Here is a 72,089-nt window from a genome sequence, read left to right as displayed (position 1 = left end):
TACACCTCTCCAATAGACTGCCTCTCCAACTGACCACCTCTCCAATAGACTGCCTCTCCAACTGACCACCTCTCCAATAGACTGCCTCTCCAACTGACCACCTCTCCAATAGACCGCCTCTTCAACTGACCACCTCTCCAATAGACTGCTTTTCCAACTGACCACCTCTCCAATAGACTGCCTCTCCAACTGACCACCTCTCCAACTGACCACCTCTCCAATAGACTGCCTCTCCAACTGACCACCTCTCCAATAGGCTGCCTCTCCAACTGACCACCTCTCCAATAGACTGCCTCTCCAACTGACCACCTCTCCAATAGACTGCCTCTCCAACTGACCACCTCTCCAATAGACTGCCTCTCCAACTGACCACCTCTCCAATAGACTGCCTTGCCAATGTACCATTGCGGAGAGTCGGAGCGTGCGCCCTGGGAGGCGTGGACAGAGCAGGAGGAGACAGGAGCATGGCGTCAGCCTGTTTAGAGGAGCCCGGGGAGCAGGTGCAGGGGCGGCCCAGAGCAAGGGACACCACCACAGCCATGACAGCACCTCTGTACAGTGAACTGGGATTTACTTTGAAATAAATGCGCTTGAAAAGAAATATTAATAATACAACACAGCAACTATAGATATAGAAAAATGCTTTATTGAGATACAATCAGTTAATAAAAGCAGAAAAGATAACATATGGGATAGAACACAGAGGTCAAAACTGGAGGGGGAGAAAGACATCAGTGTGGTATTACATATATAAATAGAAAGAGTAGTGTAATACTACCCTCTAGTGGTCATAAGCGGATATGGCACAGAAATCCGACTTCTAAAGTATAGAAAGCCAGGTATCACAAAAATGTATTCAGAGAGGCTATATTATGAGGGAAACAAATGCAGATAATGAGGGAAAATCGTATATGATCCCAAAAGTAGTCCCCAAATACAAATGGGTGGATATAATAGTAAAACACCCTGTTATACAAAAATTATACACTTATGCCATTCATAGTATCAATACCACATAACCACCACTGAGGTCTTACCCCCCTATCCAGCACTACAGCCCGATGTACGTTTCGCTCACTTCATCAGGACCAATTTTACTTTTCAATTACAACCCCCTATTTTACTATAAGATATACAGCAAAAAAAAAATCATTTTGCAATCTCAGTATTGTGTGGGTGAGAACGATTACAGCCAAACCCACTTCATATAGTTTTTCTTTTATTGTACTACTAAAAAAAATTAAAATTTTTCTTAAAAATTGCCCTATTTTGACCCCTATAACTCCCCCCTCCCCCCATCTATGGGGATTTATAATAACGGCTCATTGTTTGCACTGTGATCTGTGAGTTATGTTAAATGACCGACATCAGCGTGATTGCTCATAGCGGTCATTAGCAGCAGGTTAAGGGGATAGAAGGGTATTCCCATGTTATAACATTATTCCCTTTGGACAGGAGGACCCCAGTCTCCCTATAGAACAGAGCGGCCGGCCCAGCTTGCCTGCTACCACGCTGTTTATTTTCTATGGTTCCCGATAAGTCCGGTGTTCACCCATAGAAAATGACTGGAGCAAAGGGGTGTGGCTTCAGGTGCCAATTCTGCCGTATGTTTAAGCCAACTAGCTGGTCCAAGCTTAGGCTAGACAGTCTTTATGATACACTATAATAAAACCTGACCAATTTGAAGTCTCTCCATCTGATGGTGCATTTACACCTGATTTACGTCAGATTTATCTGACAGATTTTTGAAGCCAAAGCCAGGAACAGACTATAGACAGAGAACAGGTCATAAAGCAAAGACGGAGATTTCTCCTCTTTTCAAGGAGCCGGTCCTGGTGTCACGGATGAACGCAGCTTTGCACATGACATCACAAGGTGACATAGAGGAGATCCACGGGGGATCAGATGACAGTGTTAGGTTACGGCTCCATGGTGACTTTGCTTGTGTGACATGAAGACAATGTTGTGCTGTGAAAACCTTAGGGAAAACTTGTGAACGTTGACAAGACATCGGCAAAACATCTCGACCTGCTGGATTTTTGCTCACTGATCTCAGGTCTTGACATATGGGCCGATGGCGGCGCGATATCAAGTGCTCCTCATAGTGACCGGTGCTTGGTGATTGGTGACTTCTGTCATGTGATTCTGTGATTGGTGACTTCTGTCATGGGGTCAGGTCCCACTCCTGAGACCCTCTGCAATCCCGAGATATAGTCAGGGGAGAATGGATATGTAAAGCGGCTCTCACACCGCACTGGATGACAGATTTCCCTGGAAGTTGGAGTTTCACTTATAACAACTGGCAATGTATGCCGGGCCAGAGATCTCTCCAGGAAAGCTGCTGTGCATATCCTTTCTTCCCAGAATTCCCAGCGGAGTAGGAATACCTCCCCATATATCATTATGACCACTGGTGGAACTACCGCCGTAGCAGCCATAGCGGGGCCCGTGACGCGGATCCCGTGCTCCTCCTGACCCGGCGACTCCTTTCCCCAACCATAGGGAAAAGGTGTCACTGGGCCAGGAGGAGCACGGGACCGACCGACAGCGCTCCTGTCAGTCCCCCGTCTGATGCGCGGCTGCCGGGGGTGTCGCGTCCTATCCCCGGCAGCGCGCGTATCATAGAGCTCTCTGTGTGCCGGAAGTCGCGGCCGCAGCACAAGCCCACAGAGAGCTCTATGATACGCGCGCTGTCGGGGATAGGACGCGACACCCCCGGGAGCCGCGCATCAGACTGGGGACTGACAGGAGCGCTGTCGGGAGAGGGGGACATCTATAAGGAAGGGAGAAGGGGGCATCTATAAGGAAGGGGGGGAGAGGAGGGCATCTATAAGGAAGGGGGGGAGAGGGAGACATCTATAAGGGAGGGGGGGAGAGGGGGACATCTATAAGGGAGGGGGGGAGAGGGGGACATCTATAAGGGAGGGAGAAGGGGGCATCTATAAGGGAGGGGGGAGAGGAGGGCATCTATAAGGGAGGGGGGAGAGGGGGGCATCTATAAGGGAGGGAGGGAAGAGGGGGACCATCTATAAGGGAGGGGGGAAAGAGGGGGACCATGTATAAGGGGGGGAGGGGGACCATCTATAAGGGAGGGAGAAGGGGGCATCTATAAGGGAGGGGGGAGAAGAGGACATCTATAAGGGAGGGAGAAGGGGGCATCTATAAGGGAGGGAGAAGGGGGCATCTATAAGGAAGGGGGGGGGGAGGGGGACATCTATAAGGGAGGGGGGAGAGGAGGGCATCTATAAGGGAGGGGGGGGGAGGGGGACATCTATAAGGGAGGGAGAAGGGGGCATCTATAAGGGAGGGGGGAGAGGAGGGCATCTATAAGGGAGGGGGGAGAGGGGGACATCTATAAGGGAGGGAGAAGGGGGCATCTATAAGGGAGGGAGAAGGGGGCATCTATAAGGGAGGGGGGAGAGGAGGACATCTATAAGGAAGGGGGGGAGAGGGGGACGTCTATAAGGAAGGGGGGAGAGGGCCATCTATAAGGGGGGGCAACATAGGGGGAGAGGGGGCCATCTATAAGGGGACAACATAGGGGAGAGGAGCACAACATAGGGGAGAGGGATATTATAAAGGGACAACATTGGGGAGAGGGGAACATCTATAAAGGGACAATATATGGGGAGAGGGGGCCATCTATAAGAGGACAACATAGGAGGGGCCATCTATAGGGGGGGCAACATAGGGGACCATCTATTAGGGGACAACATGGGGGGCATCTATAAGGGGGACAGCATGGGGGGCTTCTATAAGGGGGGCAACATAAGGGGGCTATTTATAAGGAGGGGCGACAGAGAGGAGGGCCATATAATAAAATGGGATCACATAGAGTCAGCCTTCCCACTAAATGAGGGTTTAAAGGGGCCAATGCAGATGTGCAGTATAGAGAGATGAGGATGGTGCCAGTGTGAGGAGACTAATATGTTTTTCTGGCAGATTCTGTGGATTTGTGGCTCGGAGAAGGAGATGGAAAAGAAAATGAAAAGGGAAGAACTCCGATCAGAGAAGACGTCCCCTGTAAGTCACCTGATATAACTGCACTGTAATTTATATGGTGTACAGGACCTGTGTAGAGCTGAGTGTGTTGATGGCGTAGTGGTCGATCGAGAGGGGGCGGGCGGGGGGGGGGGCCCCAATCAAAAGTTTGCTATGGGGCCCAGCCATTTCTAGTTACGCCCCTGATTATGACGCTTGCTTTAAGGAGAAACTTAACCTCTTTGGTTCCATGACAATACTTGAAAGGGTTAATGCCCCTCAGAGTGGTGGCGATCGATTCAAACAACTGTTGATTCGCGACACTTGTTGTAATGAGAACTACTGTGACAGGCCCATTAGGGCTTAAAGGGGTTGTCCGGCGATAAAAAATTATTCACAGAATAACACACATTACAAAGTTATACAACTTTGTAATGTATGTTATGTCTGTGAATGGCCCCCTTCCCCGTGTTCCACCACCCCCACCCGTGTACCCGGAAGTGTGGTGCGCGATACATTACCTGTCACGTGCCGACCACGGTCTCCGATCCTGAGCAGTGACGTCTTCTTCGGGAGGCCGGCGGATCTTCCCGAGTGCCGGCCGCCCTCTGCAGCGTCATCCGAAGCTCAGCCGCGATTGGCTGAGCATAACTGTGCTCAGCCAATCGCGGCTGAGCTTCGGATGACGCTGCAGAGGGCGGCCGGCACTCGGGAAGATCCGCCGGCCTCCCGAAGAAGACGTCACTGCTGAGGATCGGAGACCGTGGACGACACGAGATGCGGTGAGTATAATGCACCACACTTCCGGGTCTAGCGTGGGTGGATGGGGAAACACGGGGAAGGGGGCCATTCACAGACATAACATACATTACAAAGTTGTATAACTTTGTAATGTGTGTTATTCTGTGAATATTTTTTTATCGCCGGACAACCCCTTTAATGAAAGTAACAACCTTAATGTAGTGTTACCTTAATGTTATTGTTTTTTCATTGTTTTTGGTGTAAGTCATTTGCATGTGCTCACATGTTAAATTGCACCTCCCCTTCCTATGACGTGCTTCTGGCCGGACGAAACACTTGTCGCGTGAAACTGTCGCTTTAGGAACGCACCTGCTTTCTTTCATGATGCTCATGCATTTTTAGCTAGTACTACGTAGTATTAGGAGCATAAGGACCCGTGGGTTTAGGTTCCTGAGCGTGGCCGCCCTTTCTAGGGCGATAACTCTACTTAGGTCCAGGGTGAAGCAGGGACAGGTATAATCCTATAGGCCCCTCTGCTTGTTTCCTCTATTCCTGAGGGTTATGCCGTTTTGGATAAGGGCGATGTGCAGCTAATAGCAATGAGTTTAATGGCTGTACGAGCGACATGGTCAGCAGATGAACCAGCGTATGCCTATTTGTTGGCTGACCACTGGCCCTTTCAGGTTGGCGGTTTCAGAACTGGGGCAGAGAGGTAAGTTATGTTTTATGCCTCCGCTGCATTTGCATTTTTTTTATATAAGGTTGGAGTACCCCTTTAAGCCTGGTTTCCAACCAATGAAGTGACCTACGCCCAATAGATGCATCACGTGGACGGACATGGCTTTGTCTAGAGGGAGGAGAAGTTTGGGATCTGCCCGCGGTGAGAGGGTATAAAGGGCTTTTACTGTTTTGGTGGAAAGAGAAGTCCAAATGTCGGAGAGGGGATTGGGTTGTTTTTATAGGAAAGCAGAGGACAGAGGAGTCAAAGGGGGGATAAAGGCTACTGCTCCCTGGAAACATTTCCTAAGAACCATCAGGGTATCGCTAAGTATTGACCAGGGAGCGGGGGAAGGGGGAGGTCGGGGGTCTTGTAAGCTATCCGGCTGACCTGAGAAAAGTGTGAGGCTGCGATAGGGACGGGAGCGGACGGTGGTACAGAGGATCGGTGCGGGTGTGGCTGCCTCTATCCAGGAGACAAGGGCAGGTGTGGAGCCGATAAGCTTGCTTTGTTTCCATTGAGTTTTTAGCTTTTTGGGTTTCATGCGTCTTTATTTGTTTTGTTTCGATATCGATTTGTATGAACTTTTTTCACACTGGAATTTTTATCATTCCTTTTTTGCACTGTACATCTACGCCGTTCACTGTACAGTATGAATAGCTCCAGGGATTTACTCTCAGGGTCAGTACGATCACAGACATACTATATTTATATGGGTTTTTTCTAGACATAATAATAGTGTTGTCACATACCAAGACTCGTAACTCTTTTATTTTACGACTGGAATTTTTATAGGTTGAATTTTGATATTGGATTTTTTTTTATTACATTTTCTTGTTTGTTTTCTTTAACTTTTCATGGCTTTGGCAGTGATCAGTAATATACTGCATAACATTGACTGGCAATGTACCTGGCAGTTCTGCAGCCACGGCACCCATGACAGGCCTAATGGCTTTTGCAAGGTCCCCGGCTGCCATCCATCAGCATTGTGATTATATCGAGAGTCATTAAAGGTCGTATCACTGGTGATTAAGAGGTTAAAAATACAACAGAAATGCCTGACCATGGGAGCACAGCCTGACCATGTGAACACACCCCTTGTTGGTCGTGATGACACGCCCCAAACACCCTGCAGCCAATCATTGACCTCAGGAGTTTTGTGCCAATTACCTCTGCAGGGAATTCGGGCACGTCATTGGTGCATGGCAGTAAATATGGTGGTGAGGAGCGGAGCGCAGTGCTGGACCCAACAAACTGACTCAACACTGCTACATCACTACACGTACAAAGATATGCACTCAACTTTACTGCATCTGATGAACTCTTCTCCTCTTCATAGGACGTATTCACTTCTTGGCAAATCATAAACTAATCTTACCCGATTGCTATATCTGACACTGAATTCCTCTGCATCTGACGTGTTCAGTTCCATAATATATGAGTAGGGATCAGCGATTTTACAGTAATAGTATAACTTTGCTAGTATGCACAGTCGGCTTGTCAGCCAGCTGCCTTTGAACTCCTTTGCGGCTCTTTGGGTGCTGAGAAAAGCTGCATCCAATCCTGGGAAACTGGAGTAAGTTTCCCAGGATTGGATCCAGCTTTTCTTGGCACCCAGAGCGGCACAGAGTTCGACAAGCCGATTGCTGAGACTAACAAAGCGCTTTGCTTTGCCATTACTGTTAATATGCTCACCCTCTACCTCTCCTGGGCACCCCACATACTGACCTCTCCCTCCCTGCTCCTCCCACCTCTCCTGGGCACCCCACATACTGACCTCTCCCTCCCTGCTCCTCCCACCTCTCCTGGGCACCCCACATACTGACCTCTCCCTCCCTGCTCCTCCCACCTCTCCTGGGCACCCCACATACTGACCTTTCTCTCCCTGCTTCCTCTGTCATGCCTGGGCACCCCACATACTGACCTTTCTCTCCTTGCTCCTCCCACCTCTCCTGGGCACCCCACATACTGACCTCTCCCTCCCTGCTCCTCCCACCTCTCTTGGGCACCCCACATACTGACCTTTCTCTCCCTGCTCCTCCCACCTCTCCTGGGCACCCCACATACTGACCTTTCTCTCCCTGCTCCTCCCACCTCTCCTGGGCACCCCACATACTGACCTCTCCCTCCCTGCTCCTCCCACCTCTCCTGGGCACCCCACATACTGACCTCTCCCTCCCTGCTCCTCCCACCTCTCCTGGGCACCCCACATACTGACCTTTCTCTCCCTGCTCCTCCGACCTCTCCTGGGCACCCCACATACTGACCTCTCTCTCCCTGCTCCTCCCACCTCTCCTGGGCACCCCACATACTGACCTTTCTCTCCTTGCTCCTCCCACCTCTCCTGGGCACCCCACATACTGACCTTTCTCTCCCTGTCCCTCCCACCTCTCCTGGGCACCCCACATACTGACCTCTCCCTCCCTGCTTCCTCTGTCATACCTGGGCACCTCATATACTAACCTCTCCCTCCCTGCTCCTACTTCCTCTCCTGGGAACCCCTCATACTGACCTTTCACTGCCTGTTCCTCCTACTGTACCTGTCTTGGGCACCTCACATGCTCACCTCTCCCCACTTCTGCTGGACATCTGACATACTGGCCTCCCCTGCTCCTCCAACCTCTCCTGTGCAGCCCACATACTCACCTCTCCCCACTTCTGCTGGGCATCTGACATACTGGCCTCCCCTGCTCCTCCAGCCTCTCCTGTGCACCCCACATTCTCATCTCTCCCCACTTCTGCTCCTTCCTTCCACATCACATACTGACCTCTTTCTGCTTCTCTAGCCCCTCCTTGGCACCTCACATACTTACCACTCCTGAGCACCTCACATACTCACCTCTCCCTGCTCCTTTAGCCTCTCCTGGGCACCCCACATACTGACCTTTCTCTCCTTGCTCCTCCCACCTCTCCTGGGCACCCCACATTCTGACCTTTCTCTCCCTGTCCCTCCCACCTCTCCTGGGCACCCCACATACTGACCTCTCCCTCCCTGCTTCCTCTGTCACACCTGGGCACCTCATATACTAACCTCTCCCTCCCTGCTCCTACTTCCTCTCCTGGGAACCCCTCATACTGACCTTTCACTGCCTGTTCCTCCTACTGTACCTGTTTTGGGCACCTCACATGCTCACCTCTCCCCACTTCTGCTGGACAACTGACATACTGGCCTCCAATGCTCCTCCAACCTCTCCTGTGCAGCCCACATACTCACCTCTCCCCACTTCTGCTGGACATCTGACATACTGGCCTCCCCTGCTCCTCCAACCTCTCCTGTGCACCCCACATTCTCATCTCTCCCCACTTCTGCTCCTTCCTTTCACATCACATACTGACCTCTTTCTGCTTCTCTAGCCCCTCCTTGGCACCTCACATACTTACCACTCCTGAGCACCTCACATACTCACCTCTCCCTGCTCCTTTAGCCTCTTCTGGGCACCCCACATATTCACTGCTTCTGAGAACCTCAATACTAACCTCTCCCTGCTCCTGCACTGCCCTTTTCTCCCAATTGTCTCTCAAACTTCCTTCTCCTAGATCCAAGCTTTCCTTTTCCTATCATTCAGTTCGGCTGTTTTTTCACACTTTATCTGGGACCCCAAAATATTTTTACCGACCAAAGGTCACAGCCCCGCGGCACCCGCCTCAATCATGGACTGAAGGTCCAAGTTGAATATATCCAGACCTATTTCTGATAAGTGTACCAAGTCGGACCAATCGAGTCCTTGCAAGAAACCTTCCAGTTCCGTGTTTCTATAAGAGACGCCACCAATAGATTAATACATTTTTCCAAACTGGGATTAATGCGCCTACGTATACGTTCACAGAACATCGCACCTTAATCTTACATTCAAGCCTTGGTACAATATCAGAATAAATAATACATGCCTGTGGAAAGAGAAGACTTCGTAAACGCAGATCCCTCTCAATCCGGACCTCAGTCCTCCTGACCTCGCTCACATCATTGCCCCCAACATGAATTACCAAGGGAGGAGGCAATGAGGCAGCTAAACGTAGCACTTTAGTATATAGCTCCCTCCACCCCATCCCCCTGAAACCAAACCAAGAGATCAAATAACTACTAGAGTCCATAGCTAGATTCACTGAATACGACCATGTGGCTGCTCTCTGTATATAAAGGAGTGTCCCACTATCCAGACAGAAAGCTGCTTACCTAGAAGAGAGAGTGAAGATACTACAAGTCCAGGACGCACATACAACTTCCATCTACCCATACGCCCATACTTGTTCCTGCAGACCCAGCGCAGCAGCCTCCGTTGCTACGCCAATTCAAAAGGAATGACTACTAAATGTGCCAAACCTAGACTTTTTAAAAAGTGAATTAAAGTGAAACATGGACAAAAATGACCAATCCTCATGCAACAAAAATATCCAAATAGCCAAATAATCCTGTACTGCATTTACTGGGCAGACCGGGGAATCCACATAACGATTAACACGAACCAGCGTCCCCTTACCCAACACATCCGTCTTAGAAAAGCGAATTAGAATAGTTAAACCAGAGCTACACACCTTAAAGTGACTCTGTACCCACAATCTGCCCCCCCCCCCCCCCCTCAAACCACTTGTACCTTTAGATAGCTGCTTTTAATCCACGATCAGTCCTGGGGTCCGTTCGGCAGTTATTGTCCTCTGCAGTGAAAAAGTAGTTTTTTTAGGACAATAGCTGCATCACCTACCGAACGGACCCCAGGACAGATCATGGATTAAAAGCCGCTATCTGAAGGTACAAGCAGTTTGGGGGGGGGGGCAGATTGTGGGTACAGAGTCGCTTTAACATCCGAAAGCAAAAGACTAGACACAGTAGTTTTATTGTTTGCTACCAACTCACTGATTCTTAAGGCACCAAAAAAGGCCACAAAAAGCCACTTTAAACAAAACAGCTTCAAATGGGGTGAAGCGGGTGAATGTGGTGTAGACGCAGATGCTGTTGGAGGCGGGATCTCAACGGTGGACTGGCGCCTGGCATGCCCTTCAGTGTGCCCGGAGTGCCTGCTGGAATGACCACGGAGTGCCCCCTGGAATGTCTGCTGTGGTATCCCCTGCCAGCATCTCTTTCAGCAGGATTCGTGCTAGCCCCCTGCTGCCGACTGAGCCCACATCACTGCATCTCAAAGGAGGTAGAGAAGGCCCAAGGAGGAAGAGGGGGCCTGAGGAGGAAGAGGGGGCCTGAGGAGGAAGAGGGGGCCTGAAGAGGAAGAGGGGGCCTGAGGAGGAAGAGGGGGCCTGAGGGGGCCTGAAGAGGAAGAGGGGGCCTGAGAAGGAAGAGTGGGCCTGGTGCTGTGCCAGCAGGATACCTGATGCAAGTGAGGCCCCCTTCACACTTCAGGAAAATCTGTCCGTTTTTCTTAACAGGATTTCCTGACCCAAAGGGTTGCATTAAGCACTGACATCCTTCAGGATTTTTCCTGTGTCCGTTCAGTAAAATAGGTCAGGAAATTATAAAACCTGTTATATTTTCATCAGGATTTCCTGAATGGATGCTCCCATAGAAGTCTATGGGAGCTCAGGAAACCCTGAGTCTTTCCTGATACTTTCCTGATGTGCCTCAGGAAATCCTAAAGACACTACTGATGGTTTCCTGAACATAAAAACTGATTACTGTCAGGAAATCCTGATACTTTCCTGATGGTTTCCTGAAGCCTGGATTTCCTGACAGCAATAACTGACCCTGACGTGTGAATGAGGCCTGAAGCTGTATCAGCTGTAAGGCTGCTGCTAAAATAACTTAGCTAAAATAACAGGGCAGGATTGTGTCGCCCCTCAGGGACCTGAGAATCTGCCCTGCATGGGCAAATCCTCACTGGCTGCCTTACACCATTGCTGTCTAAGCAGACGGGTCCCTCTCCCTCTTGGGCCCCTGTGCAGCCAACTCGGCTGCACATGTGGTATGTACGCCATCTTGACAGGATGCCAGTGTAACCGTTTAGTGTGTCAACAAAACATGGTGTGAATTCAACCTTACAGAAAAGCCCCTCCCCTTACAGATAAGCCACTCCTCTTATAGATAAGTGCCTCCTCCTACAGATAAGCTCCTCCCCTCCCCAGGAGGTATTATGTGAAATCAATCTGTCCACACATTGTGGAGTTTTGTTACTTTTACATAAAAATAAGATTTTGTTAGGATTTTATGAAGGCTCCGGGCTTACGTTCTTGCATAGTAGGGTTATTCGTTTTCGCACAAGCTCATGTGTAAAATGGGGACGTGGCCTAGTTGCATGCCAGCTACTACAATATACATTAGAGAACTCGTAAATCGATTTCAGTGCATGTAGAGAATTTTTTGAGCAGTATTTTTTTTCTGTATTTCTGATAATATAAAAAAAATAAATAAATACTAAAATTAATAAACTGAAACCGGAGTCTTCCATTCTGGTCTTTAGTAAAACTCCTACGTCTGTAGGATCCGGCCAAATGATTAGGGAATGCACGCCTCTTAAGGGTGAGTTCACATGTAACTGATCCGCAGCGGATCCCTGCCCTGTATTATTATGGCAGACAAACTTGTCAGCAGCCCGTCAACCCCCCTGCCACCTTCTCCCCGCTCCGGCTTGCTTTGGGGCTCCCGACGTCTTCACGTCCCGCTCAGCCAATCAGTGCGCAGTCTCGCTGCGAGTTTGTCTGCCATAATAATAAAGGGCAGGGATTCGCAGCGGATCCGTTACGTGTAAACGCACCCTAAAGGGGTATTCGCATCTGGTTATGCCCCCAAAAATATAGAGATAAGTCCACAGCTCCGTAATATAAAAGAGTCAAGCTTTATTCGGGTACATCTTAAAGGGGGTTCACATACAGGATAAAAAGCACCCCAACATGCTTCGGGGTCTAGTCCATTAATCATGGCTTTAAACTGGCGACAGTTGTGTCCCTATAACAGAGGACTGATGTAGTGAGGTTATATGAGGAATCCATATCAGATGTCCGTCACCCGCTCTGTGTACAATGAGATAAACCAGTCTGACGGCTTCTCCCGCTGATACACTGTACATGACAGGCCGCCCTGTCATGTCTATGGGGGGGGGGGGGGGCATGGGGGTAGGTAACCCTGGGGGCCTGGAGGGGAGGAAGCTGCCAGTAACTGGTAATAAAATGAAATGTTATATCCCTCATTCCTTACAGGGTTAAATCACTGGTGAAAGTGAAAGCAACAGTAGCGGTCCCCCCCTCTCCCCCCCCTCTCCCTCCCTCTCCCCCCTCTCCCTTCCCCCCTCCTTCCTTCCTTCCTCCCTCCTCTCAGACATTTCTTTTCTTCAGAGATCTGTGTATTTATATTTTGGGAACCGGCAAGGTAAGAGCCTCCTCTCTCTCTCTCTTTGTATATATATATATATATATATATATATATATATATATATATATATATATGTGTGTGTGTGTGTGTTTATAGCGGAGGATATCACACTGATCAGTGATGGGGGGGGGGGGGGGGCTCTCAGGCAGATCCATTTTGTACTGTTACTTTCCATTCTTGAAGTCATAAAGACACAATAGACCGGACAGGCTGGGGTAACATACTGTAACACACTATACCACAATCCATAACCCCGAGCCACATAGTGCGCACCGCCTGGCACCATTCCCAGTGTGTCGCAGCATCAAACATTGCACATAGTCCTCTTTTAACCCTTAAACTCCATAGTGACTTGGCCCATAAGACATGGGGCTCCCTACGTATTACAATCCCCCCAGATGGGTCGTTAGTGACCTCAGGTCTCCCATCCTTATACTTCTATTACATCCTAAGGCTGGGTTCACACTACGTATATTTCAGTCAGTATTGTGGTCCTCATAGCAACCAAAACCAGGAGTGGATTAAAAACACAGAAAGGCTCTGTTCACACAATGTTGAAATTGAGTGGATGTCCGTCATATAACGGTAAATAACTGCCATTATTTCAATACAACGGACGCTCTTTTAGGATAACAGCAAATATTTGCCATTAAATGACGGCCGTCCTCTCAACTACATCATTGTGTGAACAGATCCTTTCTGTGCTTTCAATCCACTCCTGGTTTTGGTTGCTATGAGGACCTGACATGAGGACCAAATACTGCCTGAAATATATGTAGTGTGAACCAAGCCTAATACTGCAATGCATTACAGGAGAGAACGCTTGCCCTAGTTCCAATTTAAAAAAAAGCCCACAGTGCTAATAAAAAGAAGAAAAGTCACAGAAAAAAATTAATTAAAATTATTATTTTAAAAAAATTTTCATTTATTAAACATTAAAAAAATTGGTATCGCTGCATCTGTAACAATCCAAACTATTGGCCTTCTCCCAAACACTGGAATAAGGAGTGATCACAAATATGCCATGAAGTTTAGCTCACCCAACAAAGAAAAAGGAGAATGAAAAGGTCACAGGGTCACACAGGTCAAAGGGTCACACAGGTCACGGTCACACAGGGACTATTCTATCAGTATTGGACCCCACAATAAAGTACATACAAAGGGCATGTCTGGCCGATCACTGATCTAGACCGATCACTGACCGATCTGGGACACTGAGAAGCAGCATGAAGAGATGAAGGAGACGGGGATAAGAAGGGGCGGCGGGGTGGCTTAGTGATTGGCACCTGCAGCCCTGGGGTCCTGGGTTCAGATCCCACTGAGGACACCATCACACTACAAAACATACAGAGCTGGTGCTATATAAATAATTATTAGAGCCGCTGCTGCGGAGGGGTCAGGGGACTTAAGTATTTTTTTGCAAGGTCCCAGCTACATACTATTGTTTTTTGTTTTTTTTTTTTTTAACTTTTCTTAAAGGGGTACTCCCATGTCAATTACACTTGCAATATTCAATATTTCTGCAAATACAATCATTTGCCTCCTCCTCCTGATATGCTGCTCTTGTCCGCCCATTGGTGACAGCTCGTTGTCCAGGTTACCGTCCACCACTCTGCTCTAAAAGCAGTGGTCTGACTGATATACATCGATATATGTATTTATAAAATATATGTACACGAGTGGTGGTCAGTAACCCCAGAAAGAGGAAAGCGTGGGCTCATCTGGAGGAGTGTAGCTAGCCCTTTAAGAGCTTGGCTTTGAAGAGGTTTCTTTTAGACAATGATAAGATGCCGTTATCTCTGCGCTTTACAATAGCAGGAAGTCTCCATTTATTATCTCTTTTATGGGTGATTTAGCAACAGGTTTAGAAAGGATCCGGACATGCTTATAGTTCACGTTATTTAAAGAGGCAATGTCACAAAAAATTTTTTTGACATGTCAAAAGTTTTGATTGGCGGGGGTCGGTTCAGACCGTGACTGATGGGGAGAAGGAAGTGGAGAAGTCTGCGCTCAGCACATTCACTGCCGGCTCTGTGTCACATGAGGAGACGGCCACATAATGCTACAAGTCTATAGAGCCGTCTCCTCACCCAGAGGAACACACAGTAGTGAGGTAGGCTTCCCGCTCTTTCCTCTGGTCAGTCAAAACGTTTTTGTGGATTTTTTATCAATTGTATTTTTATTGAAATTTTCAAATAATGGAACATGTCCGGCCATCAGGTACAACTGAGTAATGGTAAACTCATTTCCCTAGATGGAGGGGAGAACTATCAAAGGTGTGGATGGGTAATTTGTCATCAGCGGAGAGTAGACCAAGGACAGCTTCATCAGAGAGAAGGGAACAACAAAAATCCCATGAGGCCAATTAGTGTAGACAATCCGCAAGGGAGAAATGGTGGAGCCGTCAGTGTCGCACGATTGTCTTCAATGAATGGAACCGTAAATAACAACATCAAATTGTCAGGACCGACTCCGAGACACAAGACAGAGTGAGCCTGCCAAGCTGTCCCTGCCTTTTGGAGTTATCGGCTCCTTTACAGGCCGGCCCTGCCCGAAGACTGGAAACCACTCTGGATAAGGTGCAACACAAAGACAGAGACACGGTCGGTCAATAACGGCCGTCGCTGTACAGGATCGGAACACAGGAGAATAGTCAGGGAGTCAAAGCCAGGAATCAGTATACCAGGAAAATCAACCAGAATCACGATAGAATAGTTAGCTAGGCACGCACTAGGAGGCGCTATAGGGAGGGCCATAAGTATGGATACACCCTGATAAAATGGAAGTGGTTGCTGATATCACCTTACCGTTTGTAGCATATTAGTACATGGGAGGGGGAAAACATTTGAGGCCCGGTGATGCCCATGGTGGCCATCTGCAAAGCCGCCATTTTGGAATTTAACTTTACTTTTTCAATGGGAAGGGTTTCATGTGACCCATCAAACACATAGAGAATTGCACAAGAAAAACAATGGTGTGCTCATTTTTAACATAGCTTTATTCATTATCGAGTTATTAACACGTTTGTGACATGGAGCAATGACAGTAGCCCACTAAAGGATGGGCTGAAAGTGCTGCCCATTGTGTTGAATTGACAACACGATTCTTTTCTCCAATTCTTGACACACCAAAAGCAATACTGCAGAAGAAAGGCTACCACAGGCCTCCTGTATCTGGTGTTTCAGGTGCCCCAGAAGTCAACCTCTGTGACATGTCAATGGCTTTAACAATAAGAAACGTGTCAATAACTCAATAATGAATAAAGTTACATTAAAAATGAGCACACCACTGTTTTCTTGGGCAATTCTCTATTCGTTTGATGTGTCACATGGCCCCCTTCCCATTGAAAGGGTAACCTTGAATCCAAGATGGCGGCTTTGCAGATGACATCACCCGGCCTCAAATGTATGCCCCCTCCCTTGTACTAATTTGCCACAAACGGTGAGGTAATATCAGCAACAACTTCCATTTTATAAGGGTGTATCCATACCTATGGCCCATTCTGTAAAGCAGGCAATGAGTGACAGGAAAAGGCAGACACTTAAAGGAGTTAAAGTCCTGGCCCCAGAACCTTATTGGGGCAGGAACTCCAGCCTCCTCATATAATCTAGAGCTGACTGGCAGCTGCACCTGCCAGTCAGTAATAACAGTAACACATATCAGCTGAACGCCCAGCCGGGGAGCAGTGTGACCCCGGCTGCGGCTTAAGTAACTAGGGGCGCTGTCAATGAGCCCGAGTAACTGACTGGGCCATCCAGCATTTTCACCCCTTGTCTTACCTTCCCACAGAGGACACCGGGGGAGTGTATTGAAGTAAGGATAAAACGCTTGTTATGTTATATAAGGGCAGCACTATATAAAAAGTTTTTAAGTGTCAGATATTCCCTTCAACAATCCTGTAAGTGGAAAGAACAAAAATAACCCAACAAACCCAGCAGTGTATATTTCTATGTTATTCCCTATATGGATTAGGCAATGGGATCATTTTATAGTTATGGTCCTTGCACACCCCGGATGAGTTATATGAGGGTTTGTTTTTTTTATTGCTTTGTTCTTGACCATAATAAAGCATTTAGAGGAATACAGCATACTTTTCTCCTACACTCTTAGGCTGGGTTCACACTACGTATATTTCAGTCAGTATTGTGGTCCTCATATTGCAACCAAAACCAGGAGTGGATTAAGAACACAGAAAGGATCTGTTCACACAATGTTGAAATTGAGTGGACGGCCGCCATATAACAGTAAATAACGGCCATTATTTCAATATAACAGCCGTTGTTTTAAAATAACAGCAAATATTTGCCATTATATGACGGCCATCCACTCAATTTCAACATTGTGTGAACAGATCCTTTCTGTGTTTTTAATCCACTCCTGGTTTTGGTTGCAAAATGAGGACCACAATACTGACTGAAATATACGTAGGGTGTACCCAGCCTTTAAAAGGTTCATGGCTGAAAATATTGGCCATAGCTGATTGTTATCCAAAATTTGACCCAAAATTTTACAGCCATAAAATTGTTTAGGAAAAAAATGTATTTTTTTTTTTTATTAAAAAAAAAACATTTTCCATTTAATAAAACAGCCAAAAAACCTGGGGTTTTTATTACTAGAGGTCGTGGAAGGTCACAGAAAGAAATTAGTTTTTTTCTGCAAGCCGTCCAAAAATGTAACTAAACAACTAAGGCATAAATATCCCGAAATGGCAGCTAAAAACGTTGAATCATCCCCCCTGACGTCACCGGCTCCATCAATAGAAAATAAAAATTTGTCAACATTGTTTGGCTTAATGTAATAAGTTTTATTTTTAAAAATTTTTGCAGATTTTCCGCTCTTCCCGGGAACCTCAGGAATGAGTATTACATCTCCCAGTGATGGTAAGCACCCATCCTCCTCCTCTTCTTCCAACAACCGTATTATTGATAATCCCATCTGTACAATTCACACTTTGGATAAGAGTAGACGTAATGGGAATGGGCTCTTATAGGTGAATACTATGGGGGGAGATTTATCGAAATGTGTAAAATATACACTGATGTAAACTGCCCATAACAACCAATCACAGCTCAGCTTTTATTTTACCAGAGGTGAGAGCTGAGCTGTGATTGGTTGCTGTGGGCAATGGACACCAGTGTATATTTATACCCTTTGATAAATCTCCCCCTATGACAGGACAGGATCCTCTGTTTTTGCTGCCTATCTCTGCATTAGGCTACTTGTTGCCCACTTGGCTTTGGCTGTACCAGCAGATGTCATGTTGGACGTTGGATGTTCCAATGTCAGAGTCCCTTTCAAGGTTAAACCATGTTGTGTCTTCTGCCTCTTCCTGTTTTCCAAGATGTTTTTCTTTTTTCTTAGTTTCTGGCAGTGCTCCTTCTCTTCTTGTGGTTACGTAGCTGAGTTTCTGTTATTTTTGGCCCTTGTTGGTATGCTGGAGGTATCGCTCGGTGATCGGGCATCTCACTGTAGATTAAATGCTCCTTGGTTCATATCCATGTGCACCCCCACTTCTTATGAGACCAGTACGTGTATGTGTGTCTCCATATACAATATGTGTTTAGAAAGTCTTCAGACCCTTTAATTTTTTGTAGCCTTGTGCTTTATTATCTTTTTGAATTTATTAGACCTGGAAATGGGGATGTTCGGCCATTCTTCCCAGCAGATCATCTCCAGAGATATCGCATTGGGTTCAGGGCTCTGTCTGGGCCACTCCAGGACATTTAGGCCTCATTCACATGTTCAGTAATTTTTCTGGACCACAAAACCTCCCGCTATTTTTACTCTATGGTCTGTATAATTTCATCCGTATTTGCATCCGTTTCCGTAAAAGGTGAATAGTACTATTTTTGCATATCTAGTTTGCATATACTTGATTCATGTTTGTGACGGATGTGACGTATAAAAAACACGGATCCCATAGACTTTTATTGGTAATCCGTACCGCAATCACAATCCACACTAGAGCATGTCCTATTTTTATGGAACAGATTACGGATTGTGTAAATAGCGCAATAGAAATCAATGTGCTCCAAGTTGAACCGTGATTACGGATCCAGAAAAACTGACAACTTTACTGAACGTGGGAATAAGGCCTTACAGAGTTATCCTTTAGCTGTTCCTGTGTTGTCCTGGCTGTGTGCTCGGGGTCATTGTCCTTTTGGAAGGTGAACTTTTGGCCCAGTCTGAGGTCCAGGGCGCTCTGCATCAGAATACCATGGACTTTGCTTTATTCAGCTTTCATTCCACCCTGACCAGTCCCCCTCCCCACCCCCACAGCACAACAAAGCCCCTACCAGGCCTCACTGTAGGGATGGTATGGGGGCAGGTGATGGGCAGTGCTCTCCTCCTCACTGTAGGAATAGTATGGGGCAGGTGATGGGCAGTGCCCGGTCTCCTCCTCACTGTAGGAATAGTATGGGGCAGGTGATGGGTAGTGTCCGATCTCCTCCTCACTGTAGGGATGGTATGGGGCGGGTGATGAGCAGTGCCCGGTCTTCTCACTGTAGGGATGGTATGGGGCAGGTGATGGGCAGTGCCCAGTCTCCTCCTCACTGTAGGGATGGTATGGGGCAGGTGATGGGCAGTGCCCGGTCTCCTCCTCCTCACTGTAGGGATGGTATGGGGCAGGTGATGGGCAGTGCCCAGTCTCCTCCTCACTGTAGTGATGGTATGGGGCAGGTGATGGGCAGTGCCCGGTCTCCTCCTCACTGAGGGGATGGTATCGGGCAGGTGATGGGCAGTGCCCAAACTCCTCCTCACTGTAGGGATGGTATGGGGCAGGTGATGGGCAGTGGCAGTCTCCTCCTCACTGAGGGGATGGTATGGGGGCAGGTGATGGGCAGTGCCCGGTCTCCTCCTCACTGAGGGGATGGTATGGGGGCAGGTGATGGGCAGTGCCCGAACTCCTCCTCACTGTAGGGATGGTATGGGGTAGGTGATGGGCAGTGGCAGTCTCCTCCTCACTGAGGGGATGGTATGGGGGCAGGTGATGGGCAGTGCCCGGTCTCCTCCTCACTGAGGGGATGGTATGGGGGCAGGTGATGGGCAGTGCCCGGTCTCCTCCTCACTGAGGGGATGGTATGGGGGCAGGTGATGGGCAGTGCCCGGTCTCCTCCTCACTGTAGGTATGGTATGGGGCAGGTGATGGGCAGTGCCCGGTCTCCTCCTCACTGTAGGTATGGTATGGGGCAGGTGATGGGCAGTGCCTGGTCTCCTCCTCACTGTAGGGATGATATGGGGCAGGTGATGGGCAGTGCCCGGTCTCCTCCTCACTGTAGGGATGGTATGGGGGCAGGTGATGGGCAGTGCCCGGTCTCCTCCTCACTGTAGGGATGGTATGGGGGCAGGTGATGGGCAGTGCCCGGTCTCCTCCTCACTGTAGGGATGGTATGGGGGCAGGTGATGGGCAGTGCCCGGTCTCCTCCTCACTGTAGGGATGATATGGGGGCAGGTGATGTGCAGTTCCCGGTCTCCTCACTGTAGGGATGGTATGGGGGCAGGTGATGGGCAGTGCCCGGTCTCCTCCTCACTGTAGGTATGGTATGGGGCAGGTGATGGGTAGTGGTCTCCTCCTCACTGTAGGGATGGTATGGGGCAGGTGATGGGCAGTGCCTGGTCTCCTCCTCACTGTAGGTATGGTATGGGGCAGGTGATGGGCAGTGCCCGGTCTCCTCCTCACTGTAGGGATCGTATGGGGCAAGTCATGGCGGTGCCCGGTCTCCTCCTCACTGTAGGGATGGTATGGGGGCAGGTGATGGGCAGTGGTCTCCTCCTCACTGTAGGGATGGTATGGTGGCAGGTGATGGGCAGTGGTCTCCTCCTCACTGTAGGGATGGTATGGGGGCAGGTGATGGGCAGTGGTCTCCTCCTCACTGTAGGGATGGTATAGGGGCAGGTGATGGGCAGTGGTCTCCTCCTCACTGTAGGGATGGTATGGGGCAGGTGATGGACAGTGCCCGGTCTCCTCCTCACTGTAGGGATGGTATGGGGCAGGTGATGGGCAGTGCCCGGTCTCCTCCTCTCTGTAGGGATGGTATGGGGGCAGGTGATGGGCAGTGGTCTCCTCCTCACTGTAGGGATGTTATGGGGCAGGTGATGGGCAGTGCCGGTCTCCTCCTCACCGTAGGTACTGTATGGGGGCAGGTGATGGGCAGTGCCCGGTCTCCTTCTCACTGTAGGGATGGTATGGGGCAGGTGATGGGCAGTGCCCGGTCTCCTCCTCACCGTAGGGATGGTATGGGGGCAGGTGATGGGCAGTGCCCGGTCTCCTCCTCACTGTAGGGATGGTATGGGGTAGGTAATGGGCAGTGCCCGGTCTCCTCCTCACTGTAGGGATGGTATGGGGAAGGTGATGGGCAGTGCCCGGTCTCCTCCTCACTGTAGGGATGGTATGGGGCAGGTGATGGGCAGTGCCCGGTCTCCTCCTCACTGTAGGGATGGTATGGGGGCAGGTGATGGGTATTGCCCAATCTTCTCCTCACTATAGGGATGGTATGGGGCAGGTAATGGGCAGTGGTCTCCTCCTCACTGTTGGGATGGTATGGGGCAGGTGATGGGCAGCGCCCGGTCTCCTGCTCACTGTAGGGATGGTATGGGGCAGGTGATGGGCAGTGCCTGGTCTCCTCCTCACTGTAGGGATGGTATGGGGCAGGTGATGGGCAGTGCCCGGTCTCCTCCTCCTCACTGTAGGGATGGTATGAGGCAGGTGATGGGCAGTGCCTGGTCTCCTCCTCACTGTAGGGATGGTATGGGGGCAGGTGATGGGTAGTGCCCGGTCTCCTCCTCACTGTAGGGACTGTATGGGGGCAGGTGATGGGCAGTGCCCAGTCTCCTTCTCACTGTAGGGATGGTATGGGGCAGTTGATGGGCAGTGCCCGATCTTCTCCTCACTGTAGGGATGGTATGGGGGCAGGTAATGGACAGTGCCTGGTCTCCTCCTCACTGTAGAAATGGTATGGGGCAGGTGATGGGCAGTGCCCGGTCTCCTCACTGTAGGGATGGTATGGGGGCAGGTGATGGGCAGTGCCCGGTCTCCTCCTCCTCACTGTAGGGATGGTATGGGGGCAGGTGATGGGCAGTGCCCGGTCTCCTCCTCCTCACTGTAGGGATGGTATGGGGGCAGGTGATGGGTAGTGGTCTCCTCCTCACTGTAGGGATGGTATGGGGGCAGGTGATGGGCAGTGCCCGGTCTCCTCCTCACTGTAGGGATGTTATGGGGCAGGTGGTGGGCAGTGGTCTCCTCCTCACTGTAGGGATGGTATGGGGCAGGTGATGGGTAGTGGTCTCCTCCTCACTGTAGGGATGGTATGGGGCAGGTGATGGACAGTTCCCGATCTCCTCCTCACTGTAGGGATGGTATAGGGGCAGGTGATGGGCAGTGCCTGGTCTCCTCCTCACTGTAGGGATGGTATAGGGGCAGGTGATGGGCAGTGCCTGGTCTCCTCCTCAGTGTAGGGATGGTATGGGGCAGGTGATGGGCAGTGCCCGGTCTCCTCCTCACTGTAGGGATGGTATGGGGCAGGTGATGGGCAGTGCCCAGTCTCCTCACTATAGGGATGGTATGGGGGCAGGTGATGGGCAGTGCCCGGTCTCCTCCTCACTGTAGGGATGGTATGGGGCAGGTGATGGGCAGTGGTCTCCTCCTCACTGTAGGGATGGTATGGGGGCAGGTGATGGGCAATGCCGGTCTCCTCCTCACTGTAGGGATGGTATGGGGCAGGTGATGGGTAGTGGTCTCCTCCTCACTGTAGGGATAGTATAAGGGCAGGTGATGGGCAGTGCCCGGTCTCCTCCTCACTGTATGGATGGTATGGGGCAGGTGATGGGCAGTGCCCGGTCTCCTCACTGTAGGGATGGTATGGGGGCAGGTGATGGGCAGTGCCCGGTCTCCTCCTCACTGTAGGGATGGTATGGGGGCAGGTGATGGGCAGTGGTCTCCTCCTCACTGTAGGGATGGTATGGGGCAGGTGATGGGCAGTGGTCTCCTCCTCACTGTAGGGATGGTATGGGGCAGGTGATGGGCAGTCCCCATTCTCCTCCTCACTGTTGGGATGGTATGGGGGCAGGTGATGGGCAGTGGTCTCCTCCTCACTGTTGGGATGGTATGGGGCAGGTGATGGGCAGTGCCCGGTCTCCTCCTCACTGTAGGGATGGTATGGGGCAGGTGATGGGCAGTGCCCGGTCACCTCCTCACTGTAGGGATGGTATGGGGCAGGTGATGGGCAGTGGTCTCCTCCTCACTGTAGGGATGGTATGGGGCAGGTGATGGGTAGTGGTCTCCTCCTCACTGTAGGGATGGTATAAGGGCAGGTGATGGGCAGTGCCCGGTCTCCTCCTCACTGTATGGATGGTATGGGGCAGGTGATGGGCAGTGCCCGGTCTCCTCACTGTAGGGATGGTATGGGGGCAGGTCATGGGCAGTGCCCGGTCTCCTCCTCACTGTAGGGATGGTATGGGGTAAGTGATGGGCAGTGGTCTCCTCCTCACTGTAGGGATGGTATGGGGCAGGTGATGGGCAGTGGTCTCCTCCTCACTGTAGGGATGGTATGGGGCAGGTGATGGGCAGTCCCCATTCTCCTCCTCACTGTTGGGATGGTATGGGGGCAGGTGATGGGCAGTGGTCTCCTCCTCACTGTTGGGATGGTATGGGGCAGGTGATGGGCAGTGCCCGGTCTCCTCCTCACTGCAGGGATGGTATGGGGCAGGTGATGGGCAGTGCCCGGTCACCTCCTCACTGTAGGGATGGTATGGGGCAGGTGATGGGCAGTGCCCAGTCTCCTCACTGTAGGGATGGTATGGGGCAGGTGGTGGGCAGTGGTCTCCTCCTCACTGTAGGGATGGTATGGGGCAGGTGATGGGTAGTGGTCTCCTCCTCACTGTAGGGATGGTATAAGGGCAGGTGATGGGCAGTGCCCGGTCTCCTCCTCACTGTATGGATGGTATGGGGCAGGTGATGGGCAGTGCCTGGTCTCCTCCTCACTGTAAGGATGGTATGGGGCAGGTGATGGGCAGTGCCCAGTCTCCTCCTCACTGTAGTGATGGTATGGGGCAGGTGATGGGCAGTGCCCGGTCTCCTCCTCACTGAGGGGATGGTATGGGGGCAGGTGATGGGCAGTGCCCGAACTCCTCCTCACTGTAGGGATGGTATGGGGTAGGTGATGGGCAGTGGCAGTCTCCTCCTCACTGAGGGGATGGTATGGGGGCAGGTGATGGGCAGTGCCCGGTCTCCTCCTCACTGTGGGGATGGTATGGGGGCAGGTGATGGGCAGTGCCCGGTCTCCTCCTCACTGAGGGGATGGTATGGGGGCAGGTGATGGGCAGTGCCCGGTCTCCTCCTCACTGTAGGTATGGTATGGGGCAGGTGATGGGCAGTGCCCGGTCTCCTCCTCACTGTAGGTATGGTATGGGGCAGGTGATGGGCAGTGCCTGGTCTCCTCCTCACTGTAGGGATGGTATGGGGCAGGTGATGGGCAGTGCCCGGTCTCCTCCTCACTGTAGGGATGGTATGGGGGCAGGTGATGGGCAGTGCCCGGTCTCCTCCTCACTGTAGGGATGGTATGGGGGCAGGTGATGGGCAGTGCCCGGTCTCCTCCTCACTGTAGGGATGGTATGGGGGCAGGTGATGGGCAGTGCCCGGTCTCCTCACTGTAGGAATGGTATGGGGGCAGGTGATGGGCAGTGCCCGGTCTCCTCCTCACTGTAGGGATGGTATGGGGCAGGTGATGGGCAGTGCCTGGTCTCCTCCTCACTGTAGGTATGGTATGGGGCAGGTGATGGGCAGTGCCCGGTCTCCTCCTCACTGTAGGGATCGTATGGGGCAAGTCATGGCGGTGCCCGGTCTCCTCCTCACTGTAGGGATGGTATGGGGGCAGGTGATGGGCAGTGGTCTCCTCCTCACTGTAGGGATGGTATGGGGGCAGGTGATGGGCAGTGGTCTCCTCCTCACTGTAGGGATGGTATGGGGGCAGGTGATGGGCAGTGGTCTCCTCCTCACTGTAGGGATGGTATAGGGGCAGGTGATGGGCAGTGGTCTCCTCCTCACTGTAGGGATGGTATGGGGCAGGTGATGGGCAGTGCCCGGTCTCCTCCTCACTGTAGGGATGGTATGGGGCAGGTGATGGGTAGTGCCCGATCTTCTACTCACTGTAGGTATGGTATGGGGCAGGTAATGGACAGTGCCCGGTCTCCTCCTCCTCACTGTAGGGATGGTATGGGGGCAGGTGATGGGTAGTGGTCTCCTCCTCACTGTAGGGATGGTATGGGGCAGGTGATGGGCAGTGCCCGGTCTCCTTCTCACTGTAGGGATGGTATGGGGCAGGTGATGGGCAGTGCCCGGTCTCCTCCTCACCGTAGGGATGGTATGGGGGCAGGTGATGGGCAGTGCCCGGTCTCCTCCTCACTGTAGGGATGGTATGGGGTAGGTAATGGGCAGTGCCCGGTCTCCTCCTCACTGTAGGGATGGTATGGGGAAGGTGATGGGCAGTGCCCGGTCTCCTCCTCACTGTAGGGATGGTATGGGGCAGGTGATGGGCAGTGCCCGGTCTCCTCCTCACTGTAGGGATGGTATGGGGGCAGGTGATGGGTATTGCCCAATCTTCTCCTCACTATAGGGATGGTATGGGGCAGGTAATGGGCAGTGGTCTCCTCCTCACTGTTGGGATGGTATGGGGCAGGTGATGGGCAGCGCCCGGTCTCCTGCTCACTGTAGGGATGGTATGGGGCAGGTGATGGGCAGTGCCTGGTCTCCTCCTCACTGTAGGGATGGTATGGGGCAGGTGATGGGCAGTGCCCGGTCTCCTCCTCCTCACTGTAGGGATGGTATGAGGCAGGTGATGGGCAGTGCCGGTCTCCTCCTCACTGTAGGGACTGTATGGGGGCAGGTGATGGGCAGTGCCCAGTCTCCTTCTCACTGTAGGGATGGTATGGGGCAGTTGATGGGCAGTGCCCGATCTTCTCCTCACTGTAGGAATGGTATGGGGCAGGTAATGGACAGTGCCTGGTCTCCTCCTCACTGTAGAAATGGTATGGGGCAGGTGATGGGCAGTGCCCGGTCTCCTCACTGTAGGGATGGTATGGGGGCAGGTGATGGGCAGTGCCCGGTCTCCTCCTCCTCACTGTAGGGATGGTATGGGGGCAGGTGATGGGCAGTGCCCGGTCTCCTCCTCCTCACTGTAGGGATGGTATGGGGGCAGGTGATGGGTAGTGGTCTCCTCCTCACTGTAGGGATGGTATAGGGGCAGGTGATGGGCAGGGCCCGGTCTCCTCCTCACTGTAGGTATGGTATGGGGCAGGTGATGGGCAGTGCACGGTCTCCTCCTCACTGTAGGGATGGTATGGGGCAGGTGATGGGCAGTGCCCAGTCTCCTTACTGTAGAGATGGTATGGGGGCAGGTGATGGGCAGTGCCCGGTCTCCTCCTCTTCACTGTAGGGATGGTATGGGGCAGGTGATGGGCAGTGGTCTCCTCCTCACTGTAGGGATGGTATGGGGGCAGGTGATGGGCAGTGCCCGGTCTCCTCCTCACTGTAGGGATGTTATGGGGCAGGTGGTGGGCAGTGGTCTCCTCCTCACTGTAGGGATGGTATGGGGCAGGTGATGGGTAGTGGTCTCCTCCTCACTGTAGGGATGGTATGGGGCAGGTGATGGACAGTTCCCGATCTCCTCCTCACTGTAGGGATGGTATAGGGGCAGGTGATGGGCAGTGCCTGGTCTCCTCCTCACTGTAGGGATGGTATAGGGGCAGGTGATGGGCAGTGCCTGGTCTCCTCCTCAGTGTAGGGATGGTATGGGGCAGGTGATGGGCAGTGCCCGGTCTCCTCCTCACTGTAGGGATGGTATGGGGCAGGTGATGGGCAGTGCCCGGTCTCCTCACTATAGGGATGGTATGGGGGCAGGTGATGGGCAGTGCCCGGTCTCCTCCTCACTGTAGGGATGGTATGGGGCAGGTGATGGGCAGTGGTCTCCTCCTCACTGTAGGGATGGTATGGGGCAGGTGATGGGTAGTGGTCTCCTCCTCACTGTAGGGATAGTATAAGGGCAGGTGATGGGCAGTGCCCGGTCTCCTCCTCACTGTATGGATGGTATGGGGCAGGTGATGGGCAGTGCCCGGTCTCCTCACTGTAGGGATGGTATGGGGGCAGGTGATGGGCAGTGCCCGGTCTCCTCCTCACTGTAGGGATGGTATGGGGGCAGGTGATGGGCAGTGGTCTCCTCCTCACTGTAGGGATGGTATGGGGCAGGTGATGGGCAGTGGTCTCCTCCTCACTGTAGGGATGGTATGGGGCAGGTGATGGGCAGTCCCCATTCTCCTCCTCACTGTTGGGATGGTATGGGGGCAGGTGATGGGCAGTGGTCTCCTCCTCACTGTTGGGATGGTATGGGGCAGGTGATGGGCAGTGCCCGGTCTCCTCCTCACTGTAGGGATGGTATGGGGCAGGTGATGGGCAGTGCCCGGTCACCTCCTCACTGTAGGGATGGTATGGGGCAGGTGATGGGCAGTGGTCTCCTCCTCACTGTAGGGATGGTATGGGGCAGGTGATGGGTAGTGGTCTCCTCCTCACTGTAGGGATGGTATAAGGGCAGGTGATGGGCAGTGCCCGGTCTCCTCCTCACTGTATGGATGGTATGGGGCAGGTGATGGGCAGTGCCCGGTCTCCTCACTGTAGGGATGGTATGGGGGCAGGTGATGGGCAGTGCCCGGTCTCCTCCTCACTGTAGGGATGGTATGGGGTAAGTGATGGGCAGTGGTCTCCTCCTCACTGTAGGGATGGTATGGGGCAGGTGATGGGCAGTGGTCTCCTCCTCACTGTAGTGATGGTATGGGGCAGGTGATGGGCAGTGGTCTCCTCCTCACTGTTGGGATGGTATGGGGGCAGGTGATGGGCAGTGGTCTCCTCCTCACTGTTGGGATGGTATGGGGCAGGTGATGGGCAGTGCCCGGTCACCTCCTCACTGTAGGGATGGTATGGGGCAGGTGATGGGCAGTGCCCGGTCACCTCCTCACTGTAGGGATGGTATGGGGCAGGTGATGGGCAGTGCCGGTCTCCTCCTCACTGTAGGGACTGTATGGGGGCAGGTGATGGGCAGTGCCCAGTCTCCTTCTCACTGTAGGGATGGTATGGGGCAGTTGATGGGCAGTGCCCGATCTTCTCCTCACTGTAGGAATGGTATGGGGCAGGTAATGGACAGTGCCTGGTCTCCTCCTCACTGTAGAAATGGTATGGGGCAGGTGATGGGCAGTGCCCGGTCTCCTCACTGTAGGGATGGTATGGGGGCAGGTGATGGGCAGTGCCCGGTCTCCTCCTCCTCACTGTAGGGATGGTATGGGGGCAGGTGATGGGCAGTGCCCGGTCTCCTCCTCCTCACTGTAGGGATGGTATGGGGGCAGGTGATGGGTAGTGGTCTCCTCCTCACTGTAGGGATGGTATAGGGGCAGGTGATGGGCAGTGCCCGGTCTCCTCCTCACTGTAGGTATGGTATGGGGCAGGTGATGGGCAGTGCACGGTCTCCTCCTCACTGTAGGGATGGTATGGAGCAGGTGATGGGCAGTGCCCAGTCTCCTTACTGTAGAGATGGTATGGGGGCAGGTGATGGGCAGTGCCCGGTCTCCTCCTCTTCACTGTAGGGATGGTATGGGGCAGGTGATGGGCAGTGGTCTCCTCCTCACTGTAGGGATGGTATGGGGGCAGGTGATGGGCAGTGCCCGGTCTCCTCCTCACTGTAGGGATGTTATGGGGCAGGTGGTGGGCAGTGGTCTCCTCCTCACTGTAGGGATGGTATGGGGCAGGTGATGGGTAGTGGTCTCCTCCTCACTGTAGGGATGGTATGGGGCAGGTGATGGACAGTTCCCGATCTCCTCCTCACTGTAGGGATGGTATAGGGGCAGGTGATGGGCAGTGCCTGGTCTCCTCACTGTAGGGATGGTATAGGGGCAGGTGATGGGCAGTGCCTGGTCTCCTCCTCAGTGTAGGGATGGTATGGGGCAGGTGATGGGCAGTGCCCGGTCTCCTCCTCACTGTAGGGATGGTATGGGGCAGGTGATGGGCAGTGCCCGGTCTCCTCACTATAGGGATGGTATGGGGGCAGGTGATGGGCAGTGCCCGGTCTCCTCCTCACTGTAGGGATGGTATGGGGCAGGTGATGGGCAGTGGTCTCCTCCTCACTGTAGGGATGGTATGGGGCAGGTGATGGGTAGTGGTCTCCTCCTCACTGTAGGGATAGTATAAGGGCAGGTGATGGGCAGTGCCCGGTCTCCTCCTCACTGTATGGATGGTATGGGGCAGGTGATGGGCAGTGCCCGGTCTCCTCACTGTAGGGATGGTATGGGGGCAGGTGATGGGCAGTGCCCGGTCTCCTCCTCACTGTAGGGATGGTATGGGGGCAGGTGATGGGCAGTGGTCTCCTCCTCACTGTAGGGATGGTATGGGGCAGGTGATGGGCAGTGGTCTCCTCCTCACTGTAGGGATGGTATGGGGCAGGTGATGGGCAGTCCCCATTCTCCTCCTCACTGTTGGGATGGTATGGGGGCAGGTGATGGGCAGTGGTCTCCTCCTCACTGTTGGGATGGTATGGGGCAGGTGATGGGCAGTGCCCGGTCTCCTCCTCACTGTAGGGATGGTATGGGGCAGGTGATGGGCAGTGCCCGGTCACCTCCTCACTGTAGGGATGGTATGGGGCAGGTGATGGGCAGTGGTCTCCTCCTCACTGTAGGGATGGTATGGGGCAGGTGATGGGTAGTGGTCTCCTCCTCACTGTAGGGATGGTATAAGGGCAGGTGATGGGCAGTGCCCGGTCTCCTCCTCACTGTATGGATGGTATGGGGCAGGTGATGGGCAGTGCCCGGTCTCCTCACTGTAGGGATGGTATGGGGGCAGGTGATGGGCAGTGCCCGGTCTCCTCCTCACTGTAGGGATGGTATGGGGTAAGTGATGGGCAGTGGTCTCCTCCTCACTGTAGGGATGGTATGGGGCAGGTGATGGGCAGTGGTCTCCTCCTCACTGTAGGGATGGTATGGGGCAGGTGATGGGCAGTCCCCATTCTCCTCCTCACTGTTGGGATGGTATGGGGGCAGGTGATGGGCAGTGGTCTCCTCCTCACTGTTGGGATGGTATGGGGCAGGTGATGGGCAGTGCCCGGTCTCCTCCTCACTGTAGGGATGGTATGGGGCAGGTGATGGGCAGTGCCCGGTCACCTCCTCACTGTAGGGATGGTATGGGGCAGGTGATGGGCAGTGGTCTCCTCCTCACTGTAGGGATGGTATGGGGCAGGTGATGGGTAGTGGTCTCCTCCTCACTGTAGGGATGGTATAAGGGCAGGTGATGGGCAGTGCCCGGTCTCCTCCTCACTGTATGGATGGTATGGGGCAGGTGATGGGCAGTGCCCGGTCTCCTCACTGTAGGGATGGTATGGGGGCAGGTGATGGGCAGTGCCCGGTCTCCTCCTCACTGTAGGGATGGTATGGGGGCAGGTGATGGGCAGTGGTCTCCTCCTCACTGTAGGGATGGTATGGGGCAGGTGATGGGCAGTGGTCTCCTCCTCACTGTAGGGATGGTATGGGGCAGGTGATGGGCAGTCCCCATTCTCCTCCTCACTGTTGGGATGGTATGGGGGCAGGTGATGGGCAGTGGTCTCCTCCTCACTGTTGGGATGGTATGGGGCAGGTGATGGGCAGTGCCCGGTCTCCTCCTCACTGTAGGGATGGTATGGGGCAGGTGATGGGCAGTGCCCGGTCACCTCCTCACTGTAGGGATGGTATGGGGCAGGTGATGGGCAGTGCCCGGTCTCCTCCTCACTGTAGGGATGGTATGGGGCAGGTGATGGGCAGTGCCAGGTTTTCCCAACCCCAGTCCAATCAGCTAAAATTCACAATGGTGAATGAAGGTGCTGAAAGATCTTGGAGATGATCAGGAGCCTTCTAGAAAGGTCGCTGTTAGAGATGAGCCAACCGGGTTCGAGTCCATCCAAACCCGAACGTTCAGCATTTGATTAGCGGGGGCTGCTGAACTTGGATAAAGCTCGAAGGTTGTCTGGAAAACATGGATACAGCAAATGACTATATCCATGTTTTCCACATAGCCTTAGGGCTTTATCCAAGTTCAGCAGCCACCGCTAATCAAATGCCGAACGTTCAGGTTTGGATGGACTCGAGCATGCTCGAGGTTCGCTCCTCTCTAGTCGCTGTCTGACAGCAACATCTCCTCTTTTTTAGCGGTCTAGGAGATATACTGAAATACACTCTTTACTACACACAGTAAAGATCGCTAACATATGACCCCCTATAATTGATTGAAAATTGATAATAGCTGGTTTATACAATGGTCTTATTGTTCAGAGAGCAGGACGTTATGCTCGGATGAGTTATCGTGTATGATCTCTACCTGACTCCATTATGCTTCCTTCATGTTTGTTTTGCATTTTGCTTTCCATTGTTCACTTTGAAATAAAGATTGTGATGTGATCAATAACTTGTCACACGTCTGATGATATGAGGTCTGCTGACCTGTCGAAAGTTATTTTTAGTGAGTGTCCATTTACAGTGTTTAATCAGCTGTCCCGTGTGTGGACATGAGGAGCAGCACTATATATATTGGATATAGCTTTTTAGAAGTTTTGTACTTGGCAACTTATCTTTTTTTTTTTTTATTCTAAATTGTATTCATTTTACAAGGCGCCAGGACACTTGTGGCAATTTATCTTTTAGTTTTCTTTGTTTCTCGCTGTAGCCTGTGTATGTATGTTCCCCTACTATAATCCCCCTTTATAGACTTGCAATCCGATACCTGAACTTGTAACCAGTAAACAGAAGTCATGGCTCAGCTTATAATATGAGATGTGACAATCGTGGCTGTAGATAATAGTCACACCTGCGGCTTGTTGTCTCCGCTCTGCGGGGTTGCAGAGCACTAAGAACAGCGTCGGAATGTCGCTCTACGGACCTGTTAGGCTTTAGGGACCTGACATTTCCCTATAATTTACCCTCATTATTATTCATAACTTGTACATCAAGATAATGAAACTGTAACTTATCAGATTTTACAAAGAACTCAATTATAAAAGATGCCAATCGCTCAACCACACCCTATAGTCACAGTCCACAGGACGGAGATGTCATCGACGTATCTAAGCCAAGTTTTTACATGATTACTGTATATGTGCTACCAGACATGCTCACCTTCATATCTGGCCATGAAAACGTTAGCCGGCCAGGGCTACAGGCAACACATTGTCTCCTGTACATCCATGGTCATAGTGCTGGTCAGTGATCCGGGGCTGTGGATGTCTGATGAGTAGAACCTTCTAGAATGATACAGGACATGGAAATTATAAATAAGATGCTGTCAGTGTTCTGCAGGTTCTAGAAGATGTCAATCTTGTGTCTCCTTATTTTCCTAGATGATGACTGCCGGGAGTTTCACCAGAAGATTTGTCAGTATGGAGACCATGTCCTGAGGAAGACATTTAAATACTTCCAGGATGATCTGCAGCTCATTGTGGAGAACTTGAGCCCTCACTCACTTCTGTGTGAGCTTAATGCCCGAAATGTCCCTGATCTTGAGGTGAGAGGCCATGAAATGCTGGTGTAAAGGTCCCCATGAATCTTATATTTTGTCAGCTGTACCTGCTGCTCACATTGGTATAAGGTGTATGGAGCTTTCCCAAATGTCCACCAAGATATGATATTGGTGTTATCATGTGTTATATACAGGAGTCCCCCGTGTTACCATGTGTTATATACAGGAGCCCCCTGTGTTATCATGTGTTATATACAGGAGCCCCCTGTGTTATCATGTGTTATATACAGGAGTCCCCCGTGTTACCATGTGTTATATACAGGAGCCCCCCGTGTTATCATGCGTTATATACAGGAGCCCCCCTTGTCATTGTGTGTTATATACAGGAGCCCCCCGTGTTATCATGCGTTATATACAGGAGTCCCCCGTGTTACCATGTGTTATATACAGGAGCCCCCCCCGTGTTATCATGCGTTATATACAGGAGCCCCCCTTGTCATCGTGTGTTATATATAACAGCTGTAGTGTCCCAGTACAGGTGTGCCACTAACTTTCATTGCATCTGGGCAAAGTAACTCACTTCAGGTTCTCACAGTGGGATATGGCCAGATGTATTCTATGTATTCCCCATTAGGTGTCACTACTGTGTTTTGTATGCCTTGCATTATGCACAGCTGAAGGAAACACTGGGTTAACTGTTTTCTGTCACATGTTATCCTTATGTCCAGACACAGGTGCAGGCCTGTTCCCTCCTTTTTCTGTCCAATCTTTCCTTCTCTTTTTGCACTACATAGCCCCACCAATCACTAGGAGGTTTAGTTTTGCCCCTATAAATGGAGGTTAGTTCCTGGTGGGAGGGTTTTCTAGTTCAGTCACTAGAGAGAGAGAGCAACACAGAAACAGTTCTTGCTGCAGTGAAGTCAGGGCCTGGCTTAGGCCAGGGTCCTTGTCAGGGGCCAAGAGACTTAACTTATTCCTTTATGGAAGTCGTCACCACTAGCATGAAGTGCTAGACCCCTCAGGAGGAAAGGACGTCCTCTGAGGATCACCTGGTCCATGCCGGGGATACTCTCAATCCTGTACAGGGCAGTGACCTGTATCCAGTTAGGCACTGACCTCAGTAGAAAAAAGGCTGTAACCAGCCTACGTATTCCACTGAGTAACGTACGGTGGTTCTGAAAGGGTTCTGAAAGTCTGGTTCACCCAGCGCAAGGACCTGGGGCCTTGTACTGTAGGGCATAAGGTGGTCAGACCCAGACAGGTATCTATACATGAGTACGAGTATCTTCTTCTTTCAACTATGCTATCCTGGCAGAGTTCACAGCTACATTGGACAGGGCCCTCAAGATGCTCCTCTACTGTCACTTCTACAGTTACTACGTCTTCTACCACTTGCCTGGACTTACAGTTACTGAAGCCCTATTGTTGTATTGCACTGAAGAACTTAATAAAACTGACATAATTCTGGTTAAGCTACTGGACTCTGTCTATCCTTTTTCACCTACACAGCAGCGTACACTTGGGTTATCCAAACCTGCAGAAGCAGTGCCTGTCTGACCAGGGGTGGGTACAAATGGCACTCCAGGCTACTATGACAAGTGCCCAAGTGACCCTACACCCACCTAGCAGCCACAACCACCAGTCTACTCTGGCCAACAGCACCCCTACTGCTTTGTCGCAGAGCCCCCCCCCCCCCCCCCCCCCCCCACACACACACACACTTTTTAATACTAAATTATGTTGGATCTTTCTTGTGTTCTAGAAATACCAGATCCTAGAAAATGATAGAAGAAAATTTTCCCAGAAGTTACTACAGAATATTTTCCACAGAAGAAGAGAAGCTGTGATAGCATTGTGGGTCAGTCTATACGTCTTACAGAAGAATCATGGCTCCCCTGGCCTGCACGCTGTACTGGAGGAACTCTACCATACAGGTAACATAGGGGTTTTCTGATTCAATTTCAAAATCTACACTGAACACAATAGAGCACAACTATCACTGAGCGCAAGGAGATCAGCAACATCCATTGATACAGTTAGGATAGGAACAGGTAAACCTAAGGACAGGTGAGCCCTGACACTGGCACCCGCCCCCTGTCCCTACCTACTTGCCTTAGATGCTCTAAGCAGCAACAGACAACTGGACAGCAGACCCTAATCTTACCAAAGTGCAACAGTAAAAAAACAAGACAGACACACACAATGGGAGCAAAGTCAGAAGTCTGAGTCAATAACAGCCGAGCAGCCCAGTACAAGACGTTTCGAAGGGGGTAGTCAAAAGTCAGAAACCACAAGTCAGATAACCAGAAATACAACGCAGGGGAAACGCTAGGTCAAGATACACTAGTAAACTAGGCCCTATTGCAGGCAAGGACTGAGGCAGAGGGGAAGACATTTATGGCATCTGGAGTCCCAGCCCGAGAAGTGATTGGGGCTGATGCTGCAGGTCTGGCCCAGGTGCTGACAGCTGACTGGTGTGTCAGCTGTCAATAAATCAACACATATGACAAACATATGCTGATCCGCAGGGGGCGGTGAAACCCCGGCCATAGCTACATCAAAGGAAAGCACCGCAGCACTACACAGAAGTAGGCCGGCTTCTAGGGATGTCGTCGGCGCACCCCCAGCAACTGGCCTAAGTGGTTACCAGGTACGCCGTTTGTGTCTCCAAAAGCCCGGCAGCGCGCTCCAGCAGAGGCAGGAGCCAAGCGTGCGGCTCAAGTTGTAACAGATACATTGCCTCTGAAAATGTGAATATGCAAAAAGGGGGCAGTGGAGCCTCAGTTACAAGTCTCAAAACACAGGAATGTCCAGATATCCCTCCTGGGAAGGAAACCTATTGACAAGGCTTGCCTCCCAGTGGGAAGATCACCAAACCACCCTAATACGTAGCCCCTTAAGTCCCACTAGGTTGCAAGTATTGGAACACAAATAGGGAAATACCAGGGTGGCCTATTTTTTGTCAGAGCCTAACTCTGTTGTGAGTATTGCGACATGACAAGGGTTTACCAAAGCCAGGCATCCATCCATAGACAGCTGTTTCGGGGTGTTGCCCCTCATCAGTGTGAGCTTCCTACCCAGGAGAGATCTGGCTATTCCCATGTTTTGAGACTCGTAGCTGAGGCTCCATGGACCCCTTTTTTTGCATATTAAACACAATAGTAAAGATCTCCCCAATGGACTAGAAAAGTTCCAGTTACCTGCTGTAAAGGCGGCTCTATGGATCACAGCAGTTGCATAGCAGGCCCATAGCATCCCCCACTCAGGGAAGCCCTTCGGGTCCATACACACAATTTATAAGCCCAGACGTTGAAGGAGCTGGTGGAGAGCGTCATGAAGTAAATAGAGAAGTCTCATTAGGGTCTAAACTAATTTAACCCCTTCCTGACCGCCCCACACAAATTAGTGTTGCAGTTGACACCTGCCGCTAATGACTGACATCTATGATGACATTGATGCTGGTGATTTAACCTCATAGATATCACAATGGCAGCATTTAGAAGGTTATCTGTGTGGTGCCAGACCTGATAGACCTCTGATTGGCATCCCCATAACACAATCATGGGCTGCCAATCGATTTACATGGCAGCTGAAGGTCTTCCGAGGCCTCCGTGCCTGCCATGGTAGATCGGGTTGCACAACCTGCTTCAGACAGGCCGTACTAGTAGATCACCAGGTTGATAAATGAATGATGTTAAAAATCCACTCGTGGGCAATATTACTATGTGGGGACAATAAGGAGTTATTATTACTGATGGTGTGTAATGAGGAAACATTATTATTATTACATAAGGACAAAGTAAGGAGCAATGAGGTGGGCATTATTACTATGAACAACTTCATTACTAAGCGGGAGTGACATGGAGGCAGTCATTCTCCACGGTACTAAGTAATACATAACTAGTAGGGGTATAAATATATATACACATTTCAAAAGCACCTAAAAGTGAACGAAATAAGAGCCAAAGAGTCACACAATGATGACATATCAAACATATACTGATTTATAGCAACAAAAAGATGTAACACATTATATAACACAGGTTACATAAGAACATTAAAGTGACCACCACAGTGCCACCACATACAGTGACTGCCACGGTAACCCCAAATGTAGTGACCACCACAGTGTCCCTACATACAGTGACTGCCACAGCGTCCCTACATACAGTGACTGCCAGTGTCCCTACATACAGTGACTGCCACAGTGTCCCTACATACAGTGACTGCCACAGTAACCCCAAATGTAGAGACCGCCACAGTGTCCCTAGTAGTAATAATAATGCCTCCTCTTTGAACACCATTAGTAATAATGACTCCTTAAATCTAGTGACCGCCACAGTAACATTGCTGCCCAGCATCAGGTAAAATCACCATCACACATCATCAGTCTCTATATTCTATATCTAGCAGATAATTGTATGTACCATACTGTACATCTACTTTACAGCAAGAACAGTATACAGGGACAAGACTGACAACCTCCCATCCTGACCTATAACCTGCAGAATTGGGTGCGTTTTAAACTACTCAGTGATCAGGGCGCTGCACCTTTTTCTATCCTTTATGACTATTATATACACAGGTCACTGTATATCCTCATATATATATTATATGTCACCATCCAGCACTGATGACGTCTATACACCAGAGAATCCCTCACATCTCTCATTTCTTATTAGGTGACGCTCTGGTGGAACAAATCATACTGGATAAAGAGGGACACCAACTTCCCCCAGCACTGACAGGTAAGTGTACATTATATAGTCGTATTATGGGAAGATACTCATTGTTTCCAGGAAGCTGAACCAAAACAAAAAACAAGTACCAAAAACTGGTGGCCACACACCTGACATTGAAATCATCCACCATTGGGTTTAGACGACAGTGTACCGGTCTTCTCCGACATCATCTGCCTGTGGAGAGAAGGGTGGGATGTGCTGGACATTGTCGCCGGCCTCTCTTGTTCTGAGAGGGATAAGCCGGTGCCAGGGCATTCTGTCTGCAGCGTATCTCTCCCCTCCCCATAGAGAAGGTTCATGTATTTGGGGAGAACGGGAGTCTCCCATAACTGACAATCATTCAGCCAACAGATATTGGAGGTGTCTGGCCACCTTAGGTGTAAGATCTAGGTATCTGTATTAACAAGTATCTACAGACGTACATGTGTCAGCATTCAATAGCGGCATGTACTGTAGGAAGATTCCAGGTAGAAAATTGCTGGATAACAGATGTTATTGTCAATGTATAGAGTCTTGGGGCATTTAAATGGGCCCACATCCATCCAGGAGGTGCTTCTATATATAAGCAGACAATGAGCTTAGAACTCTAAAAAAGCACCTTGTCTCCCTGGTGGTTATTAGCAGAATAAAACTTAACTTTTAATTAAAAGTTTTATTTTATAAGAAGGAGATAGTGCACATTAGACCTTTAAAATCAATTCCACCTTTTATTTAATGTGCACCAGAGTTATAATAATTTTCTTGTCGGGAGACTTATCGATGTCAGATAAACTCACTTGCTAAGATAATAGCACCACCTATAGGTGACTGTGCTCATTGCAGGGAGATACAGGCTTCTCCGGTAATTACTTACCTGTGATAACACTGCCTAGGCAGGGAGAGATGACTTTATACCAAATGACTCTTCTGTCGACCGCAAGGAGGTCCTTCAAGTTGATAGCTCAGTCATCAGTTGGAGATACTCTTGTGGAGTCTGAGGTTTGTTGCAGATAACATCTCCAATCAAACTCTTCTGTATTTGTGGGTAAGAATTTAAGTCCTTCACCTACACAGTAGTTCACTTCTTCTCAACAAATTACCAAGCATCAGATCCATACTAGACACCTCCTTGGGCTGTCATTCTTGGTCTGTTGATTGCTAAAGCAGAGGATGAGCTGTTACCAAAGGCATGCACCTTCACCTGGTAACCTATGGCCTTGTTGTGCCAAAGGAACCTGAGAGTTTCTGTCATCCTCCTTAACGGTAAAGCAATGAAACATCTGGTAGATGTCCGCCATTACTGCAACAGTTTCTGAAGCGGATTAGGATGTCCATGAGGGTTTTGTTTAGGTTAGGATCAATGAGGAGCAGATTGTTGAGAGAGACTTCTTCATACTGAGCCGACACAACTCCATTTTGATCATAAGTGTGATACAAACCAGAGGACCAAAACATACCAGCGTTCTTCTTTAGAGGTGCAGGTTCTGAATGATCTCCGTCAAAAATATTTTGAATAGTCTATAATTTATTTATTTTTTTGTGTTCTAAAGAGGAAAGTCTAGAGACTGCCTGCTGCAGATCGGTAGTTTTGTTCTCAGAGAATGGAAGATGCCTCCCCGCTGTTGGAATCTTGAATAAATTTCTTATCCATAACCAAGACAAATAAAATGTATGTCGAAATAGAAAAATCGGAGAAGACCTTCTTATTTTGTCTAAACCGACATTGCCTACTATAACCCCTCCTTACTTGAGACACTGTGGTCCATTAGTAAGGCTGGCATATTTTGTGTCTCTACCCAGCAAAATAGGCTTCAGATGGTTATAGTCCTTATATGAGGATGATGGAGAGTAGGTTCTTATGTAGGAATCATCTTTCTGCTGCATTGTATCTTATTGCATTCAACAAATTTTGGCAAGGGTATCTCCAGATTGCCCTTGGGAGAAGCTTCTATGTCATCTGCCCCTCTACCAGAGACCTCTGTAATACGACTACAAGCACCCAAGATATATGGGTAAGGCCCCCCGTAAGCTAAACTGATCAAAGAGTTCTGACTTTGCAAGACTCGTCATCCACGATGGTGTACACATTTTCCAGTAGATAATATCACTTAACGTTCATCATAAATCATGTTAAAGTCAAGTTATATATACAGTGGTCCCTCAACATAGGATAATAATTGGTTCTGTGAGGGCCATTGTATGTTGAAATCTTTGAATGAGTACAGAACCTTTATTAGACAGACAGACAGCAGGCACATACACACAGATAGAAAGAAACACGCACAGATAGACAAACCATAAAGGAGGGAGTCTCTTCCTTCTCCCCTGTGCTTCTTCTTTTACACTGCCCCCTAGCATAAGGACCTGGGAGATCATAGCCTGTACTTCATGAGGTTTAAGGACCTTCAATGATGTCATCAAAGTTCCTTAAACTCCAGGAAGTAGGAAGCCTACATTGATAATGCAGAGCTGGTATTATCAGTAAAGTCTGTGACTGTGAAGGTCTCTGAGAAGTAATCAGTACTTAAATCTATTGTATGTTGGGAGAATTGTATGTTGGGGGACCACCGTGAATTATTCGAGTAACACCAAAACTCACTACTTGTGTGGTCTTTCAACTGAAAAATCTATAGTGTTGGCTGTTATTTTTTTGTAGTCTGACACGTTTCATGGCCAGGGACAATCGTCTCCAGCAAAATTGTTACATATGTAATGCCATACCCCATTGGGGAGATTTACCAAGCAAAATGCTTTCACAATTAAAGTGTTATATAATATATTGTTTTGTTTCAGTCTCTTATATTTAATCTTCTTATGCTCTACAGATGTCCAGAACCGTCACAAAAAACATTTATATGAAAAAACTGAAAAACTTATAGAGAAGAAACCTCCAAAATGTAACCAAGAAGAGGAAAGCTTCTCATTGTGTACACGCTATGTCAACCTCATCATTGTCTCCACTTATCACTTTAGGGAACGCTCTGGGAATGAGCTCATAGAGACTGGGGTAGAACATGAGGAATATTCCAAGAAAACCCAAAATGAATCACAACGCATTTCCCCCAACAGGATGTTTCGCTGGTGTCACCGATCCAGACTTGTGCCCCATATAGTAATGGTGAGCGGAGTGCCGGGTATAGGAAAGACCACGCTGATGCAGAAGTTTGTCTATGACTGGGTGAGGGGCCATCTCTATCAAAGATTCTCTTTTGTCTTCTTCTTTAAATTCCGGGAGCTGAACAGACTGGATGAGGTTAGTCTGGAGACCATGATCCTCCAACAATACCCGTATCTGGAGCCTCAGATTGAGAACATCTTACAAGACCCAAAGAAACTTCTCTTCATATTTGATGGATTAGATGAAAGCAATCATACAATGGATTTCACATCCAGTCACTTGTGCTCTAATCCTAGAGAGCGCGGACATTGTGGTCAGATTGTGGTTAGTTTGGTGAGAAAGTCTCTTCTTAATGGTTGTTCTGTTCTAATGACCAGTCGTCCCACCAGACTGGCATTAATTGATTGTAAGGTTTTCCAGCGAATAGTAGAGATCACCGGGTTTTTCCCCGAAGAACGACAGACGTACTTTGAGAATTTCTTCAATGACCCTGAACGGGCAGAAAAAGCTTTTACCTATGTGAAGCAGAACGATATATTGTACACGTTCTGTTACCTCCCGTCCTACTGCTGGATCATCTGTACAGTGTTATCCAGGAGCTTCCAGACAACAAGTAGTGATCAGCCAGAGTCATTATTACCCAAAACAGTCACCCAGCTCTTTGCCATATTTGTCTCCAACATCCTGACCAATCACAGCCTGGAGAAAAGTGACGCTCAGAAGGTCCTGCAGTCCATCGGATGGATGGCAGAATATGGGGTCATGAATCACCTGATTATTTTTGATGATCGAGATCTGAGATCTTTCTATGTGGACAATAAGACAAAGCTCTTATCAAGTTTTCTAATGGAGTCGGAGGAACCTGTGACCTATTCCTTCTTACATCTCACTGTTCAGGAATTCCTCTCTGCCTTGGTGCATTATGCTGATTATTCTCCTAAGAATTTAGAGAAATCACTAAATAGAGCCATATCCTATCGTGATGGACGTGGTGAAATATTCCTCCGCTTCCTGTGTGGTCTATCAGACGGCTGCACAAGGTCACTACTAACTGGATACCTGGACCCACAAGCAGCTCAGGTCTCAACAGATGTCATCACTTGGCTGAGGAACCTTATTCGAGGAGAAAAGAAGAATAAAAAAGAGAATGCAGACAAGAAGCGACGACTTGTCAGGATATTTTTCTGTCTTTTTGAAACCCGGAATAAAGCTCTAGTGCAGAAATCACTAAAATCACTTACAAAATTAGATTTTTCTCGTATTCACATGTCGGCGCTAGACTGCACAGTGTTAGCATTTATCATGGAAACCTGCCCAAATATAAAGGAACTTAATTTATATGGATGTTCGTTAGACACTGAAGGATTAGAAAGACTTGCACCAGCTTCATATAAACTGCAGGATCTGAGGTAAATTGCTATTCTATTTTATCTTTCCCGTCCTTATACTTCGTGCCTGTTCGTTTGTGTTCTATAATAAAGTAGGTCAAATTCCTATGGTAATGTTAGAAAGGAGAGGACTAATGATCTTGTAAATGTAAATGAGATTCAAAAATATTCTGTATATCATCTTATAGCGCCCCCTACATGGAAAAATGTAGAAAATACCATTAAAGTGACATATAGCTGTCATATTAATTATTAGTTATGGTCCCAATGTCCTGAGATCTCACCATATTGTGTATGTGCTTTTAATTCTTGAATATCCTTCTGAGGAATAAGGGTTAATCTTGGCAAAAAGACAGACACATAGCTCCTTTGTATTTGTTAAGATTAGAGATGAGTGAATCTACAGTAAGAACGACGTTCCTCTCTGCATTCTGCTCATCAGGCTGTGGACTTCAAAGTCTGCTCCGCTCTGTACCACTTATTCCCGGATTCTGGAAAAAAAAGCTTGATCCAGTCCTGGGAAACTAGCAGAAGTTTCCCAGGACTGGATCCATCTTTTCCCAGCACCTGGGGAGGAGCAGCATGGAGAGAAGCAGACCTCAAAGACCGCAGCCTGATAAGCAGAATGCAGATAGAAACAAAGTGCTTTGCTTTGTTCCTACTGCAGATCTGCTCATCTCTAGTTAAGATGGCTATAAACCTTCAATAACTGAAGGTTGTTCAGCTGTTAGTTATCTCTTCTGTCCAGCTCCCGTCCTCCCCATACACAGAAACGTTCAGCTTTGGCTTATCCGTCTCAGAACAAAGGGGTCGGGTGGTAATTTTCCATCTTCACCTACATTATCTGTCAGTGGTCGTCTGGAGGGCCCCATACACCCTACACCAACAGCCGATAAATGTAATGTAAGCATCTCCAAAGTCTATATGTTTAATGATAGCAGACAACCCGATAATTGCTGTTGCCGTGAACAGTCACATCCATATATTAGGTAAATAAATGGAATAAATCATACTATTGTTCCTAAATCTTACATTCCAGAATAGCAGTCAAATTAACCCCTTCCCAGATTAAATGTAGATATAAATTAGCCTAAGCCAGAGTACACCCGGGGGGATTCATGGTCCTAGGCCAAACTATACTCTGGGGTGTAAAACAGCCTGAACCAAACTATAACCCATCTAACATGTAATATACCCATCTAACATGGAAACCAGATATAGACCACAGTTTACCTCCCAGGGGATAAAATAAACTCTATACCAGGGAGTGTAACATAGCCTAGGCCAGACTATATCCCTCCAGACCATAATGTTATCACTTTACTGATTCTCTCACCCAGTCTCTAATTTATTGAAAAGTGCGCAGATTTTTTTCTATACTCAGACACACAATGGCTTCCATGTTTACTGTCCCGCTTGTCCCTTGCATTGGGTGATAAGTGACTCATGGCCTACAAGAAATCACTGAGAAAAAAGAAAAACACATACCACCCAGCATGTCCTGGTCCTCCTCCATGTCTCCTCCAGCCACCATTTCTTGCTTCTCTGGATGCAGCATTTGAATTTTTTGCTTTCCCCTATCTCTGCAAGGCTTCGGTATGTAGTACACGTCATGAGCTGATCAGGTGGACCCATAAGCATCGCCTTGTGTAATGACTTTCATGATATTATGAACAGTCAAGTTTTTCTGGTTTAAGTAATAAAAGAACATGGCCCATATTTATCATGCTTTTTGCGCCTGTTTTAGGGTGAATACACTTGATTTGTACCCACTGACATAGCGGTATTTATAAAGGATTATTCAGCGGTCAAATTTTTTTTGGCTTCGATTATTTTACTATTCACCTAAGCCTTTTTTTACATTGTGTGGTAGTATAAGACTAATTTAATGTTGCTCAAAAATGTATAAATTGCAAATTTTTTTGTGCCGTCGTGCACCGCCTCCTGACCAAGTGTAAAATTAGAATTTTTGAGTTTGAATTTTTGCACAACTGAGAATAATTGTGCAAATGCACCAAGGTTTTTGCGCAGAATAGATACATTTCACACAAAACAACCATACAGTAAAAGAAGGAACACAGAAAAAATATACCATTATTAGACTAAATGTATTCTGACTCAATAATCAGGCCGTAAGTGTGTGGTTTATAAGTCCCTGTATCTGTATTCTGTCAGTACTTACACTAATCCACCTATTGTCAGATAGCTCAACTCCACTGCAGAGGCATGTGGGAAGATTCCAGGTTTATTCCAGGCAGAATCTTGTAGAATTGGTGGATAGAATGGTGAGAAAAGAATATATAATGACCAGGGTCTACAGCAGGATACAGAAAGCCTGTAGAGAAGAGTAGGAGAAAATGAATGCCAACATGAGGGAGAGGGGACTAAACATCAGAGCTATAATATCACAGCTAGAGGACACTAGAGAGGGGAGGAGCTATAATATCACAGCTAGAGTACAGGAGGGAGAGGGGAGGAGCTATAATATCACAGCTAGAGGACACTAGAGAGGGGAGGAGCTATAATATCACAGCTAGAGTACAGGAGGGAGAGGGGAGGAGCTATAATATCACAGCTAGGATACATGAGGGAGAGGGAAGACTATAATATCACAGACAGGAAACATCACATAACATCACAGCTAGGGTACAGGAAGACAGGAGGGAGAGGGGCGGAGCTATGACATCAAAGCTAGAGGACAGGAATAAAGAAGGCAGAGGGGAGGAGCTATAACATCACAGCTAGGATACAGGAGACAGAGGGGAGGAGCTATATCACAGATAGAGTACAGGAAGACAGGAAGGAGAGGGGAGGAGCTATAACATCACAGTTAAGATACAGGAAGACAGGAGGGAGAGGGGAGGAGCTATAACATCAAAGCTAGATGACAGAAGTACAGGAGACAGAAGGGAGGAGCTATAACATCACAGCTAGAGTACAGGAGGGAGAGGGGAGGAGCTATAACATCACAGCTAGGGTACAGAAAGCCAGGAGGGAGAGGGGAGGAGCTATAACATCAAAGCTAGGGTACAGGAAGGAGAGGGGAGGAGCTATAATATCACAGCTAGAGGACAGGAAGACAGGAGGGAGAGGGGAGGAGCTATAACATCACAGCTAGAGGACAGGAAGACAGGAGGGAGAAGGGAGGAGCTATAACATCACAGTTAGGGTACAGGAGGGAGAGGGGAGGAGCTATAACATCACAGCTAGGGTACAGGAGGACAGGACGGAGAGTTTTAAGATTTACATCCATTCGTTTCTAACTTAACTTACCAGTCAAATCTGAATCACCAATAAAATAATGAAAAATAAAGTAATTCTTCAGTGATATACACAATGCTCCTGATTTCCTTGGGATATAATATGGCCTAAGGAATATAAATTTGCCAAGGCTAATAAATACTCTGGGGTATAATCTAGCCTAGGCAACTTTTACCCCAGGTATAGTCTGGACTGTCGGTATATACTGGCTTGTTGTACAGGAACACATACAAAACCAATGATTAAATAATAGATCTGGATGTGAACAGATCAGTTTTTGGACAGCCAGAGCTTTCTTGGTTTAATGGGAAGTTATTTTGCATTGGTATACACGCCAAAATAGTGACTGAGCTACCAAAGTCCATGGTCGTTGAGAGCAAACAGAATAGCGTGAATAAAACAATATAATAACAACCAACCAGGGCCATATTTAGAGCTTAAGCTAAAATTTTCCACTAAAACATGTTTTCAAGTTGACTCCTTATACAAACAAGATGTACAGTACTCTACAGGAATGCACCAAGAGATAACTGTATGCAAATTATTTGGGGATTATATATCAAAGCTACCATTGGGGCTGTGAGGCAGGAGAATTTTCCCTGTTCTGCCTTATAGATGCTGTGATTGTACTGAGCAGGGGGATCTTGTGTGTCCTGCAGGATTATAATCCATGGCGGCGTAGTGTGTTACTAACAGTAATCTATAAAAATATGGTCCCAGCTCTCTTCAGGTCAATGACCAGGTCCTCCAGTGTAGTTCTGGGCTGTTTCCTGACCTTTTTAAGAATCATTCTTACCCATGAGGCAAGATCTTGCATGGAGCCCCAGACTGAGGAAGATTGACAGTCATTTTGTGTTTCTTCCATTTTCTAATAATTGCAACAAAAGTTGTATCCTTCTCACCAAGCTGTTTGCCTATTGTCCTGTAGCCCATCCCAGCTTTGTGCAGGTCTACAATTTTGTCCCTGGTGTCCTTAGGCAGCTCTTTAATGTTGGATATGGTGGAGAGGTTGCAGTGTGGTGAGTGTGTGGACAGGTGATTATTATAAAGGTAATGAGATGAAAAAGGTGCAGGTAATCCAGGTAATAAGGACAGAGTAGGAGGAGCTTACTAAAGAAAAACTAACAGCTCTGTGAGAGGAAGAATTCTTGCTGGTTGGTCAGTGATCATATACTTATTTCATGCAATAAAATGCAGATTAATAATTTAAAATCATGTAATGTGATTTTATGGAATTTTTTTTATAGATTCTGTCTCTCACAGATGAAGTGCACATGCAATAAAATTACACACCTCTCCATTATGAGGAGGTGGGAAAACTTTCAAAATCTGCTGCCATTCCTGACATCAACCACATACAAAAGGCGGCTTCTAGTGATGACATTTATGGATTTTACCACATCTTATCTTCTTATTATTACAGATTGGGTGGTAATAACTTACCAGACACTTCCTGCACCCTGTTAGCATCTGTAGTAAGGAATAACCGATCCCTAAAGGCGCTTGACCTGGATGGTAACCGTCTGTATGGTCCTCACTTCAGCGATTTGGTGGAAGCTCTGTCTAATCCAGACTGCACAGTAGAGAAATTACAGTAAGTATAAGAGATGTGTACAGGAGTCAAGTGGGGCACAAGTTTTATACATGGATTTTATTCTATTTTATGCTCTACATCATTGTTATGTCTATGAGATACTGCTGACTGCACCTTCATATGTGATGTCTCTAATAATGTTGGACTGTCTGTGAGTAGCTGAACTGTACAGACATTTGTAGAGATAACATACCATTCCTTCAGATAAGAGAAGATTTTATATTTTGATCATTGTTACTTAATGAGGATTCCAAGACGTGATGCTGTTAAAATGAGATGCTGCTGTGTCTCTGCGGATGTACCTCTGATGTGCCCAATGCTGCAGGAGACATTCATGGACAAAATGTTACCGCAAAACAGGACACAAAGCACAGGCTCTCTTTGGACATTCTCTTAGGCTCTAAACCTTGATATTATTACTTATTATTACACTGGCCTAATTCCAGATCCAGTTAAAACTATAAGGCTATGTTAACACACAGTAAAATAAAAGCCAAATATGATAGTAAAATGGGTATAAAATGTAGCCGTATTTTGAATGTAATAATGCACTCCATTAAAGTCTATGGAAAAATGAGTCTTTGCACACAGTAAAAAAATATATAGTTTTTGGCAATGTGTGCACATACTGACACTATCCTATAGACTTTATTGTAGCACATTACTAGGTTCAGAATATGACCCATTTTACTATTGTACAGTATTTGGCTTTTAGATGTGTGAACATGGCCTAAATAAAAAAAAAAACTGTTAGGACATACACAACTTGTTTCTCTGCATTACCACCACCATCTGACCTATAGCTGTGGTAAGCTTTTTTTTATAGATGGGGAGTTTGCAGTGTCCTGCTACCTGTGCCACAGCTGCCGATCATCTAAGGTTGTTGTGTGGCTATGGAGTCTATACAATTGCATTTTTGGCTATCATGAGTCTAACATGTATAATCTATCATATTGTCTGTTACATTGCTACTCCTGCATACAGTTACATAATAGGAGTTAACACTTTCTCTGTACTGCCATCACTGGTATTTTTGGTCACATGACTTTCCCTTGGAATTGCTTCTCCTAGAAGCTTCAAGAATGTGCTGAAGGTTGGTCTCCTAAGTCCGACCATCGCTTTCTAGAGAGCTTAGCTTAGGCTAGTGTGCAGACTGCATCAAGGGGAAGAATAACCTAGCTAAGAGAGGGAATAGCTATGCAAGGACTCTTTTGCAAACACTTAACTTATTTTGGTATTCCTGATGGAGTGGTAAGATCGTTTTTTCCATCTGCTTTATGACTATTGTAGATTCCAGGTGCTGCAATACTCCCTTATTTATGACATTCCATAAAATAAGGATGTTACTGAGAGATTGTAATTTTGTATGGATTATAGATCTGGTGTCAGTGGACATATCATATAGCTGCCACCATTCCTGACATCCGCCACACACAAGAGGCAGCTTCTAGTGATGACATTTATGGATGTTACTAACAGTGTATCTAATGCTATCATCCAGCACACACAAGAGATGGCTTCTAGTGATGACATTTATGGATGTTACTAACAGTGTATCTAATCCTATCATCCAGCACACACAAGAGGCGGCTTCTAGTGATGACATTTATGGATGGTCCTAACAGTGTATCTAATCCTATGCTCTACCACACACAAGAGGCAGCTTCTAGTGATGACATTTATGGATGTTACTAACAGTGTATCTAATGCTATCATCCAGCACACACAAGAGATGGCTTCTAGTGATGACATTTATGGATGTTACTAACAGCGTATCTAATCCTATCATCCAGCACACACAAGAGGCGGCTTCTAGTGATGACATTTATGGATGTTACTAACTGTGTATCTAATCCTATCTTCCACCACACACAAGAGGCGGCTTCTAGTGATGACATTCATGGATGTTACTAACTGTATCTAATCCTATCTTCCACCACACACAAGAGGCGGCTTCTAGTGATGACATTCATGGATGTTACTAACTGTATCTAATCCTATCATCCAGCACACACAAGAGGCGGCTTCTAGTGATGACATTTATGGATGTTACTAACAGCCAAGGACATTTTCTCTCCACATTCGCAATTTACAGATTTTATAATAACGTTCTGTGGATGCGTCACCCACATCTCATCTTATTATTACAGGTTGGATCATAATCATTTACCACACACTTCCTGCACCCAGTTGGCATCTGTAATAAGGAATAACCCATCCCTTAAGTGTCTTGTCCTGTCTGATAACGATCTTTATGGTGAAAACTTCAATGAATTGGTGGAAGCTCTGTCTAGTCATGACTGCAGGGTAGAGTTATTACGGTGAGTAAAGGAGGAGATAATTTTTATTTATATAACGGCAACAGATTCCGCAGCACTTTACAATTCTGGCGGTACATACAAAGATTAAATCAGACATTTAAGAGATCTACATATAATTATCATGCCATACATAAGGAGTGAGGTCCTTGAAAACAAGAACTTACAGACTATGAGGAGAGGGTGGAGACGAGAGGCAGAGGGGCAAAAGTGTTTTTTTGCTACAATGGTTTAGCCATAATTATAAATAGGACAGTCCATGTAAAGGTGGGTGAATCACTCACCAACCAATGCCTGTGTGTACAGGTCAAAGTGTTAAGAGTTTGTGTTGGGGGGCGGGGAGATAAGCCTGTTTGAAAAAATTAGTGTTGAGGGCACGTTTAAAGTATTGGGTATTACAGGTTTTACATTCTTAGGTAATGCATTCCATAGAAGGGGTAAAGTTTGGATGAAGTCCTGAAGACGGAAGTGAGAAGTGGGAATTATGGAGGATGTTAGCCCTAAGTCATTAGCAGAGTGTAAAGTACGTGTAGGACGGTAGATAGAGATGAGGGAGATGTAGGGAGGTGCAACACTGTGGTGGCTTTGTGGGTGAGGAGGAGTTTATATTGTATTCTGTGCTTTTTAGGGAGCCAGTGTAGTGGCTGGCATGGGGGGAGTGACTGGCACAGTACAGGACTGAGTCATGTGCGGAACAAGTTATACAAGGATTTTATTCTATTTTATGCCCCGCATTATTGTTATGACTCTGTGATGAAAATATTTATATGTAACATCTCTACTGATGTCGGACTGTCTCGTCTCCTCATATCATTTCTCTTTACTACCGTTTGGTGAGACAGTGAATCTAATCCTGTTATACATACTACCTTCTGAGCCTTTGCATCCACTCCTATCGCTGGTGATAGTCTGTACCAAGCCATGTATCTAATCCTAGCATATCATACGGTCGTCTTATACTCTGTATTTCTCTCCACATTCACAATCTACAGATTTTATACCAACGCTCTGTGGACGCGTCAGCTATATCTTATTTTCTTATTCCTACAGATTGGCCGGTAATAACCTACCACACACTTCCTGCACCCAGTTGGCATCTATAATAAGGAATAACCCCTCCCTGAAGAGACTTGTCCTGGATGGTAACCAACTATCTGGTCCTTGCTTCCATGACTTGGTGGAAGCTCTGTCCAGTCCAGCCTGCAGCTTACAGACATTACGGTGAGTATAAGCATTATACCATATTCTATTTTATGCTCTGCCATATAGTTATGTTTATGTGATAAACTGCTGACTGCACCTCGATCTGGCTAGCCACACTCATTTCTTGTACTAGTAACATAAATGGAAAACTTAATTAGTTCAGCTTTAGTGCAACAAATTTCATTCATCCATAAACTATTCAACTTGATGAGTCCTACATGAGTAACTATATTAGTTAAGAAGAGAATACCCCTTTAACCAACCTGTGAAGACCCTCCTTGGTAGAAAATTTTCCGCATAGACAGTATGCATGACCATGGACAGTATGCATGACCATAGACAGTATGCATGACCATAGACAGCATGCATGACCATAGACAGTATGCATGACCATTGGCAACTCTAAAGTACAAATAATGTCCAGTCAACAAAATTTACCATAGGTAGAATTCAAACAATATGTAAAAACATCTGAAAGATGATCAATAGAAATAGATATGAGCCATCCCAGATCCCAGACACAAGGGACACCACTGATCCCAGACACAAGAAGTGCCACTGATCCCAAACACAAGGAGCACCACTGATCCCAGAAACAAGGGGCACCACTGATCCCAGACACAAGGGGCACCACTGATCCCAGACACAAGCAGAACCACTGATCCCAGACACAAGCCGCACCACTGATCCCACTAATTCCAGACACAAGCCGCACTACTGATGCCAAACACAAACAAAACCACTGATCCCAAACACAAGCAGCACCACTGATCCCAGACACAAGTGGCACCACTGATCCCAGACACAAGGGGCACCACTGATCCCAGACACAAGCGGCACCACTGATCCCAGACACAAGGGGCACCACTGATCCCAGACACAAGGGGCACCACTGATCCCAGACACAAGCGGAACTACTGATCCCAGACACAAGCCGCACCACTGACCCCACTAATTCTAGACACAAGCCGCACTACTGATCTCAAACACAAACGGAAACCACTGATCCCAAACACAAGCAGCACCACTGATCCCAGACACAAGCGGCACCACTGATCATGTAACCTCCAGAAAACAGGAGTCATTGTATTAATAAATCCCCAGTGTCACCAGGCCTGGAGAATGTACAGATCCCATCCTCAGGATGATCCATTCACTGACTGATCAGTATTCACAATCCTTACAATACAAAGTCACTAACACTGCCGGTTCTGTTCCAGGATAGGGAGCATTAAATTGTCGGAGTCAGAAGAGGAAGAAATAAAAAAGCTGGAAACAGACAAACCAAATCTGAAGATATTTTTAAACTGAACAAACAAGAGGCCTGATAAGATGAGCAGATGACAGGGGTCCAGTATTAAGAAGGTATCTTGGTGTATTATGGGTAATGCTCTATCCCCTCCAATGATATGTCCAGTAACTAAACACTGTATAATGCTCCTATCCCCAGGACTATGGGGTGTAGCAGTGATCTCCGGAGCAGAGGGTCCTGTATAATGTTCCTATCCCCAGGACTATGGGTGTAGCAGTGATCTCCGGAGCAGAGGGTCCTGTATAATGCTCCTATCCCCAGGACTATGGGGTGTAGCAGTGATCTCCGGAGAAGAGGGTCCCGTATAATGCTCCTATCCCCAGGACTATGGGGTGTAGCAGTGATCTCCGGAGCAGAGGGTCCCGTATAATGCTCCTATCCCCAGGACTATGGGGTGGAGCAGTGATCTCCGGAGCAGAGGGTCCTGTATAATGCTCCTATCCCCAGGACTATGGGGTGTAGCAGTGATCTCCGGAGCAGAGGGTCCCGTATAATGCTCCTATCCCCAGGACTATGGGGTGGAGCAGTGATCTCCGGAGCAGAGGGTCCTGTATAATGCTCCTATCCCCAGGACTATGGGGTGTAGCAGTGATCTCCGGAGCAGAGGGTCCTGTATAATGCTCCTATCCCCAGGACTATGGGGTGTAGCTGTGATCTCCGGAGCAGAGGGTCCTGTATAATGCTCCTATCCCCAGGACTATGGGGTGTAGCAGTGATCTCCGGAGCAGAGGGTCCTGTATAATGCTTCTATCCCCAGGACGATGGGCTGTAGCAGTGATCTCCGGAGCAGAGGGTCCTGTATAATGCTCCTATTCCCAGGACTATGGGGTGTAGCAGTGATCTCGGGAGCAGAGGGTCCTGTATAATGCTCCTATCCCCAGGACTATGGGGGGTAGCAGTGATCTCCGGAGCAGAAGGTCCTGTATAATGCTCCTATCCCCAGGACTATGGGCTGTAGCAGAGATCTCCGGAGCAGAGGGTCCTGTATAATGGTCCTATCCCCAGGACTATGGGGTGTAGCAGTGATCTCCGGAGCAGAGGGTCCTGTATAATGCTCCTATCCCCAGGACTATGGGGTGTAGCAGTGATCTCTGGAGCAGAGGGTCCTGTATAATGCTCCTATCCCCAGGACTATGAGGTGTAGCAGTGATCTCCGGAGCAGAGGGTCCTGTATAATGGTCCAATCCCCAGGACTATGGGTGTAGCAGTGATCTCCGGAGCAGAGGGTCCTGTATATCGCTCCTATCGCAGGACTATGGGGTGTAGCAGTGATCTCCGGAGCAGAGGGTCCTGTATAATGCTCCTATCCCCAGGACTATGGGGTGTAGCAGTGATCTCCGGAGCAGAGGATCCTGTACAGTATAATAAGGGCTGTCACCCAGGAGGACCCTGCACATTGTAAACTACAGGTCACAGGTTTTATTTATTTATTTTATCTTTTAATTTCTTACTATTTCTAACCTTTATATAATGAGCATACTGGTGATCACATGATCTGACCACGACCAATTGTAATCATAGATCATATTTGTAGATCGTACAGATCATAGTAATGTATCAGAAGATTTCCCAGTATTCCCAGTTCAACATAATGTGGGTAAATTTGTAGAGCCAGACCAGTGTTTTATGTTACTTTGAGGATACTTATGTCTTCCTTCTATGTAATGCTATTGTATATAGGTTATAGAGTGTAGACTGGTTATACAGTTTATTAGTATCATGTCTTTGCCATAAATAAACATATTTTCTCACTGTAAATGAGCGTGTGTCCATTACCTCCTCCAATGCCAAACCTGCTGCAGTAAGTAGTCACACACAGACACAACATGGAGGACCTGGCAGATATAACACCTCTCCTATGATCCAGAAACCAAACAAGAGGATGAGAAGGAAACAGGTAAGAGGGTTTATACACCAGACATCTATGCACAAGGGTGCTGCATGAGAACCAAACAAAACAGCATACAATTCCCGGCACTCACCAAAATTCTTGCAATCTTAGTGGTTTATTCACATTAAGCAATTACTACTATATTACTCCTGTAATATATCTCTAGATGTGAATAAGCCATTACAATTGCAAACATTTTGGTTACTCCCGGAACACCTTTATATTGTATTCGTACAGTAAAAGGCTGTTTTCTGCTGCTCCTGCCCTCCATCACCCAGACACCTGCCCCACCAACAACTCGTGCAGTTTCTTCTTCAAACTATTTTCTCTAGCTGAAAAGAACTACACCACTGGGGAAAGAGCTACTCACTATTAAAGCAGAAGTCTGGAGGGATGGTGGGGCAATAATTTGGGGCAGGAAGTGGGAACATAATAAAGAAGGCATATTTACCTGTGTTGGTGCCCATACAGCCCCCATCTCGCTCCTGGACCCATGCCAGCAGTCTTCACATCTTTCCAACTGCTACGTCATGACATGGCTGATGGATGCCCCGTTCAGCCAGGCAGTGACTGGAGTGTGACATTGCTGCAGTTACTGACTGACTGGGCAGGCTAAATCCCAATCTTTCCTGACATTTCATGACGTACCCCAAAGCCGGAAGAAAATGAGATTTGGCGTGGTATGAAAGCTCAGTGATGCGTCGCAGTGCTGACACAGGGTCTGGTAAGCATACTTTCTTTATTATGTTCCCCTTCACGTACTCGCCAGACTCATTCTTTAAGTTGTCTTGAGGAATAGAGACATCTGCTAAAGCAGCGCTTCTCAAACTTTATCTACTGGAGCCTCACCCAACAGGCCAAGGCAATGCCTGAAGTAGTGGTGGAGACGGCACTGCTGCGGTGGTGCTCGCAGTGGGATGGCGTCCCAGACGTAATGTAGAAGAAAGTCCCGGCACTTCACCAATTAAAATATATGCTTATTTATTATGTGCAAAGCATCACACAGTACAGGAGGAAGCGTTTCGGCATATTGCCTTCATCAGCTCTGCCTGGGCCTCACCACACTGACCAAGAGGATGTGGTGAAAGTCCATATAAAAGCAGAAAATAATGCTAGGGCTAGCTTTCACCCGTCTCCCAAGCTCTAGATAATAATAAAGTAAGTACAAAATAAATTAATAATATTGCTATAATGGGGATTTTAGCAAACAGTAGAGGACTGTGCAGATCATAGTTACTTTTGTGAAAACTGCCTCCCCAGCTGGGCCCCACCAACAACTAGAGGGCGCCTCACTGGTGAGGCCCGCCTCACAGTTTGAGAAGCACTGTGCTAAAGGGTACTCTGCATCCTGTGGTCATATTCACTAATCATAAAAACTGGATCTATCTGTAAACTGCTCAACACTTGAATTCTTGACAAGCAGGGTGGGCACTCTTCTTTGCACAGTTCCACTTCCTTTTACACTTTTGCCCAGTAGACAAATATGTCAAGGTAGATGGCCTTTCCAGGTTTTTTGATTCAGCAGATCATCCTGAAGGAACCGGTTGCACATCATAGATCCCAGTCGTCTGGTCTCTGTAGCACCCGTTTTGCTAAAAGACGTTCCCCCAGGAAATATCTTTGTCCCTTCTGCTAAGAGGAAACATATACTTACATGGGGACACTGCTCTATGCCGGCCATTCAGGAATCCGTAAGACTACTGACCTGCTTTCACAACACTACTGGTGGCCTACTTAGTCTGCCCGTAAATTTGTATTTGCCTGTACCACCTGTGCCCATAACAAGGCTTTTGGAACTAAACCTGCAAGGCTGCTGAAACTACTACCCACTTCAGATCTGCCTTGGCAACATATCACCATGGACTTCATACAGATTTTCCATTTTCAGCAAGTTGTTCCGTGATCTGAAAAGTGGTGGATCAATTCTCTAAAATCACACATTTTGTCCCACCCTCTGGACTGCACTCTGCCAATGGTCTGAACCTTGTGTGTGGAACACATATTCCATCTCCATTCTTTACCTGTCCATATTGTATCGCATTGTGGGGTGTAGTTCACATCTGCAATCTGGATAGCACTTTGTATACTGCTTGACATCAGGTTGGTCTGGATACCATCTGCACACCAAAAGCACAGGTTAAACGTGTGATCCACATTTTGGAGAACCACTTGCGACAATTTGTCTTCTCACATCATGATGATTGCACATCTGCTACCATGGGTTCTCCTAAAACAATAACTCCATTCCATTGTCCATCTCAGCATCCTATAAAGTTCTGTTGGTATCTGCTCAGTCTACTCAGGAAACCTTGAGTGGCTAGCTTCATACTGCTGTGCATGCCTGGGACTCCTGGCACTTGTTGAGCTCTTCTGACACAAGGTGATATATATGTAGTCAACCATGAGTGCAAGTTTCTCATATAAAGTCACTTATTTAGTCTTAATTACCCCGGTAGAGTTCTGCACTAAATAGACAAGGCCCCTTGACAGCCTTCCTACACAAGACCTACTTATAAGCCAAGCATATCTCCCTACTACTATACAGATAGCTCAAGTACCCTGGCTAACAGTTCTGTATTGTTTATCGGGTGAAAGACTGTTGTATTGCTGTATCTACCTATCTTTGCACCTTATTTTAGCTGACCAGCATCACATACTGGGTCTGCTTCACTGCTACTCTGCACCTGCCTCATCCCTCTACTGGTAGGGGACACAGTGGGTCTACACCTGTTGGGTCATTACAGCCATAGATGAGTGGTTTGGGTTTCAGCTCTTTAGTTTTCTTTTGTCTTAATCATTTGCCCCCAGATTTGGCACAGAGGTACATAGGTTTGTGTACAGGTACTGACCCTGCCAGATGTACACAACTCTCACTAGTTGTGATTATCTAAATACCTCAATCATTTGATTCCAAATATGACACATAAGTACATTGGGTGTATGGGAAGGTTTTCCTAAAGCACAGGTGTGAAACCTGCCACAAAACCCCTTTAACTCCCATCATCTTTCACGTCACATTTCCTGCCAAATTTTAGGCTAGGTTCACACTGCGTTTTCAGCATCCGTTTAACGGATCCGTTTTTTTTAGCGGTCAAAAAAGTAGTGTCAACAGTACTTTATTGTGCGTAAAAAAAAACGCATCCGTTTTGATCCATTTTTTTTTTATAATGAAAGTCAATGGAAAAATGGATCAAAAACGGATGCACACAAATGCATCCGTTTTTTGCAAAAAACAGATCCGTTAAACGGATGCTGAAAACGCAGTGTGAACCTAGCCTTATGTAATGTATCATCCCGACAAAGAATTAGGAGGGATTCACAAGATCCAGTTCTCTTTACCTGCAGAGAGATAAAGTCAGACATGACAGGGGTCGGGTATCATTACGGGTTTGTTGTTGCACTTCCGCCATCACATTAGCTGATCAGAAGGGTCAGCTCTGTCCTTGGAAGCCCCCTGGAACCGATGCAGGTGGTGGGGAAGTGATGGATTTTGTCAGTGGTCAGCTCCATACTGGAGAATGACTCCCATCCTATGCACGAGACGTGATAGCACTGGGCAGTACTATTAGTGACCGTTTAATTCACCCTAAGTGTGGAAAGGAGGGATATCGGACGTCCTTCCTTCCTGCAGCGGTCAGGCTGTACAACCAACACCCACCTATGCAGAGATCACTCCATAAAGAGAACTTACATAGTCTAATGTTTTATTGTATCTTTTAACCTTTTCTTCTCTCTGTCTACTTTATTTGTAATGCCTTTACTTTACCTTTTAGCTTTTTGTATGTGTAATATCTCTGCTGCTGTAACACACTAAATTTCTGCATGGAGGGATTATTAAAGGATTATCTGATCTTACCTCATCACTTTACACGGTGCTGGAGTACAAATCTGAAAAGTCAGTGGACGCTTCCAGTAAAGTAATCGTTCATGTATGATTATTAACAAAACATAATAAAGCTGAGGATATGGTGGTGTATAAATAAAGTTAGTTGTCAATTTACGGAGACTGAGGAGTATAAATCTCCCTCCCTCACAGGCCTAGGGCACGAACGCTCTAGGCCCGGCCTTATTGTCATCCCTCCACCGGATTACAAATTTGTACCCCCAAAGGCGGCACGAGGGCCAATTTGAACCCCGGAAATGGAAAGTTCTTGATGTCAGCTAACTAACGGTACCTTTTTTTTTTTGGGGGGGGGGGGTTATGGTTGGGTAAAGAGGTGCTTTAACCCCTTAACGACACAGGGCCGTAACGCAGGGCCGTAACGCAGGAGGGCGTAAATGTACGCCCTGGCGCGGTCCCGGGCTCACGAACTGAGCCCGCCCCATAGCGGGTGAGGACCGGATGCTATCTGCAGCCAGGCCCTCACCCTCAATGGCGGGCCGCCGCGATCACGCGGCCGCCCGCCATTGACCCCTTAAACGCCACAATCACGCCTTTTAAGTATAAGTGACCGGAGCATCTCTGGTCACTTAGCGATCGGGACTCCTGCAGCGTGTCTGCAGGGGTCCCAATCACATTTCCTGACTGCCGGAGGTCTGCTGCTTACCTCGGTGCCGTCTTCTCTTTTCGGTCTTCTGATTCAGCCTGCCACAGGCCACAGGCAGGCTGAATCAGAAGATCACAGATAACACTGATCCCTGCTATGCTATGGTAATAAAGTTAATTAACATATAATATACCGTAGCGTGCGTAATCGTCCGATCTATTAAAATAAAACAATACTATTCCTGCACGGTGAACAAAAAGCGGTAAAAAAAACCGCAGAGATTGCTTTTTTTTTTTATGACATTTTATGTATAAAAAAAATTAATAAAAAGCGATCAGTACGTTTGATCTAGAAAAAATTTTACCAATAAAAACTAGAGATCATGACGCAAAAAATTACGCCCCATACGACCCTGTAGGTGAAAAAATAAATGTGCTACAGGAGTAACAATAGGGCCATTATAAATACACCTACTTGCAAATTTTTTTTTACTGCTAATAAAAATAGTAAAACGTTAGAAAACCTAGTAAACCTGCATATCGCTGTTCTCAGACCGACCTATGGAAGAAAAAAATGCCAGTCTTACCGCAAAGTGCATTACGTAAACATGGAACCCCCCAAATATTTGCGGAATTGCATTCTTTGACCCAAATGACCCCATAAATTATATTTTAGGGGTTCAGTCATTCATTTTATGGCAGATTGAAAGATGCCATTACACAATACACCTGCTTTTGAAAAAAACAAGACTTCACATGGCCCTGTAGGTGGAAAAATAAAAGAGTTATGGGTCTTAGAAGGCGAGGAGGAAAAAATGAAAATGCAAAAGTGACAATTGGCCCTGTCCTTAAGGCCATTTCAGGCCCTGTCCTTAAGGGGTTAATGCAGGTCAGTGCGCCGTAATCTGTAGCAGGACTAATACCCCCAACATGCCCTGGCAGTTGCAGTGTCCCCACAGAGCTGCAGGGTGTTACCTAGGTAAGAGGAGGCGGCGCAGGGAAGGGGGGGTGAGGTGAAAGCCGCAGCATGAAAACCATCAGACTGAAGAGACTGCACCGAGCCCACACCGAATGCTGCTCACAGATAAAGGAGAGTGTGACTGCCCTATGCCGCCCGTGCTCTTATACCCCCATCACCCACCCCCCATATTTATTTGTGCTCCCCATATTGTACTCTGCCCCCAATGACTGCCCTATGCCCCCCCCCCCCCCCATACTCTTATACCCCATCACCCCCCATCCCCTTATCGAGGAGCTATCACCATGGAGATAAGTCATATTACAGCAGGGAGGGTGGAGGTATAACCAGATATGTAATAAATCTCACATGGCTGTAAATTCAGTCATTATGTTATGGGGTGATCACTAGAGACGAGCGAACCTGCCGAGGTTCGGGTTCGTATGAACCTGAACTCTCGGCATCAGATTCCCGCTGTCTGCCCGCTATGTGGAGAGGGTGGATACAGCGGGAGGACCGCCTGGGAAACTGGGATACAGCCATAGCCATAGGCTGTATCCCAGTTTTCCAGGCGGTCCTCCGGCTGTATCCACCCTCTCCACGGAGTGGGCAGACAGCGGGAATCTGATGCCGAGAGTTCAGGTTCATACGAACCCGAACCTCAGCGGGTTCGCTTATCTCTAGTGATCACCATGGTAACAGCTCATTAGGGCGGCCATCTTGGGATTGTACACACAGGTGCCACCCCCTTGTGCACTCCGCAGTCCCAGCAGTCAGAGTGGCCTATAAGGAGCGACCACAGTGCACAGGCTGCTGGGTATTGCTGAGCCCTTTAGTGTCTGTCCATGATAGCTCCCATAGAGATAGCTGTACTGTGTATCTAAGCCTCATGTGTGATATTGTGCTACTGACCCAGTGTATCTAATCCCATTATAACTGAGACAGAACTATTAACCTAAGGTATCTACACCTATCATGTATGATACTCTCTGCTCAGCCATGTATCTAAGCCTCATGTGTGAAGCTACATAGCCAGGTACCTAAACCTATCATGTATACAGCAGAATGTAGTGAGTGGAGCTCTGAGGATAAGAAATTATGTAATAGCAGAATAGTGAGTGCAGCTCTGGAGGATGAGACAGGATGTAACAGCAGAATAGTGAGTGCAGCTCTGGAGGATGAGACAGGATGTAACAGCAGAATAGTGAGTGCAGCTCTGGAGGATAAGACATGATGTAACAGCAGAATAGTGAGTGCAGCTCTGGAGGAAGTAACAGCAGAATAGTGAGTGCAGCTCTGGAGGATAAGACATGATGTAACAGCAGAATAGTGAGTGTAGCTCTGCAGGATAAGACATGATGCAACAGCAGAATAGTGAGTGCAGCTCTGGAGGAAGTAACAGCAGAATAGTGAGTGCAGCTCTGGAGGATAAGACATGATGTAACAGCAGAATAGTGAGTGCAGCTCTGGAGGATAAGACATGATGTAACAGCAGAATAGTGAGTGTAGCTCTGCAGGATAAGACATGATGTAACAGCAGAATAGTGAGTGCAGCTCTGGAGGAAGTAACAGCAGAATAGTGAGTGCAGCTCTGGAGGATGAGACATGATGTAACAGCAGAATAGTGAGTGTAGCTCTGCAGGATAAGACATGATGTAACAGCAGAATAGTGAGTGCAGCTCTGGAGGATGAGACAGGATGTAACAGCAGAATAGTGAGCGCAGCTCTGGAGGATGAGACAGGATGTAACAGCAGAATAGTGAGTGCAGCTCTGGAGGATAAGACATGATGTAACAGCAGAATAGTGAGTGCAGCTCTGGAGGATGAGACAGGATGTAACAGCAGAATAGTGAGTGCAGCTCTGGAGGAAGTAACAGCAGAATAGTGAGTGCAGCTCTGGAGGATAAGACAGGATGTAACAGCAGAATAGTGAGTGTAGCTCTGCAGGATAAGACATGATGTAACAGCAGAATAGTGAGTGCAGCTCTGGAGGATGAGACAGGATGTAACAGCAGAATAGTGAGTGCAGCTCTGGAGGATGAGACAGGATGTAACAGCAGAATAGTGAGTGCAGCTCTGGAGGATGAGACATGATGTAACAGCAGAATAGTGAGTGCAGCTCTGGAGGATGAGACAGGATGTAAATGCAGAATAGTGAGTGCAGCTCTGGAGAATAAAAACTTATGTAATAGCAGAATAGTGAGTGCAGCTCTGGAGATCCCTCACACATCACTACTTCTCTGTAATACCATGCTGGGATTTTTAGTTCTATTCCAGCACTGGGTGTAGTATTGGGGGAGGTCTCAGCCCTCTCTATGGTCACCTGTGTATCTAAGCTTAGATACCTAGAAGCATGAGAGGAGATACGCGGCCAGGAGTCAGTCAGGGGAGCAGCGATATAGAGGAGTGACAGGTTGCTGGCTCTGGTCCTGTATACACATGAGGTAATGACAGGAAGAGGAGAAGCTGCGGTACAGTGTGACAGTACCATCCCCCATCATTATCACTCCCCTCCACCACCTCTTACACAGTCCGCGGTGATCGCCTCAGAGACATTACCGGATGTGACTTATCAGCGAGGAGAAGCGTGCTGCCGGAATGCTACGTCGCCATGGAGACCGTACCATGTGCTGACGTCACTTCCGCGGAGCAGTTGGGAGGCGGGTTTATTCCTAAAGATCGGGAGATTTGCTATGGCAGTAGGAGGAGTTATGTTCCGATCACGTGATATCATCTCTTACCCCGCCCACAGTGTGTAGTCTGCAGGGGCCGAATCAGAGCGCGGAAAATACATGCGCGTGGTTAGGAGTGTGCTGGGTAATATGGTGCTGCTGTGAGGGGGGCATGGCTCATTCTACCGATGAATGTAATTATAATACATACACTGTACATATTCATCAGGTGTAGGGGATAGCCCTTAGGAAATCCTGTAATGTATAGAAGCCATTCCCCTCCTAAACTGCTCATGTCTGCCTGATCTCCCCTCATAATACTCCATCACTAAGATGTCTGCCTGATCTCTCCTCATAATATTCCATCACTAAGATGTCTGCCTGATCTCCCCTTATAATACTCCATCACTAAGATGTCTGCCTGATCTCCCCTCATAATACTCCATCACTAAGATGTCTGCCTGATCTCCCCTCATAATACTCCATCACTAAGATGTCTGCCTGATCTCCCCTCATAATACTCCATCACTAAGATGTCTGCCTGATCTCCCCTCATAATACTCCATCACTAAGATGTCTGCCTGATCTCCCCTCATAATACTCCATCACTAAGATGTCTGCCTGATCTCTCATAATACTCCATCACTAAGATGTCTGCCTGATCTCCCCTCATAATACTCCATCACTAAGATGTCTGCCTGATCTCCCCTCATAATACTCCATCACTAAGATGTCTGCCTGATCTCTCCTCATAATACTCCATCACTAAGATGTCTGCCTGATCTCTCCTCATAATACTCCATCACTAAGATGTCTGCCTGATCTCTCATAATACCTCATCACTAAGATGTCTGCCTGATCTCTCCTCATAATACTCCATCACTAAGATGTCTGCCTGATCTCTCCTCATAATACTCCATCACTAAGATGTCTGCCTGATCTCTCATAATACCTCATCACTAAGATGTCTGCCTGATCTCTCCTCATAATACTCCATCACTAAGATGTCTGCCTGATCTCCCCTCATAATACTCCATCACTAAGATGTCTGCCTGATCTCTCATAATACCTCATCACTAAGATGTCTGCCTGATCTCTCCTCATAATACTCCATCACTAAGATGTCTGCCTGATCTCCCCTCATAATATTCCATCACTAAGATGTCTGCCTGATCTCCCCTCATAATACTCCATCACTAAGATGTCTGCCTGATCTCTCCTCATAATACTCCATCACTAAGATGTCTGCCTGATCTCCCCTCATAATACTCCATCACTAAGATGTCTGCCTGATCTCCCCTCATAATACTCCATCACTAAGATGTCTGCCTGATCTCTCCTCATAATACTCCATCACTAAGATGTCTGCCTGATCTCCCCTCATAATACTCCATCACTAAGATGTCTGCCTGATCTCCCCTCATAATACTCCATCACTAAGATGTCTGCCTGATCTCCCCTCATAATACTCCATCACTAAGATGTCTGCCTGATCTCCCCTCATAATACTCCATCACTAAGATGTCTGCCTGATCTCTCCTCATAATACTCCCATCACTAAGATGTCTGCCTGATCTCTCCTCATAATACTCCATCACTAAGATGTCTGCCTGATCTCCCCTCATAATACTCCATCACTAAGATGTCTGCCTGATCTCCCCTTATAATATTCCATCACTAAGATGTCTGCCTGATCTCCCCTCATAATACTCCCATCACTAAGATGTCTGCCTGATCTCCCCTCATAATACTCCATCACTAAGATGTCTGCTGATCTCTCCTCATAATATTCCATCACTAAGATGTCTGCCTGATCTCCCCTCATAATACTCCATCACTAAGATGTCTGCCTGATCTCCCCTCATAATACTCCATCACTAAGATGTCTGCCTGATCTCTCCTCATAATACTCCATCACTAAGATGTCTACCTGATCTCTCCTCATAATATTCCCATCACTAAGATGTCTGCCTGATCTCCCCTCATAATACTCCATCACTAAGATGTCTGCCTGATCTGTCCTCATAATACTCCATCACTAAGATGTCTGCCTGATCTCCCCTCATAATACTCCATCACTAAGATGTCTGCCTGATCTCCCCTCATAATACTCCATCACTAAGATGTCTGCCTGATCTCTCCTCATAATATTCCCATCACTAAGATGTCTGCCTGATCTCCCCTCATAATACTCCATCACTAAGATGTCTGCCTGATCTCCCCTCATAATACTCCATCACTAAGATGTCTGCCTGATCTCCCCTCATAATACTCCATCACTAAGATGTCTGCCTGATCTCTCCTCATAATACTCCCATCACTAAGATGTCTGCCTGATCTCCCCTCATAATACTCCATCACTAAGATGTCTGCCTGATCTCTCCTCATAATATTCCATCACTAAGATGTCTGCCTGATCTCCCCTCATAATACTCCATCACTAAGATGTCTGCCTGATCTCTCCTCATAATATTCCATCACTAAGATGTCTGCCTGATCTCCCCTCATAATACTCCATCACTAAGATGTCTGCCTGATCTCCCCTCATAATACTCCATCACTAAGATGTCTGCCTGATCTCTCCTCATAATACTCCATCACTAAGATGTCTACCTGATCTCTCCTCATAATATTCCCATCACTAAGATGTCTGCCTGATCTCCCCTCATAATACTCCATCACTAAGATGTCTGCCTGATCTGTCCTCATAATACTCCATCACTAAGATGTCTGCCTGATCTCCCCTCATAATACTCCATCACTAAGATGTCTGCCTGATCTCCCCTCATAATACTCCATCACTAAGATGTCTGCCTGATCTCTCCTCATAATATTCCCATCACTAAGATGTCTGCCTGATCTCCCCTCATAATACTCCATCACTAAGATGTCTGCCTGATCTCCCCTCATAATACTCCATCACTAAGATGTCTGCCTGATCTCCCCTCATAATACTCCATCACTAAGATGTCTGCCTGATCTCTCCTCATAATACTCCCATCACTAAGATGTCTGCCTGATCTCCCCTCATAATACTCCATCACTAAGATGTCTGCCTGATCTCTCCTCATAATATTCCATCACTAAGATGTCTGCCTGATCTCCCCTCATAATACTCCATCACTAAGATGTCTGCCTGATCTCTCCTCATAATACTCCATCACTAAGATGTCTGCCTGATCTCCCCTCATAATATTCCATCACTAAGATGTCTGCCTGATCTCTCCTCATAATATTCCATCACTAAGATGTCTGCCTGATCTCCCCTCATAATACTCCATCACTAAGATGTCTGCCTGATCTCTCCTCATAATACTCCATCACTAAGATGTCTGCCTGATCTCCCCTCATAATACTCCATCACTAAGATGTCTGCCTGATCTCCCCTCATAATACTCCATCACTAAGATGTCTGCCTGATCTCCCCTCATAATACTCCATCACTAAGATGTCTGCCTGATCTCCCCTCATAATACTCCATCACTAAGATGTCTGCCTGATCTCCCCTCATAATACTCCATCACTAAGATGTCTGCCTGATCTCCCCTCATAATACTCCATCACTAAGATGTCTGCCTGATCTCCCCTCATAATACTCCATCACTAAGATGTCTGCCTGATCTCCCCTCATAATACTCCCATCACTAAGATGTCTGCCTGATCTCCCCTCATAATACTCCATCACTAAGATGTCTGCCTGATCTCCCCTCATAATACTCCATCACTAAGATGTCTGCCTGATCTCCCCTCATAATACTCCATCACTAAGATGTCTGCCTAATCTCCCCTCATAATACTCCATCACTAAGATGTCTGCCTGATCTCCCCTCATAATACTCCATCACTAAGATGTCTGCCTGATCTCTCCTCATAATACTCCATCACTAAGATGTCTGCCTGATCTCCCCTCATAATACTCCATCACTAAGATGTCTGCCTGATCTCTCCTCATAATACTCCCATCACTAAGATGTCTGCCTGATCTCCCCTCATAATATTCCATCACTAAGATGTCTGCCTGATCTCTCCTCATAATATTCCATCACTAAGATGTCTGCCTGATCTCCCCTCATAATACTCCATCACTAAGATGTCTGCCTGATCTCCCCTCATAATACTCCATCACTAAGATGTCTGCCTGATCTCTCCTCATAATATTCCATCACTAAGATGTCTGCCTGATCTCTCCTCATAATACTCCATCACTAAGATGTCTGCCTGATCTCTCATAATACTCCATCACTAAGATGTCTGCCTGATCTCCCCTCATAATACTCCATCACTAAGATGTCTGCCTGATCTCTCCTCATAATACTCCATCACTAAGATGTCTGCCTGATCTCTCCTCATAATACTCCATCACTAAGATGTCTGCCTGATCTCCCCTCATAATACTCCATCACTAAGATGTCTGCCTGATCTCCCCTCATAATACTCTCATCACTAAGATGTCTGCCTGATCTCCCCTCATAATACTCCATCACTAAGATGTCTGCCTGATCTCTCCTCATAATACTCCATCACTAAGATGTCTGCCTGATCTCCCCTTATAATATTCCATCACTAAGATGTCTGCCTGATCTCCCCTCATAATACTCCATCACTAAGATGTCTGCCTGATCTCCCCTCATAATACTCCATCACTAAGATGTCTGCCTGATCTCTCCTCATAATACTCCATCACTAAGATGTCTGCCTGATCTCTCCTCATAATACTCCCATCACTAAGATGTCTGCCTGATCTCCCCTCATAATATTCCATCACTAAGATGTCTGCCTGATCTCTCCTCATAATATTCCATCACTAAGATGTCTGCCTGATCTCCCCTCATAATACTCCATCACTAAGATGTCTGCCTGATCTCTCCTCATAATACTCCATCACTAAGATGTTTGCCTGATCTCTCCTCATAATATTCCCATCACTAAGATGTCTGCCTGATCTCTCATAATACTCCATCACTAAGATGTCTGCCTGATCTCTCCTCATAATACTCCATCACTAAGATGTCTGCCTGATCTCTCATAATACCTCATCACTAAGATGTCTGCCTGATCTCCCCTCATAATACTCCATCACTAAGATGTCTGCCTGATCTCTCCTCATAATACTCCATCACTAAGATGTCTGCCTGATCTCTCCTCATAATACTCCATCACTAAGATGTGATAAGGCCAGCGATACGATTTTACCTACCTGCACCGTACCTATATGACTACACCTATATATATTGCCCTCTTAAGAGACTGGAGATGATCAGAGCGTGATCAGAGGGTGACAGAGAGATGTTCTGGATAAAGAAGAGGAATGCTGGAAGCACATCACTGAGAACAACTCCTGGAAAGTTATCATTTGTAGACACAATCCCCAAGGACCCAGAGACTCTTATCTATAAACAATTTATGGAAAACAACTACATTGTGCTCTTGGATTCATGAAAAAGTATCTTTGTACAGAATGTATTGTTTTAACCTTTTTGACCTTTTTGAATAATAATAATGAATACTAATATAGATGCCATTGCGCATGACTGAATATCTAAATCACTAGCACCGCCTCATCTATGTCTTATTAGCATTTGTTACCACCCTATATTTTATCTGTCTATAAAATGTGATGACCATAATAAAACTTGGGCCATGGGGGGGCGTGGCTTGACGCGCTGGAGGGAAGACGTGACTGAAAGGAGCTCCGTCTAAGGCCGCAGCTTTCAGAGGGACAGAGCCTAGATTATGAGGGGAAAGAGACAGAAAAAGAAAGAGCAGGATCCGAGCACCCACCTGACCGCATCTCAGTCCATCTCTGCCTTCTTTAACCCGCTCCCGGACCGCCAGAAGAAACACAGGGTGCGGACGGAGCCTTCCAAGATGGCGGCGCCAGGCATCCCCACACAGTCTCCTGCCGCGACAGAGCTGCGCCGCAGCAGGGACTCGCATCAGCCCTCAGGGGGATCACAAGCCACACTAGGCATCGCGGCACCCGCTCCGCCGCACAGCGAACAGCCCGGCACTCCGGTCGGCCGCGAAGCCACGTCAGCGGCTCTTGCCCAACCACTTCAGCAGCCTGAGGGACAGGAACGTAGGCCGCACCTGCAGACCCCTGCAAGGTCTACTGCTTCTCCTTCCCACGCGGGGCCCCCCGTCACTGACACGGCAGAGAGCCTTCCGGAATTACATAGCCCGGAGTCAGATATAGCGGATCGGGCTTCCTCATCGGACTCAGAGGACACCAGACGTCCTCCGACTAAACGTAAGCTCCTTAAGACCCCCTCTAAGCATTCCCAGAAACATGCAGTGACTGCCTACTACTCCTCTTCTGAGGATGCTACTCTGTCCTCCTCATCACTTTCCTCAGCTGACTCAGTTATACATAGGCCTGCTCCTTCACAGTCACCTACTCCTGCTTCACCTACTCTACACACCCCTTTACCTTCTCCTGAAATGGCAGCTGTCGCTCTCCAAGGGCATCCTGAACTACAGGCCCTCCTGGCCCTTTTGCCTTCCAAGCACGATATGGAAATGCTAGCCAAGGACCTCAAACAGACCTGGAGACAGGAATTGGGAGCGGTTAAGACTGAAGTTACGGTGCTGCAAGCAAGTACGAAGGCCCTTGAAAAGGCTAACAATAGCGCCTTTAAAAGTATACACGATCTTACTATACTAACAGATAAACTTTCTGTGTCACAACGCATGCTGACTAATCGCTTAGACGATTTGGAAAATAGAAATCGCAGGAACAATCTGAGGGTCCGTGGACTCCCTGAAGATGTCCGTACGCAAGACCTGTGCAAAGTGCTCACTCATATCTTTAACAAGATCTTAGACAGACCCCTTGAGACCTACATCGAGATCGACAGGGCCCATAGGGCTCTAAAGCCCAGACGATCCGATCCCACCCGCCCAAGAGACGTTATATGCCGGGTGCATTATTATGTGGTAAAAGAGGACATCATGAGAAAAGCGCGCTCGCAACAATCTCTGGAATATAACGGCTCGAAGATCTCCATATTTGCCGACCTATCACTGCTTACATTGAAGCAACGAGCGCTCCTAAAACCACTCTTACAAGTATTACAAGACAAAGGCATTCAATACCGTTGGGGATTCCCATTTTCCCTCATAGTCCGCACAGCTGAGACTTCTGCTACTCTTCGTGAACCAAGAGACTTATCAAGTTTCCGGACAGCTCTCGACCTACCCCCTGTAGACTTGTCCGAATGGGAACGCTTCTGCTCTGACATCTTGCTCCCACCTGGTCAGAACGTGGACCATCGCCCCACTCGACCGCCGAATGCGCCTGATGCTCACTACAAGCCGCTTCCCCAGCGACAGAAGAAATCACATTGATTGTTCCATGAGTACTGTCTGGTTATGTGTTATGTGCAGATAGACCCCCTTACTGCTCTGTTTTGCATTGATTTGTTTTGACCCATTTTTCCCTGATTACTAAAAGTTCATGTAACTCCCGCTAGCAACATATACCGGGTGCTTTTTTAGTACCCTACTAGTACTCATAGGGCCATGGACGGACCCGTAGGACGTGTCCTCCAACCAGCGACTCAACCCCGTTCCCATATAGGTGACCCTATGGTGTTTCTTTCCATAGGATTCTTGGCAGACATTTTTCCTGCCTTCAGTAGTTCCCTGGCGTACCCTTTTGGTCCGCTTCCTTGGTTATTGTTATGTTTGGTTTTTCCTTTTTATATGTTCACCCCCCTCTTTTCTATCTTCTTCCAGGTCCCTCCGGTCGAACCTTCTCTCTCTTACATCCACGCCTCAATGTACAGGTCAAGGTCTCCTCAGTATAGCAGTAAGTGTATAATATATGTAAATGGCTGATCTCATGTTCGCGACCCTTAATGTTAAGGGTTTTAATGTGCCCGAGAAGAGATCTAACATCCTTTACTCACTCCACAAGAACAAGGCCAAAATTATTGCTCTGCAGGAAACCCACCTCAAAACTGGCCATGTCCCTGACCTGTCTAGAAACCGCTATTACACAGATTGGCTCCATGCTCCTAATCCCGAGAATAGGACGAAAGGAGTCTCTATCGCTTTCCACCGGTCCTTACCTCACAAAATCTTAAATTCACGAATTGATCCTGACGGCAGATACTTGTTCTTAATCTGTGAAATAGCGGGCCTGACGATTACGGTGGCCAATATTTACGCACCCAACTGCCAACAGATTCCTTTCCTGCTTAAGGTGATCGGGGATCTCAACCATTTTGCAAAAGGGGAAATAATCCTCTGTGGGGACTTTAACACGCCCCTTCACCCCCTCCTAGATACGTCCTCTGGACGCTCTCTCCTATCTTGCTCTAAATTGAAAGCCCTCCATCGTGCTCTCCACCATGCCCAACTGTGTGACTCCTGGAGGATCATGAATCCAAATACCAAAGATTTTACTTTCTACTCCTTCCCCCGACAATCTTATAGCCGAATAGACTACATCCTCACATCGCATGCGTCTTTACCTTTTCTTACTAGTTCACACATAGGGACCACTCTCTTCTCTGACCATGCCCCAGTCTTTTCCTCTTTCTCTTTTCTCCCTCGCACAAAACCTCACCACTCCTGGAGACTCAATGAATCTCTACTGGAAGACACAGTCTGTCTTACTGACCTTAAGCGCACCATAGACCACTTTACAGCCGATCATGTGGCTGACGATACTGCTCCAAGCATGAAATGGGAGGCCTTAAAGTGCACCTTACGCGGCGTGTTGATCAGTCATGGCACACGCCTCAAAAAGGCGGCCTCTGCAAAGATCTCAGATCTCTTTAAACAAGTACACCACCTCGAGCTAAACCACAAACAGTCAGGCCTACAGGATACACTCGAGGACCTGATTCGCACTCGCCTGGCGCTTAGGGATGCCCTTCATAAGCGACACAAACGAGCAATGCAGGTATGTGGCAAGACATTTTATGCTTGGAGCAATAAACCAGGTCGCTTGTTGGCCCGAGCACTACGAGACAAGAGAGCCACCACTTTCGTCCCCTCCATTAAAACACAGTCGGGACGGATCTCGCACCTGACTAATGAAATAGCCGAAACCTTTCGTGCGTACTATCACTCCCTCTACCAACTCCCGCCCCCACATACAAATAACCCTACCCCTAGTGACCATGTATCTCTCACTCAGTACATTATGAATACAGCCCTTCCCACCATTCCACCAGATATTTCCGCTTCCCTGGAAGAACCCTTTTCATCGGAAGAGCTTCTTGTAGCCATGAAGAACCTCCCTGCAGGTAAGAGCCCCGGCCCTGACGGGTACTCTGCAAAGTTTTATAAAGAACTCAGAACGGAACTCGCCCCTCACTTACTCTCAGTTTTTAACAATATTTCTGACTTGCATCCTCTCTCTTCCTCCTTTTTGGAGGCCCATATTGTGGTAATCCCCAAAGAAGGAAAGGACCCCAACCTTTGTTCTAGTTTCCGCCCCATATCGCTGATAAATTTGGACACTAAGCTATATGCAAAACTATTGGCGACGCGCTTGTCTGGCCTCCTGGAGTCTCTGATCCACCCTGACCAGGTGGGTTTCACCCCCAAAAGAGAGGCCAGAGACAATACCCTCCGAGCCTTCTCTCTCGCTCACTACGCCCACTCTCACAACATTCCAACCCTTATGCTGTCACTAGATGCCGAGAAGGCTTTCGACAGGGTGGATTGGAGATTTCTGGAGGCCACACTCCGCCAAATTGCCCTGGGCCCTGCTATGATCAATAGAATCTTGGCGTTATATAAGAACCCATTTGCCAGAGTCCGTATTAATGGCACCTTATCTGAGTCCTTTGCAATTCGCAATGGTACCCGTCAGGGCTGCCCTCTATCCCCTCTTCTATATGTCCTCTGTATGGAGCATCTCCTAGTGGCTATACGGGGTAATCCCGATGTTAAGGGTCTTTGTATCGGCAATCGTACCCATCTCTGCTCTGCATATGCGGACGACTTGCTGCTATTTCTAACATCTCCACATGTTTCCCTGCCATCTCTTATGAACATCATCCGCACGTACGCGTTTTATTCTAACTATAAGCTGAACACGTCCAAGTGTGAAGTCCTCGGGCTTTCTATACCCTCCTCGCTGCGAAAATCTCTCCAAGATAATTACCCCTTCTCCTGGACCAAAACTTCCTTAAAATATTTGGGCACACACGTTACCCCATCGCCTGAGGCTATTGTCTCAGAAAACTACTATCCACTGCTGTCGTCCTTGAAGGCAGACCTTACAAAATGGGACAGGGGAGATTTCTCGTGGATAGGTCGTATTAATATTCTAAAAATGAATGTTTTACCACGCTTAATGTACCTGTTCCAGGCGGTACCAGCTGTCCTTTCTAAAGCGTACCTCTCCACCATGATGTCTCTCTTTTCCCGTTTTGTCTGGGCCAATAAGAAGCCACGAATCGCACACACTACTCTCACCCGGCCCAAAGCTAAAGGCGGTCTGGCCCTCCCCGACTGTAGAGCCTACTATCAGGCTGCTATTTTTAACAGGGTCCTGGACTGTTTCCATTTCAGACACTTAAAGTTATGGGTCCTCCTGGAGTCACACACGGCACCCCTTGACCCAGGCTCCCTCCTGTGGTTGTCATCAGACTCGCCCATCTCCTCAATCAATTCCCTCTCCCCTCCCATCACGCGCTCTATAGCCTCTTTACGTAAAAGCAATCCTTTGCTTACCAAAGGCTACTTCCCGGATGGCCCCCTTTCTCCTCTTTTTGGACAACCGAACTTCTCTCACACCAATCAGGCCCCCTCTTTTCTGGGCTTTACTGCACACTCAGGAGTCACCTTTTCTACCTTCCTATCCCCCTCTGGCCTTGTCCCCCTGGATGAGTTACCCTTCCCAGACACACGACCGGTCTTCAGACGCGCCCGCCATACGCTTGA

The 72,089-nt window shown here is 47.8% G+C and overlaps 1 protein-coding gene across 1 annotated transcript; it reads left to right on the top strand.

Moving 5' to 3' along the window:
• The first annotated feature begins 12,699 nt into the window (after positions 1 to 12,699).
• On the top strand, positions 12,700 to 52,920 carry LOC138792214 (NACHT, LRR and PYD domains-containing protein 6-like). Its single transcript, XM_069969356.1, has 10 exons — positions 12,700 to 12,749; positions 17,579 to 17,632; positions 32,144 to 32,307; positions 34,025 to 34,196; positions 36,945 to 37,010; positions 39,809 to 41,510; positions 46,174 to 46,344; positions 48,495 to 48,665; positions 49,713 to 49,883; positions 51,086 to 52,920. The coding sequence occupies exons 2-10, from the start codon at positions 17,608 to 17,610 to the stop codon at positions 51,174 to 51,176; spliced, it is 2,733 nt and encodes a 910-aa protein (XP_069825457.1). The 5' UTR covers positions 12,700 to 12,749; positions 17,579 to 17,607; the 3' UTR covers positions 51,177 to 52,920.
• Positions 52,921 to 72,089: the final 19,169 nt, after the last annotated feature.

The sequence above is a fragment of the Dendropsophus ebraccatus genome, chromosome 5 (genome assembly GCF_027789765.1).
Source record: "Dendropsophus ebraccatus isolate aDenEbr1 chromosome 5, aDenEbr1.pat, whole genome shotgun sequence".
NCBI lineage: Eukaryota > Metazoa > Chordata > Amphibia > Anura > Hylidae > Dendropsophus > Dendropsophus ebraccatus.
Note: the sequence above shows the minus strand (reverse complement) of the source record. Positions and strands in the feature narration are given on the sequence as shown.

Excerpts from the sequence above, each read along its gene's own strand:
- LOC138792214 (XM_069969356.1), top strand. The coding sequence starts at position 17,608 with ATGAGTATTACATCTCCCAGTGATG. Across the intron at positions 17,633-32,143 it reads TATTACATCTCCCAGTGATG|ATGATGACTGCCGGGAGTTT; the intron begins GTAAGCACCCAT and ends TTATTTTCCTAG. Across the intron at positions 37,011-39,808 it reads ACTTCCCCCAGCACTGACAG|ATGTCCAGAACCGTCACAAA; the intron begins GTAAGTGTACAT and ends TATGCTCTACAG.